Source organism: Protopterus annectens, chromosome 11.part0 (genome assembly GCF_019279795.1).
Source record: "Protopterus annectens isolate FY-2018-M chromosome 11.part0, PAN1.0, whole genome shotgun sequence".
In the NCBI taxonomy this organism is placed as follows: domain Eukaryota; kingdom Metazoa; phylum Chordata; order Ceratodontiformes; family Protopteridae; genus Protopterus; species Protopterus annectens.
Genome location: NC_056745.1, coordinates 663,092,992 through 663,165,080, shown reverse-complemented (window position 1 = coordinate 663,165,080; position 72,089 = coordinate 663,092,992). Strand labels below are relative to the sequence as shown.

Genomic DNA, 72,089 nt, shown 5'->3' with positions numbered 1-72,089 from the left:
AGTGCCTCTGTCTTGAAGTATTTTTTTTTATTAGGACAGCACTTCAATGTTTTCTTTTCATGTCCATTAATTTTACAACATGTATTTTTCTTTGTCATTTTTACTTTATATTCTTTGATAATTTTATTTTGCGCATATTCTTTTTACCAGTTAATTATTTTAACTGTACATTAATACCTTCATTTGCACACAATCTCCGTTTTTAATGAAAAAAGTCTATTAAATGGCAGATTCTTACTGGGCTGTAAATAATTGCTGAAGTTATCACTAGGTGCTGCTGTTTTGTTTTTCCTCTCCATCGCTAAAGTTGTTCTGTCTTTCGGCTTTTCCCAGTTAGGGGTCGCAACAGCGGAACTCTGGTCCACTAATGATTGGCAATCACTAAAGTAAAAGTTAAAAAACTTTATGGCTTCTGTGATGATGTGAGGTAGTGCCAGCTGTACCAAGAGGAGTAGGGCAGTGCATGTGTAACATATGCCAGCATAGCTGGCTGTAGTTTTGTAAAGAATTGTATGTCATTTGAATATTAATCATATTTGTACAGACACTTGTGTTAAAAATGTATTTGTAAAGTGGTTGTGTTTAAAATGTATCAACAGTGGGTCCTGCTATACAGAAAAGAAATATATATATGTCAAGCTGTATTGTTGTAACTGCTGAAATGTATATATTTTAATACAGAATACTGGAAGGGAAAGGGTTAAGCTCAGCCCAGTTAACCTTAAGATAACTTGCCTGAAATTAAATTACTTGGTTTAGGCCATAAAGATTCTTTCTCACAGGTCTGAATGCAGCCAGAGATGCAGTGTCTGTGAAAAGTCTATCTGCAGGAAGGGTAGAAGTGTTGGAATTGTTTTTATAGCTTCTAGATGCTATATTAAGCCTTAGCAAAGTTCTGTGTCTGTATTGTGACACATCTATGCAAAATCCGGGCTCATTATCTAGTGAGGGCAGGGAGTAGTGTGGGAACCATAGAGTCAGGTGACCAGATGTGATGTCATTACGTAGTCAGTACTGAGATTGTGTTTAGATACTAGTAATAGAGACACTCAGCACTCTGTTAGTGGAACTGACACAAGACACTCAATCCACTTCAGCTTGCCTTGCTCTACTAAGTAAGTAGGGAACAACAATTCCGTAGTCAGTTAGGAAAATAGAGTGAGATTAGCTAAATATTATTTTTCTGTATCTGATTCTTTCCAGATGTGTTATTTTTTTATATTTCCTGTGAATTGAAACTCTGGTGTTTATTGTAAATAGATATTCAATATTTTCATGTTTTCTTTTTCATTATTTATTATTAAATATACTAAGAAAAAACAATAACACTGGTTGTAACGAGGCTAAAAACAAAAGCATTTAATGGAGTAAGCGCTTTCATGGATAAACCGCTTCTTCAGACTACAGTCAAACAAACGTCACATTTAAATGCTATAACAATCCAACTAATTATGACATCATACAATTAGAACCTAGCTTACTTAAAGGAACACTGTATAGCAACTCTTAAAAACAATAAAATCAATGCTTCAGTGGCTTTGCCTTGAGAAAGGGTTCAAGTGAAACCATGCTATTCAAGCCTGGAGGCTTGTCAGCATGGAATCGCAAAATCCATTCTTGTTCAACTAGTTCAGTAGCATTTATAAAGTCTCCCCCTCTCTTCTTAGCAACTACAATCTGAAATACTAAAAACTTAAATGTGTGTCCATGCTTTCCTTCATGTTATGCATAGCTAATGCACTGTTTTCTTTCATATTCCTGATGTCTCTAAAATGTTCTCGTATCCTATCATTAAGGCAACTATTCGTTTTACCTACATAGAAAGAAAAACATTTAACACAATAGCTAAAATTAACAACATTACAAGTCCTACAGTCAGCATAGATATTGGGGTCAATCTTAAAACCTAAACTGGGATGTGTAAAAGGTCCTCCAGTGTGTATATGTCTGCATGCCAAACAGTTTCTGCATGCATAAGTACCTATTCTCTCTGACCTAGGAAACTTAATAAAATCAGCAGTTTTATAACACAAATGGCTTTTCAAGGACCTGTTACTGCGAAAGGTAAAATTTGTTTTTTCATCTATCACCCATTTTAAGCCCTTCAACTGTAGACAGACTGTCCCAGTTCTTATTAATAACCTAACATACCACATTAATGTCACTAGCAAAGGTTAAAGGCATCCGTAGAACATTATTGGTGCTGCGTCCAACATAATTCCTACTAACTTCCATCTGTAAGGGAACAATATTCTCATTATAATAAGGTTTACATCTATCATGCCTGGTACTCCAGGCCTCAAGAATACATTTAACAATGTCATACCCTTTATATCCTCTCTCTATTAATTCCGATTTAAGTTGGTCCAAAGCAAGTTGCAGCTGGTTATCATCATTATGTAGACGCATCATCCTAAAAACTTGTCCTTGTATAATCTGCTTAGTGTGTTTTGGATGCATACTACTATTGTGCAACAGGTTGTTCTTCCTCACTGGCTTCCTATACAGACTGGTTCTGATAGAATCTGACCGATGCTTGCTGACTGTAACATCAAGAATTTCATTAGGAGAATATTTATGTGTAAACCTCAGAAAACTTATAGTCCCATTCAGATATGCAATTAAATCAGTAAGAGCTTATTCAGAACCCTGCCACAACAAAAAAAATATTGTCCATAAATCTTGTGTACCAGGCAATGGATCCACTAAACAATTCACTAGAAAGTATGTTTTCATGTTCTCATTTGACCAAATAAAGATTGGCATAGCTACTGGCACAGGCAGTGCCCATAGCCATGCCAACCTTCTGTAAATAGCATGTGTCCCCAAAAACAAAAACATTATTATCCAATACAATGTCAAGCAATGTACAAATCAACCACACTTTGTTATTCTCCATCCCCTTGTCACAAAGCAACTCTCTCACCTTCTCTATACCCTATTCATTGGGAATGACAGTAAACAATGACTCTATCTAGAGTCACAAAATAGCAACCACGCTATATAAGTAAGCTAGGTTCTAATTGTATGATTTCATAATTAGTTTGTTTGTTTTAGCTTTTAAATATGATGTTGTTTGTTTGACTGTAGTCTGAAGAAGCGGTGTATCCATGAAAGCGCTTACTCCATTAAATGCTTTTGTTTTGCCTTGTAAGAACCAGTGTTATTGTTTTTTCTTAGTACATTTTGTTTTTTTCACTGGTTGTTTTATCGGTTTGGGAGTTTTATTTTGTAATATTTATTATTAAATATAGCTCTACCTTTCATTGTGGCTGCTCCTTTAGAAAATGTTTAACCCTTGAGAGCATTTGTATTTACATAGTGGCACTGTGGCTCCAAGTTCTTGAGAGCCTTGCTGTTTGGTCAAGCACTACCATTTGTATAAGTATTAATTTTAATGAGAGTAATTGGGTACCTTGGTAAAAACCTTAAAGTAGCTGGCTGGTGGGAATGATTCTACCTTATAGTGTGGGTGGAGGTGACAAGGCGAGTAAACTGCACCAGCCTTTCCCAGGTGAGTGTGTGTGCGTGTGCGTGCGTGTGTGTGTGTGTGTGCCTGTGTGTGCGTGAAAAATCAAATCTCAAAGAGAGTGTGTATGTCAGCTACTTTGAACAGGGACACTGAGAACACTGATTTCACAGAGAGGGGTGGTGGAAGTCTTAGCCTAGAACACCGCCTAAGGGCTTAACTCTAAAACTGTGTCAGTGGAAAGACTTATTTGGGGCCTGGAAAAGAAGTCTAGCCCTAGGACTGGAGTATGCATTCTTTGGGTTCTCTTAAGGGAAATTGTACTTGGTGCAGAGAGCTGCATCTGAAATACTGTGTGTGTCTACTTTTTTTCTCAGTGAGCATTCCCCACCGGAATATTAGTACAGGAACCAACACAAATAGTGACAACAATAACTTCTCCCACCATCCCTCTAACCCAAACTCCATCACCAATAACTGCACCTCAAATAATACCCCTCCCATTTCTCCTTTTAATATTCAACCAGTTCCCACGTCTCTAGTTCATAAATTGCTTTCTAAACTAAAACCATGCTCTCCTTCCTCAGATGGCCTCCAGCAGAATACCTAAAAACAGCAGCAGACTCTAGCTCTCCCTATAAGCATGGTCATTAATTGATCTATCACTGAGTCATACGTCCCACAACTTTGGAAAAACTCTGTTATTACTCCTCTGCACAAAGGTTGTAACACCAGTGACATGTCTAACTACCGGCCTATCTTGCTACTTTCCACACACTCTCAAATCCTCGAAAAATGTATCCATTCGCAACTATTAAAATTTCTTACAGACTCACCCACCCAACACAGTTCTCGTCCTGCTCACAACGCAAATAGGCTTACTTTAATACACCAACACTGTAATGATAATGGCCTACTTACTTCAGTTATATTTCTCGACCTATCAAAAGCTTTTAGTACAGTGTCCCACTCTAGACTACTTCTACAACTTGAGAACACGAACTGCTCCCCACACATCCTAACCTGGTTCCATAGCTATCTTAATCTCTATAAAGCATCACAGCACAATACAGTTATATGATATACAGATGATTCTACCATAATTCCATCTGCTAATAACCGCTCTGGTCTTCTAAAGTTAACACAAAACTCTTTTTCTGCCATTGAATCTTGGTTCGAAGAGGCCCAATTGTTACTTAACCCCCAAAAAACTAAAACTGTTACTCTTCTCATCCAAACCCCTTCTAGACTTTAAAATTTTCTCACAAAATAATATTGAACTTGAAATTGTAAAGAATGCTAAATTACTTGGCATCACTGTTGATGACAAACGTATGTTTGAAGACTTAGCACTATCAAAAAAAACATTTTAAACTTGGTAAGCTTTATAGGCACAAACTCTATCTGGACAAAGCCACCGGACTAACACTAGCTGATAGTAGTCTGCTTCTCCCTTCTCTACTGTATGGTAGCCCAATCTTTACCAGCCTACACACATCTCTTGCAAACAAACTACAATCATACTACTATAAGATATCTAAGTTTGTCTCTAATATGTCAACTCACACACACCACTGCTAGGCCATTAAATCTATAAACTGGCTTGACTTCCATTACCTACAATTTACCCAACTTACTCTTACCCACAAACTGCTCAACAACCCTAAATACTGTCCGTCCCTTCAAACAATAATACAAACTTATACCCCAAATCGTAACTTTAGGTCTTTGAAAAAACACCTCATGATGGTAACCAAACCTAGAAAAAGAGCCGGACAATTCCTTTATTTTTATTCTGCTGCTAAACTTTATTATTCAACTTAACTCTATACTAACCTTCAAAAAAGCTCTGAAAGAGCTATACCTCAATAACCAAGACTGATCCCGTATTAACATGAGTAAATCTCCTTAATTATTACTTGCTACTTACCCTTACAATGTTCTTGTTCTTACTTCATGATCCTCTGTCCTTTTAACAGTTTTCATTTCCTCTCTACTTACCATTCACTTAATATATCTCTATCTATAAAATATTTTTCCTGTAATGTTTTAGTTCAAAAAATACTGATTATAAAGCTCTGATTTATGACAAACTTATGCTACAATGTTTTCTTCCCTCATCTGTGACACTGTTACAATTTAATAATGTTGGTTTCCAAAATTGTATGAATGTCAATAATTGTTAGTTTATAATACTTTCCAAAATGTAATGCCTTATTCCAAAATTTACAGAATATCAAGCATTGTTTTTGGAGTTTTTACTGGTTAAGCTTTCCTTTTTACTTGTAATACACTTTGTAATGTGAAGGTAATTGATAAAAATGTCTGTAATTTGTGGAGCTTTACTTGCTGGGCTTCCACTGAAAATGGCACTTTCTGGCCCAGTGGACTTTCCCAGTCAACAAATGACAGTAAATAATAAATAAATAAATAATTGATGCCAGAAATATTAGTAGAAAGTTAGTCATTCTATTTTCAAAAGTGCTTTATATTTTTGACTACCTGTATTAGCAAGGAGTTTAAGCTGCAATTTTTAAGACTTTGTCAAATGTAAACAAAGGTATTTTTATGATTGGGCAAAGGAAGAAACTTGAAACTTGCTTATGTTTGTTTTATTTTATTGCATTTGCCGGGTAGTCCCACTAGGGCGTATAGGTTTGTTTTTGTTGGGAGATCCACAAAATAATTTCAGCAACAGTCCATTGGTATGTGCAGTAGAATGTGCTGGTATATTGTGGACCTTGTGTGCAGTAAATCTACTTGAGTTTAATATTTTGTGTAATGTATGTCAGTATTATTAAAGTACAAACACTTGCCATGCAAATAGAAAGTAAAGGTGCATTGTGGTGGTGTGAATTTCAGTAAGTTGCTGCTTGAGCAACTGCCAGTGTGTATCTTGTGAAGTATGGCATGGGAAGCTTTTGCACAGAATTGAGCTTGTGGGAGAGTGTGTGTGTGTGTGTGTGTGTGTGTGTGTGTGGGGTGGGTGGCAGTGAGACCAGGGCTAATTTATATAGGAAAAGATTAGAGTGCAAATAGTAACCAAGATAAGAAATGATCAATGTGGAGAAATGTATTGAGGAAGAGGGAGGATGTTAGTGCCAGGGAAGAGGTTAGGGTTCGTTGGGTCTGCGAAGCAGATACAGGCAGAATCAAAAGTGGGCATATTCCTTAGAATTCTAGTTTTAAAATTAGTACTTCATCTGCCACAACTGGTTGGATCTGTAGTCTTCCCTGTAATATGCTTTGCTCTTTGTGTTTGTTTTTCTGATGGCAGCAAGCAGAAGTGCACATGAGTTAACCTGAATCCTCAGGATAATTTGTATCCCATCTTCCCTAGTCCCTGCTATCTGCCATCTTTGTACTGAAAATCAATCATAAACTTGCAAAGAGGACAGATTTTGCTCAAGGAACAATGGTAGAAACAATGGACGTGGAAGAAAGGGGTTTGAGGATGGCCTCAAGAGATTTTCTACCTATGTGAGGATATTAGTGGTAGAGTCAATGGATTTGTTTCCTTTCATTGTTTAGCCACTTGCCAGTGTGATGACCATTTATGAATTGATTATCCTATAACCGATTCCTCTTCATGATTTCCCTCCAGTTGCCAGCTCATGCCTCTTTTTCCCAGTCAGACCTCTTCCACCCCCGTTACCCAAGTCAGACCTCTTCCACCCCCATTACCCAAGTCAGACCTCTTCCACTCACTTTACCTGTCCAAGTCATTCAGCAAATATAACCTGCTCTTATTGTTTGACCATTTCTTACAGCTGTAACACACTATCTATCCTTGTGTTAGTCTAATTATTCTTTGACATATAGCTTTCACAGCTGTATAGTATTCTGTGTTAGAGCTCACCAAATACCATGTACCAAACCAAAAGTGAAGCACTTAACCATCCACTGTGCTGATTGTACATTTGAGTAAACTCTTTGCTTTGACCACAGCATTTCTATATTGGACTTGAATGTTCCAGTCTTTAAGTGAAGAAGCTCCTTTCTAATCCACCTCAGTTTTGTTATCCACTTACTGTGCATATGTTGTTAAGACTTCCTTAAGCCAAGATAACCCACACTGGCCAGATGCCCCTAAGCTATTTTTTACCCATTCATATTACATGAGCAGGTTAATTTGATAGTACCTGTGCTGTAGAAATCCATGTTGTTTTGTATACATTAGGATGTTAACAAAAAAGCTGGTAATGGGATGCCATTGAGAAGTGTAACAAAAAAAAAATGCCTTAAACATTGTTTATTTAAAAACAAAAGTTAAGTGGTTTTATCTCTACACCATGAACCAAGGCTTTGTCAGAATAAATGCAAGTGCCTCAGTAAGCAAGTTTAATTTAGTTGCCACTGAAAAGTACGTGCAAATGAAAGGTTAGAACCTTTACTAGGTGGAATAATGTCATTTGTTAAAGATTAGTATCATTTATTAAGCTGTTGGGCAATTTTTTGAAAAACAACACATTGAAAGGTTTTTTTGTTTGCTGTAGTTGACATAATTTGTGTGCTTGCATACCTCAGGATAAAGGAACAGAATTTTTAAGAAATGTTCTCTCTAAAAACACTGCTTGCCATACTGGTAATATTGATGTAATTTGAATGTTAACGTAAATAATTTCTTGCAGCATTTTTTTTTCTTTTTTACAAAAAATATTACAAACCTTTGTTTTTGGGCGGCCACAGAGATGATATCCTTTGCCACCACATTTGTATAAATGAGTTTGTTTTCAGTCAGATAAGTTTTGGTGAAATTGCTTTTACTGTAGATATAGTGATTGTCTGTTATTTATATGATGAAGTTGGATTTGAAACTTTTATAAATGATTTGAACAGCTAGTGATTTTTTTTAAGTTTACTTTTGTAATTCAAAAGAATGAGGTAACCGTTTTAGATATCGATACGTTTTTACTACCAAAATGTTTAGAAGTGTTTTTTGGCATCCATTGTGTGAATGTTGTTAATTTTCATCATTCATACATAAAAAAAAAGTTGGTGACAGCTTCACAAGTCACTTTGAAATATGTTAATTTTAATTTTGAAGTAGCTTTGTTAAAATATCTTTTTGACAAGGGGATATAATGTAAATTTTGTTGATTAAATAATTAATGATTTTTCTTTTTAATATAAGAAGCTCCAAATACAAACCTGTGCTAAGTAATGTGACAACTTCTTACCAGTTTCACCTAAGGTTAAACTCTGATTTCAAACTACAGCTGGTGCTGGCTTGAAGTGTTGATGTTCGGTCAAATCATAAGTCTATTAGTCAAAATAGGAGACTTTTAATGGGGGAATGATACTGGTGGATAGGAAACCACTGTTTACTTTTTTTTTTTTTTTTAACCTGTAAACAGTTTTATTGCTTCAATACAGATACAGGGTTGCCAGACGTCCCTATTTGGGCGGGACTGTCCCGAGATCAGCAGCCTGATCCCGAGTCCCGCCCTGCGGTTTAAATCCCGGCCAGCCTCCGCTTTGTTTGTGTTTTTGATTCCAATCAAAACCCATATGCCGTATACGGGCCAATAAAAATCGCTAAGAGAGACCTTCTTCTTTTTTTTTGTCCCTACCTGGGTTGCTGGAAATCTGGTGGCAACCCTGGTCTTGAACCATGGAAATCAGTGTTTAGTTTTTGCAACATTTGAAATTTAACTTTTTCCCCCCAGACAGACCAGTTTTTTTTATACTGCTTTTGCAAACAAGGCAAAATTATTTTTAAATGTAGTCATTTTTCAATTTGCAGGTACATCACTGTGCTGGTTTTAAGGCATTGTAATAAGACTTCCCAGTTTATGGGCATTTTACTTAAAGCTATTCCTTTATAGTTTGTTTAATTATCTGTTTGTCCTGTGAATATTTTTATTTTGGAAAAACACCTAGTATCTTAGTGAGGGCATATAAGAGCCCATTTACATTGTTAAAAACAAGTATGCAAACAATGCCCTATACAAACATATAACCAAATGTAAAAATGAAAATGTGTTTATACTACATAATGTCGATTTGTCTTACAAAGGAATTGATAACATCCCAAGCATGAGGAACGGCGCTGCCATAACTATGGTGACATGAGCTTTCCCACACTTGACTTCCTTTGCTGATGGCAAGATGCAAGTAAGGCAGTCGCCAGCTCTGTAGTTTAAGTATTAAATGTTTTAACTACCTGTCAGCTTTTAATAGTAACAGTAGTAGGCATGATACAATAATATATGTATAATGTTAAGAAAACAGTGTCACCTAGGTCCTTACTGATATAGATCAATGATATTAGTATGAATGTGCAATGACAGAAGTTTCTTCATGACTTCTCCTGTATAGATGGAAAAGTGCATTTTCATGTTAAGAGAGTGTTCTTGCATTGATGAAGATGTCATTGGGTTAAGGTCCCACCTCCCCATACTATTGTATATTTTTTGTCCATAAGTATCACTGCAGCAGTACAGCGTTCGCATATATAAGGTCAGCATCAGTTTGCTGCATGTTCCACAACTTGCAGTTGGATTGGCAGACCTTTGCCTATCACCTGTGATATATGTCTAGGTAGCATGTTTACTTTGTATATGTACAGTATTTTCAGACATCAAAATGCTTCTGTGACCACAAGCACATGTTGGTCTGTCTAAATAACCGCAGCCATTAATCTGTCTGTAACTGCATGTCATCATGTCAGGCTGCATGTTTTAGGTGTTCCCTGCGCGTGTGTGTGTGTATATATATATATATATATATATATATATATATATATATAAATAAGAAAAAGGATTCTGACATCCATGATTATATAATGCTTTACTAAGTGAATTTAACTGCATCATTAAACAACAATGGGTAGGATGCAGAAATCATTTTGCATTTGTATTGCCCCCCCCCCCCCCCGTTTTGTCACTATCCTTTCCTTTCTTTTATTTCTGGTTTTATTTTTTGTTTCTTTGCATTTGTTTTGCCATTGTATTCAGCACAGCAATCTGTAGCCAGCCTGTTGGTGAGGCCTATCAGTCCCCCGCAGGTGGTAACATCAGCACCCTACAACCACCCTGCTCGTGTTGCCATCCCACCTCCTGTTCTTCTTGCATCAGGTAACCTTGCACAAGAGGCTGGTACAGTGGTACCTGCCTGTAGCAGTACAAGTGGAGGTGACACCTTTGTCACCCATTGGCAGCTGGTTGACAGTGTAGGGATATAATTGACATAAGGTTGTATGCCCACATTTAGACCATGGACTGCTGACTTTTAGTCCGATCCCTGTCCAGCACTAGCAACGCTTTTTTTGTTAGGACCTAATGGTGACAGTATCCAGAGTGATAAGGAATCTCCCACTGTGTCTCAGCTGACAGAGACTACAAATGCAAATACCCAATCCTACCCCCAGCAAGCTGTTTCCCTCCCTTTTGTGTCCATGAACACCTCTGTTTAACAATCCTGCCCTCACCATTGTCTCCCTCTTTTTGTCTGCTGTATCTTTGTATATTGTGTTACCCCATACCCTGTCTTTCTTTGTTACCTAACCTGCCTATTTTGCCTTCCATTACTTCTTTCCTTCCCCCACTTTGCCTTCTCTTGTGCCTGGACCACAAACCCTGATTATTCCTCTGGTCATTTCTTATAGACTTACCTTCCTTTCAATCTCCTGCTTGCCCTTCTTTTTTATCTCTGTCCTATACTTCCATTTCAACCTTTAATCTGGTCAGAATAATAGGTAAACATACCAAAGACGTGCCCAGAAGGAGCTTATAAAACAGTCCTCTTTTACTGGTCATATGTTGCATATCAGGTTGTACAGATCCCCCTGGGTGTCCATATCTAACCAATGAGAAATGACACTTGTAAATCAAAACTAAGTGGAGTCTGTGTGATGTACTAGAGATTGTTGCACTGGTTGTGCACATGAGCTGCGTGCTGTTGTGGTGTGGCAGTTGTCAGTTATGAAATGGAATAAAGCTTTTGCCTTTGATGCGACTGCTGCCATGGCTTAGCAGACTGCCAGTACACAGAGTGGGCTGGTCCTCATACTAGTTTTCGTTATTTACTTTTCTGCTTCCATTGTGTTCTGGGGTAACATTTTCCTTCTGTGTGTTTCCCTGATGCCATCAGTATGACTCCTGCAGTAGCTCACATAGCTAATACTGTGTTTTGGAGTCAAAATCAGTGTTAAAGTCATGGTTCAATTCCCTTGAAGCAGGTATTTTGATTACTACTTCCATTGTGTTGTTGGGTGCCATTCCCTTTGTGCGTTTCCCTGACCACTTCAGTAACTCACCCAGTTACTCCTGCATTTACAAGGTTATACTTGTTCTTTTTTTTTTTTTTTTTTACTATTAGATTGTGGGAATCAAACTACAACTTTCTTAAAACATGCAGTTGTATAGACTGTTCTGTTTAAATGCAGTGTCATGCAAAACTGTAATAATTCTGCTCACCGTTGCAAACTAATTTGCAATTTGCATTTTATGAAATGCACATTTTTTTTTTTTTTTTTTTTTTTTAGCTAGTAGGCTGGTACTAGGGTGCTAGCTTATCTTAGCTTCTAGTAACAGCTATGTCACCTCTTATCTTAATTTTCCTTGACATGAAATCCATTGTTGGCTTTAATTTATATGTGCAAAACTTTTTACCAAGTCCGTGCTATCTAGAGACATAAATTGGAACTTTCCCTGCCCTGTGCTGCCATTTTCATTATTCAAGTCCATATGCCAGATTCCTGCATTCTCACCAGGGAACTAAAGTGATAAATTCCTTGTGCACTTTTTACAACATCAGATTAAGGGATGAATGGATGATTCTGAAAACATCTGTAACAGGTCCACAAGCATCTAACTGTGACTCCTTGTCTTGGGAGGTAATATGCATTGCATTTGTTGACGTCTGTTTAGTCATTGCGTCTGGGAGCTCATCAAAGAAAAAGTCTGGAAGCAATCAATGTCTTGGTGCAACTGCATACATGACAAAGTCTTTGACTTTTTCTTACCTCAGCAACTCATCAGTGAAAAACGTTTCCAGAGAAACTGTTTGGTTTGGGCAGAATAGAATATGCTGCATCTGCCATGATGTCAGGCTTCTGGGCCAGTACTGTTTTCTACTCCACCAAACATTTCCATAGCAGGTGTATAAATAGATTTTCTTGGTCACAGTGGATTGACTTTAGTGGTTCCTTTAAACTGTTCTGCCCTCCCAAGATTGCATGCTATTATTTCATATTTTGCCATGTTGTAAGTGCAGTGGGTTTTGAAGCATACTGGTTTCAAGTTAGGGTTGGACTAAGGTTCAGTATGTGAGGACTTTTTAGATAAGTGAGTTATGCACAGCTTTGACATCAGGTGTGTTGTTCTTGAGTTGATGCCCATCATTAGGTGCACTTTCTCATGGGCGTTTCTAAAACGCCTGCACTGTTCACCAAAATATCAGTACTTTCAAACATCTCCACAGTTTTCACTGCTGCACTTACAAGGCAAAGCCTTTCCACAAGATGCTTTAATTGCCTCAGCAGCAGTATAAATTGTTCCAAGTAATGTAGGAACTTCCTGAGCAGTTTTTGCAGCTGTTACAGTGTTTACATCATCTTCTGTGGCTAAGTGTAATCGCTTTTCTAGTGCCACAGCCAGTCAGTCAGTCAGAACTTGTATAGGTAGTTACATATGTTACTTTTACTGTACCCCCCAGTCCTGTTAGTGTAACATTTTGTCTATTTCTATAAATATTTTAATCTGTTACCTCACTAACACCTTGGTAGCGTTGTCGCCTCACAGTAAGACGCTGTCCAGTTCTATTCTCAGCTAGAGCGTCTTCTGCGTGGAGACATGCGTGAATGGGCGTACCTTCATTGAAGGTTGTGTGTCAGGGCTGGTAACTCGGCATGTAAAAATCTACTACCAATCATTAGCGGACTGGAGTTCCGCTGTGGCGACCCCCTAACCGGGAAAAGCCGAAAGACACCACAACAACCTCACTAGCACCCTTATGCTCCTCCTTTAACAAGCACAGCTTTACTTTGGTCCGGGAGACATTTTTCTGCATATTTATTGAGATGAGTCATGGCAGTAATTCAGCACATAACTATTCGTGTGTTTGTGCGGTTGTGTGCTGGCTAGCATAAAGGTTTGTGCATGGTCAGTGTTTACAAAGCTGCCTGTACTTTACTAGGGCTGCAACTTCTTCAGATTTTCATACTGGTCCCTGTTGCAGCCACAACAAGCTGCTGCTTGTCTTATAAACTGGCCTGGACACATGTTGGCTTGGCTGTCGTCACAGATGTGATTTTTCTGAATCTGGGGAGTGTGTTAAAAAATCAGAAGGGTCTGTTGGAACTGAGCTGTAGAATATTTCTGGTTGGAAGGGGTTGGGCCAGCTTAACCCTTTACAATTCCATTCGCTCTTAGAAAATCAATAATTATTTTATAGTGATTGTTAAATATCAATTTCATTCTAAACCTCTGTTTTTTCCGTGATGGAGGGCTATCATAACAAATATATAACAGTTACGACGGTTTAGGATGAAGCCATAATCTATGTGGGCTATTTGCAAACAGTAGAAGCACACTGCTTAAGACTGCAGTGTAGTGCTTGTCACAGTTGCATTTTCAGTATTACCAGTTTTAATCCTTGACATACTGAAAGTTTACAGTTCATCCTTTTGTCATTTTAGCAAGAAGAGTATGTTAATTATCTCATTAAGACTGTTGGTGCCCTTTTTACGCACAGGCAGAGTTGTATTAATTTTAAAAAGTTTTTATTTTGTTATTGACCTGGTGCCACATAATGAGAAAGGAGGGGATGACAAGACTCTTTTGGAAGAAAAAGAATGTCTATGGCAATTGAGACTGGATGCATCCAGGCCACCCGGTATTAACAAACATATTTCAATTTCCAACATTTTGAAATTTAAATCACATTGTATTTGATTTAATTGTAAATAATTTTACAAGTATAAATAGATATGTATTTATAGTATTTTTTGTAACTCATATCTTCAGGGTTTCACAGAATTTTTACAGCATTTTTAATGTTTCTTTATTTGATTCATGAATTTGAATATTTTATCAATTGGCTTTTTTGATTGGTCTATGATGATTGGGGGGGGGCTTAAAATGTGTATATATGAAGTTACTTGACAAGGCACCTACACTCTGATGTTGAGTCTTTCGGCTTTTTCTGGTTAGGGGTCACCACAGTGGAACTCCGGTCCGCTAATGATTGGTAGTTGATTTTTACGTGCCGTGTTACCAGCTGTGACACACAACCTTCAACAAAGGTACGCCCATTCACGCATGTCTGCATGCAGAAGACGCTCTAGCTGAGAATCCAACCGGACAGCGTCTTACTGTGAGGTGACAACGCTACCGCAGCACCACCACCTACACTCTGATGATGCCCAAAATTGTGATTGGGTGAAAGAGCGAAGTGTATTTACTTCATGTGGTTTAAATTTCAAAATGCTGGAAATTGAAATATGTTTGTTAATACCGGGTGGCCTGAATGCATCCATAAGCTTTTCATTTATCTGTATTGGAGCTTATCTCCTCGGGCCTCTACTGAAAATGGACATGTATCCAGTTAGACTAGCCCGGTCAACAAATGTAAAATGTAAAAATGTAAATGTTGTTTGGCTTCAAGTAAACGGTTCAACTTTTGTGGAGCAGGTCGGTTTTGTTTTATTAGAACATTTTTGTGGCCCTCTTCTAAAGGAACCTTGATTGGATGGGAGAAAGGAAATTCACCCCGGGGATCACGTCAGTCGCCCTGCTAGACAGGGGTCCAGGGAAGTAACTAGTGTGGGAAGAAGTAGCCAGGGAATTGTTATGGCTAGGCTTGTATAGACCCTAGGGCCAATAGCCAACCTATGAATTAATACAAGTCTAGTTTTTTACAAACTGATTACAGTGGGTAAAGAAAAAAGCTGCAGTAACTCACAGCAAGCATAGACTCTTCACCAAACAAAAGGCACTTGTAGGCAAACAGCAAACATTGTCGTACTATGTTTAGAGTTTTCATCCTATTATAGTCTGGACGTCATCAGGACAAAAAAGTAACACTACTGATAACATGACATAATCACATGACTAACTTTTATACACCTGAAGTTGCTGCCATGTTGATAAAAAATTTGAACTGACATACTTTAACCAAAACGTAAATAGCTCTGTGCTTTTACATTTAAATATAAAAACAGCCAAAAGTCATGGTTAAAATAACTTTGAACAGACTGAAAAGTGTAACTATAGAGTATAGGGTGGCGCAGTGATGCAGTGGTTAACGTTGTCGCCTCACAGCAAGAGGTTCTCTGGTTCGATTCTCAGCTGGGGTGCCTTCTGTGCGGAGTTTGCATGTTCTCCCTGTGTCCAGGTGGGTTTCTTCCGGGTACTCTGGTTTCCTCCCACATTCCAAAGACATGCATTTTTCCCCAGGCCTCGCTGAAAATAGGCTCTGTGGAACCTAGTCAACAAATGTTAAATAAATAAAATAAATAAATAAAATAAAATGTAAAAAAATCTCATAAAATAATAGTAAATAATAATAAATAATAAAATAGCAGCACCATGCTTAACTGTATTGGAGAATATAATGAGAAGAAAGCCAGATATTTCTTGAAATTTGTATTTAATATGTCTGGTATGTAGACCACATTTTAAATTAGTGTGTTCTTTCAAGCCTGGGGCAAATCCTGTCTGTTAACAGTTGCCATCTCAACTCTTTCATCTTAGATCGGTTATTAAAAACACCTTTTCCTAAGCAGAGGTTGAGATGGTCCACAGTAGAAAAATGCAAACTTGTCAACGCCTTAACATACAGGTAGAATGCTTATATAAGGGCTTAACATCTTTGCTGTAGTAGTATATACTTGCTCATATATTCATTGCAGGAAGGGTACCGGAAGGTAAGAAATCAGTATAAGAGGGTTGTTGACATAGCCAAGGGCACATTTATAATGGTGACCAGAATCAATGCTGCCCAAAACATAAGTAAAGTAGCTGGTTGGGTTAAACACATACAAGCCATTCTTCTGTTGATTAGTTGGAAGCAGATATCTGATCCTAATCCTAAGCACATGGCCAACAGCTTTAGTACTTATTTCGTTACAACCTGTTGGAGATTAAGTATTCCCTTTAGGAGGATACTTGTGTGGAATGAGCACCTTTGGCTTTTTCATTGAATTTCAGTTCAGGTTAATTTCTGCAGTGATGTGAATCAACTTTACGACGGCAGGTTCTAATGGTCTTTACCCAACATTTTTGTGGGCATACACCACATGCACTATGATTTCCTTTTGACACATCATAAATACCTCGCATGTAACTGGACTTTTCTTGAAATAAAAATGGCTGCTGTTTTTCTTTTATTAAACAAGGGCAAGAAATCCACACCTGATTCCTACAGGGAAATCTCTTTACTGTTACCACTTACAAAAACTTTGAAAACTTTGGAAGAACTAACTGCTGTGCAGCCAACAATGCATATTGAATCTTGTAGCTTGCAGTTTAGTGAGAACTGATATGTCTTTAGAAAAGGTCACAGCACCGCAACTGCCTTGCTGTCCTTTACTGACAGGATCTGTAGGTCTGTGAATGAACGTTAAACTCAGTGGTGATGCTGTTGTATTGATCTAGCAAAACTGTTTAATTCTTTGAACCATTGAATGCTTCTAGTAGTTTGACACACTCATTAATCATATATTGTTCACTGTATTTAACAGATTGAGTTAGATATATTAAGCAGATTATCTGTAAGCTTTGTCACATTTTTCTATGTATATAGGTTCATAGGTGTGTACTAGGCTAATGGCCCTGGAGTCTTTGCAAGCCTAGCCCATAGGATTCTCATCGTGCCACCCGACTTTAGTTCCCAGTACCTGTGTTGAGTAGAGCCACTGGAGTGATCACCGGGGTGAATTTTCTATTTCCCATCCACTCGTATAGGTTCATACAACATTAACAGGTAAACATTGCTGAGATAGTGACTCTTGATGTGACACCCCGACCCTATGTTAAAAAAAAAAAAAAAAATGGAAAAAGAGAGTTGTTGATTACAAAACAATATGTATCAAACAACACAATGTGTTATTTGAACTGATTTATTAAATATTGTATCAAGTAAATATCAAAACTAGAGCAGTACAAAACAATGAGGAAGTAAATGACTATTATCAACAGATACATGTTTTGAGAATAAAGCAGTCTGTTTAGAAGCCCATTCCTGAAGAATGCTACTGATGGGTCCAAACGGCTCTTTTGTACTACATTACTGCATGTATAATCTTTAAAGCCATCCATTCTTGCTCATGAGTCTCAACCATCTCCTGCAGCAACCCTGCAAACAGCCATTGGCATCCACAGAGTTTACCGGAAAGTCTTCTTTCAGCTTTTTCCCCGCAGTGAACAGAAATAGATCACCACCCTTTCTTCCACTTCACATGCATGCCACATGCATATCTGGGGAGATTGCAGAGATGATATTCAGCTGAAATACATCTTTGGGAGTTGGGAAGAAACAAGAGTACTTGGAGAAAACCCTTGTAAATTCTGTGCAAAAGGCAGCCCAACTGAGAATCGTACCTAGGACTTCTTGCTGTGAGGTGATAGTGCTGCTCTCACTATGCCAGCCAGTCTGTACATAAGGTACCCATATTAACATTTTTAATTCAAGTATTCATGTTTTATCTGCACAGATTAAAGGGATACAACTTCAGCAAAGCATAAGAGTGCATCTAACTGATGTCACTGATCTGTTCAATCAGGAAAAAGTCAAAATGCAAACATTTGCAGTTACTACATAAAAAATTACTACAAGCTAGAGAAAATATGCACAAAAGCTGTATGTGTTCTAGCTCAAGTTGATACTTTAAATAGCCAACTAAAGGACACTTTGGTTTTCATTGATAAAAATATCATTTCAGAGTTAAGTTTTGTACTCGAGCCCACATTTTAATTGGGCTAAACCCAGCCCTGTTCATCTGTTCAGTTTGCATTAAGTGCTGATTGTTTGATAGGCAGAGGGATGAACGCTGTTAAAAGCAACTGTTAGGTTTATGGTCCCATGACATTTCCTAAGTAAAAAGGAGAAAAAAAAAGTGAAACTGCTGTGAGGACAAAACAGCAGTATAGAAGGTTGCAGTAAAAGCACTTAGGTTTTGAGTCCCTTGACAAATGCTGAACTAAAAGGAAAATACAAATTATGAAAATGCTGAGAACCAAGAGCAGCAATATGCAATTAGGCTTGGTTTTATAGTCTAGCTGCACTGGATGCTAGGAAAACCAAAGGTATGGATTCAGTTAAAGGCCACACTTAGGTGCTAGTTTCTAGATTGAAGATTACTGTTACTGTCATATTAACCACCAAATAAAAAACAAAGGCTAGTAGTGCTACCTGTAGGCATGCTTTTTGAACAGAAATGCACTTGCTCAGCTAATGATGCTGGTATGCTGGCTCACCAAGCAGTCTAATGTTTAGAAAATGAAAACTGTGCCTTGCTCACATATAATACTGTATCCCAAAGTACAGGGAGCCTTCTAGCTTATCAGTGGGAGTGGTAAGCACTTAGTAACCTATCTACCACATAAGGAGTGGTTCTGGCCAGAAATTGTAGTTATTGGCTGTTTGGGCAGTTTTTCCATCTCTCAACTTCCTGATTTAAAAGCCCACATTTGCACTTGTTTCCCCCCTTTCCTGCAACTAGTTTAGTCCAGATACAGATTCTTAGTTTTAGCACTTGAATTTGCTTATCCGTGATCAGCACTTGTTCAGAACTTGTTGTGTAAGCACTAAATAACCTGCTAATTACTACAGCACTCAACCTTCCTCATTACCTAGAGGAAAACAGTTTTGGTACTTACTTTCCTCACTTTCTTAGAGAAAAACAGCTCTTGTACTCACTTTCCTCACTTATCTAGAGGAAAATATTTTTTTGTTCAGGCATGTCCAAGGGTCATCTCCCAGTGTTCTCTGTTGTCTATCTGATGAATCTGGGCATCTTGGGGCAATGTAGAAATAGCCTCATGTACACAGACAACCCTCTCCTCCTACCACCCAACACTACAACCTGTGAGAGATGCACTTATCTAGCCAAACTGGAGGTAAAGCTCTCTCCAACCAAGACTGACCTTGACAGTCAAGAGGGGAAGCTAAACAATTGCACCACACTCAACACATAGCCTCACTAAATGTACATCACCAAAATCCACACATAGAAACACAAAAACATTTGCTGAGGCTCTCAATAATAATCTGCTCAAGCAACAGAGACCTCCAAAGCAGAAATGCAAGCAACCTCCACCCCCCAACACAACCCAAATGACACGTAGCCCACAGACTTAGTGTGCCACTCAACCACAGCCAATAAGGCAAAACAACGTACCCAACACCCTAGTCATAGGTGACTCTATAGTCAGGCACACTGCTGACCCACTCACCAGGCTAAACAAGGAGAAGGTTACTGTCAGCTGCCTGTCGGGTGCCAGGATCCGCCACATAACCCATGCACTCGGGTCACTCCACAACAAGTACAAATATGAGTCTGTCATTGTTCATGTTGGTGTGAACGATCTGAGATGTACCTCCCTAGACTACATGAAAAGAGACATGGAAGAGCTCTCCGATCTTGTAGCCCAGGCAGGTATGACCCTAGCCGTGAGTAGCATTCTGCCATCACCCAGAATGATACCGCAGTACAAGGACAAAATGATTGACTTCAATAATTGGCTAAGCTTCTGGTGTCATTCTAAAGGGATCCAGTATCTGTCTGCCTGGGATGACATGGTTGACAGACCATGATGCTTTGCCAGAGATGGCCTGCACCTGTCACCCCTGGGATTCCGGATACTGGCTAAGATTCTTGCCGCCCCTATAGTGCCTTTTTAGGCAAGGTTCAAATGACAAATTCACCACCATAACAGGAACAGGCAAGCAAAAACTGAGGGTGATGCTACTCAATGCTAGAAGTCCAAATCTCAAAATGCACTCACTCGAGGCAATCCTTAAAGTGGAGAACATAGATATCTGTGCAGTGACTGAGACCTGGTTCAAGGCTCCAGAGAGCACCCCTGCACTACCAGGATATAACTCATACCACACTTTTCGACCATGTAACCTGGACCAGAACGCCAAAGGCGGAGGTGTGTCCAAATTCATTAAGGATATCCACACCTCCAGGCTAGTTGCTCAGCATAATGCAGCTGAGGTTATCCAAGTGCAACTAACGTTCGGCAAAACTGAAATCCAAATTGTAGCTTGCTACAGATCCCCCACCATGCCCCAGGATTCCCACTCCTCTTTTCTTGATGTACTGGAAAATATTAGGGTTCAACCAAACACCCTAATAATGGGCGATTTCAACTGCCGCACCATTAACTGGGAAAACTACTCATGTACCATCTCCTTCGCTCAACGCTTTCTGAAATTCATAAACTCCAATGCCCTGGATCAACTTATCCACACCCTCACCAGGGGCAACGGTATCCTATATCTAGTCATTACCAACATGAGTGACCGGTGTTCCACACCTGACGTCAACGCCTCATGGGTCTGATCTGACCATAAGCTAAATACCCTAGATATCCACATCCTGCCCCCACCCCCCCATTAAGGAAACCATGGTAAAAAAATTCTCCAAAGCCAGCTTCATGCTTCTTAAGACAGAAGTGGTGAACTTCATGACACCCATGCAGATGGACAATACATTTAGGACTACTGAATCCTACACAATTGCACTTTATAAGCACTTACACGAGTGCATGGATCGTGCTATCCCAAACCAAACCAAGATGCTATCCTCCAAAAAGAGGAAGCCAATCTGGTGGTCCCCTGCCATAAACAAACTGTACAACAGAAGAATCTGTTGCAAAAGAGAGTAAAATCCCATGAGTGGAGGAGCTCCCTGGTCAGCCTCAGTAAGTAGCTGCGATCCCTGATAAAATCCTCCAAAGCTAGTTATGAAAACAAAATTGCCAAGGATTCTAAAGACAACCACGAAGCATTCTATAGCTATGTCAAGAATCTCTATGGCAACACTCAGATCTGCTCTGAGTTACAGCACAATGGCACTAAATATAGAGATCCAACTGATATTGCCAACATCCTGGCAGATAGGTTCAGTGCTAACTTTACCCCCCTCTCACCCCCTAAAGAGGCCATCTCTATACCGGAAGAATGCAAAGTTTCTGCAGTCACGGCTGCACAGGTAAAAACCACACTCTCCAAAGCCAAAAACACAGCATCCATGGGGACCAGACAACATCCCAGGCTGCGTTCTACAGAACGAACTGGCACCCCACCTAAGTACCATGTTCAGTCATAGCCTCACCTCAGGCTTTGTGCCCACTGAATGGTGCACAGCGATGGATAACCCAGGGGGGAGCCAACACAGACCCCAGGAACTACCGCCCCATTAGCCTGATGAGTCTGGTCTGCAAGGTCATGGAACGTATCATCATGGAACTTATAAACAAAGACATTGGTAATCTCCAAACTCTGGACCCCACCCAGTTCAAGTTTGTAAAAGGCAGATCATGTCTCCTAAACCTGACAGACTTCTTTGAAGCAGTCACCAAAGCCGTAGACAAGGGAAAGGTAGTTCACACAGCCTGTCTAGATCTTGCCAAGGCTTTCGACACCATCCCCCCACTCTGGAATTATAGATAAACTCTCTAAACTAGGTATAAATCCCTATGTCACAAGATGGGTTGCCAACTGGCTCACTGGCAGAACCCACACTGTGAAAGTAGCAGACTCCAAATCCAACTTCAGACCAGTGACAAGTGGAGTACCACAGGGTTCAGTCCTTGGTCCTCTCCTGTTCGGTATCTACTTCTCTGAAGTACAGGCTAACACAGAAGGTCTTTGGCTAACAAAGTTCGCAGATGACTGCAAACTAGGAGCCATAATCGAAACTCCTAACTATGTGGACATCCTACAAAAGGGCTTCACTGAGACAAAGCCATGGCCTCAAGCTCAATGCCAAAAAGTGCATTGTCATCCCCTTTAGTAAAAACTCTGTACCCATGAACTACAACATAGGTGGTAGTATACTTAACACCGAAAGTGTGATAAGAGACCTTGGGAGGCAGGTGGACAGTAGTCTCTCCTTTGATAACCACATTGCCACAGTAGTCAGGATATCCTTCTACGTAGCACACCTCATCACAAAAGGTTTCTCATCCAAAAAAAAAGAGGTCATTGTTCCACTCTACTCATCACTCATTAGACCCATTATAGAGTACAACCCCCGTCTTGGTATGTACCTCACAAGACATCTGCAAGAACTGGAAAGGCCACAGAAATACCTCACAAAGAGGATTACCGGGCTCAAACAGATGCCCTATGCAGACAGTCTCAAAAAACTCCAGCTTTACTCCGTCGCATATCATCACCTACTCAGAGGTGATCTCTGCCTAACATACAAAGCTATGTCAAACTCAGAGCTTTTGGACATGCTCCACTTAAAGATGTCCCAATCCGTCCGAGCTACATGCTCTAGGGACCTAAACCTTGTCACCACAATAAACAGAACATGCTGGAGGGATAGATTCCTGTCTCAGAGACTTCCCATACTCTGGAACAAACTACCTATCTATATCAAACAAAGCTCCTCATTAGTACTCTTCAAGAAAAATCTTGATGATTGGATGGGAAATAGGAACTTCACCCCAGGGATCACTTCTGTGGCTCTGCTCGACAGTGGCACAGGAAAATAATTTTCTTGGGTGGCAAAAGCCAGGGTACCTTTTTGGCTGGGCTTGTATAGGCCCTAGGGCCAGTAGCTTAGTACCTACCTATGAGAACAGAGCTGTTTACAAATTTTGTGTTTTACTGCTGCTTGACAGTTTGCTAGCTTAACAGTGCTGTACTGCATAGGAAAATCAAAAGGATAACAGCTTGACAAATTGGCAGTGCAGTGCTGTCAGAATCCTTGTATTTGTATCAAGGATAAACTTTAGTATCAATCCTGCATCCATGCATCCACAGCCCCCTTTTCCATTATTGCAGTTGGAGTCAGGGTGTCACATGAACAGCGATGATCATCTGTAGTTGATGCTCACATAACTGAGTGGCTAGTTCTGCAATGCTTGTTCTTCCATACTGTACATGCGCGCACATACTCAGACTTATGGCCAATGTAGTGTATCCAGTCAACCTATTACATTTCTACGGGATGTGAGAGGAAACTGGAGCACCTGGCGAAAACCCAAATGAACCCAGGGAGGACATGAAGACTGCACACAAAAGGCACCCCATCCTAGAGTCAAACCAGAGAACCTCTTGCTGTGGGGTGATAATACTACCTGCTGCACCACTCTCAAAACTAAATGCAAGGTCAGAGGTTGAGAAATGCAGTGCAGCAATAGCTATAAAGTGGGTGAAACAGTGGTACTAAAAGTTTGCACTCAATTTGCACAGCAATTCCATTAAAATAAGTTAATGTTTGCTGTTTGTTACTTTATTTGGTAAAAACCCATTGATCTAAAGATATAGGGTGGTAATTACATTACAGCTAATAACACTTAAAGTCAGTGAAGTATTTGCACCATAATCATATAGAAAAAGGAGACAATGTCACCCTCAAGGGATGGACTGTGCTGTAAACCACCAGCAAATAACCAGTAAAAAAAGGTTTCAGCACAGAAACATGACCGGAATGTTACTATAAACTCACAATTTGTTATTATTTTTGAATAAATTGTATGTTTATAGTAATATTCCAGTCATGTTTCTGTGCTGAAACATATTTTTATTGGTTGAATGCTACCATAATGTTTACACTCTCAGTATAAATGTTCTGTGAAAATAAATCCCTTTTTGCTGTTAATTAGTTTGGTAAAATATCACTGACCTTAGGGTTTGGAGACTAAAACAGTTCTGTAACAACCGTTGTGAAGACTCCTAGAAAGCTATCCTTTTACAGTACTGCGTTTGATTTCTAACTGGTTTTGCTCTCCAAATAAAATTTGCATTGTGTGTACTGTAAAGCGCGTTAATTCTGTATAACTTATTAGCAAAGCATTACTACCCAAAGTTCTCCATGTTAGTTGTTCCTACTAATTTGATAAACTGATTGGTTAGATGCAGTAGCAGAAATAACATTTTACTACATACGTCTTCCCAGGACCCATTTCCTTGCTTTTACAGGTGGAAAGGGAAGTGGGTCTTTCTGAATTTGGTTGAGTTAGTTTGCAATGATGTAACCCTTTTGTTTGAACTTCCAGGATCATGAAATAGTAACTCACTTGGGAAGTTGAACAGTTGTGTCTGAAAGTAGATTGAATCAGTTACTTAGAGGCTATTTTTCCTCAGTGACTAAAAGAAGTGCAATGTGAGATCAGGGTGAGAAGTTCCATCTTTTGTCAACCACTGGGACTGAGGCCAGTAGCATATAGCCCAGCATCTAAAACTTTTCTGGACTTCTGATCCTTCATTACAGTGTGCATCATATCGCCTCTCTAAATTGGTTCCAACCTACTTTGGAGGGGGTTTTTTTCCATGGCTTTGTGTACAAAAATTTTAGTTTCAAGTTCTATTTGCTTTGCCAGTACTTCTCATTTGTCGTATATTTTCTGCAAAGCTCATGTTAGTGTGTTCAGTTTTTCTTTCATTTTTGTGGCATGTTTCTGACTTCTCTTACCTGAAGCAATTTGTCCTCTAACCCTTTCAAGATTCTCAGCCAGCAGCTTTGTTGCTCACAAGTACCAGTTTTCCTTGTGCTCTTTTATTTATCTTTAGAGTATGTGTATATCTGTAACTGTATGTGTATGTATATATCTATGTTTATCTGTTTATATCTATTGATATACTTATACTTGTCTATATGTATATAAAGACACACATTGAATTATTGATCTCCACAGTACATTATATTGCAAATCCTCAAAACTATGTGGTGATCAAGCCACCCATTAAAAAAGAGGAGTAAGACCTTCTGCACCCCCCAGCACCACTGTTGCTTGAAATGTTGCAACCCTGAGATCACACAACAGTGGGGAAAAGACCAATGCCCTTGTGCCAGTGGCTCCCATTTATGACAATAACGGAGCTTGTATTGTTTCTTAACAGTGTAAGTGAACAGAATGTAGCAATTCACTTAAACGTCTACACAGCAACAGTCTGTACTTCATAAATGTAGTTCATTTTTCAATGTAAGTTCACCAAGTGAAATGATCTAAACCTTCCATTTGATGAAGTGCAGATTGACAAAGTTAAGGACTGTGTATATGGCACCATTTTGCCAGGGGCACTTTTACTGTGTTATTATTTACATGTTGAGTTACTGTATTTTCTTTATTTACTTTTGTAAGTGAGAGGGAAGAAGGGTAAAAAAAATCACTAGTGTCTCATCAGGGGTGCCCTGTAAAGGGATAGCCTAACTTCTGCACTTCTGACTCTGTCCCACCCATCAGTTGCACAGTGAGTAAGGATTCATTCTGTAGCTCATGGGTGGGACTGAGCCTTAAGCATAAAAGATTTGAACCATGGATTGAAAGGAATGGCAGTGTAGAAAATTCAGGTAGCTTTAGGATGTAGATTATTCATGACATTCTAGAGAGTAAGCAGATAATTTTTTTTTTCATTATCCTGACAGGCAACCAGATATAATTGTTAGTGCTAGAAATGACGAGTTACATTTGTTTCTTCATTTTGTATGGGTTGAAGCAGTATGCATTGGTCTGTAAGTAAGTTGGAGACTATAGAGTGTTATTGTCACTGCTTTCGCCTCTTATTTTGGTCTGTTCCTCATCACATTTGTGTTTTTGGCAAGTTGTTGAGGATTACAGTCACTAACTGACAGTCATTTGAGTTTCAGACTTCATATCCGTCAGAAAATGCATATTAATGCAGTACTTGTTATTTTAGTAATGATATTACTGCATTATTTAAAAGCTGTCCCTGATTGTGGGCCTTTATCTCCCCAATATATTTGCCTTTGTCCCTGATTCTTGTACTGCGACATTGAAAATCCTTATTCCATGGCTGACTACTGTGTGTTTGTGTACTGTGGCATTATTAGTTTTGTTTATTACAGTCAGGACATGAGGTATGCACAGTTAAAAAGTGGCTATACTTGCTGGGTATGGGAGCATTCTGTGGGTAAATGTCTTACCCTGTCATTGTTTTGTCAGTTAACCAGTCACTGAGTTGGTTTATCAGGGAAAGTGTCACCAGATGTATTGCATTTTGATGAAATGTGTATAAAATGATCTTCACTGTGACTTCTGCTTGTGCATAGGCCCATGTGGAGGGGGTGTTACGGTGTATCTGAAGAGTAACAAATTGACCTTAATTTCTTTAATTTTCCATTCCAGTCAAACTTCAGATATGTACACATCAACTGCTTATCACTGGGGATCTGGGCAGACTGTGAAAACAACTGATCACTAGAACAATGATTAGCATGGCATACAGTGATCGGTTATGTGGTTGATTTCTTGGTCATGGTTCCTTCAGTCTGGAGTCTGAATGTCCTCCCCCTCTTTAAGTTGGTTTCATCCAGCTGCTTTGCCTTCCTCTAACATTCCAAAAGCCTGCTGCAGGTGAATCCATATTCCTCTAGTTTGCCTGTAGGTAACTGTGTAGGCTGGCACATCGATGCAGTGAGATTCTGTAGTTCACTTCTTGGACATCAAGACTACCACATCCTTTGTATCCAGGAGACGAGGTGGAAGGGTAATCAGACATGTAACTTGGCTTTAGATCCAGAGTCTGCTACTTAGGTGGAGGATGGAGTAAAATTGATGTGGGAATTGTGGTGAGAGAGAGTCTTCTGAAGACCGTGAGGAAGGTCATCAAAATTAGTCATGGCAATCAGAATCCAATGTAAAGATAGGGTAGTATTCATAATCTGAGTCTGTGCCTCACAGCCAGGTTGTGATTTTGAGGAAGAGAATGCGGTCAGGCAGCATTTACAAGGACCTGCTAGATAAAGCCGGACAACATGAGTTGGTGTTAATAGGGGGATTTGAATGCTCATATCTGGATAGATGGCACATGATATGAGGATGGCTTTGTCTCACATGGATGGAGCAATAGGAATAAATAAGGAGATGGGGTAGAGTGTAACAGAAGACTGCCAAGAGCACTGAAAAGTAAGGTATAGCAAGAAATAGTGGTGTAACCAGTACTTCTGTATAGTGAAGAAACCTAGGTAGTGAAGGCAGAGCAGTTAGGGAAGCTTGAAGTGATGTGCCTGTGATGGGTGTATGTTGCCACCCATCAGACAGCTGAAGAAATGAGGACATCATAACAAAAGCTAAAGTTCCCCCAGTTGCAGAGAAGGCCAAGGAGAACATATTACAGTGGCAGAAGATGATTTGGTGAAGATTTGGGAGAGACAGGAAGAAGACTAGAGGAAACTAGGGCATCCTGACAAGAGATGGTTGGATTGTGTAAGAAATTACTTGAGACAATCAGATATGATAATCGAAGAAGGCGGGCAAGTGGCACTGAATTGAGAGAAATTGCAACAATTAACATGACACCCTGATCCCCATATAGAAAAATTGGGCCAAAGGGGATTGCTCAGAAATATACAGAAGGTCCTATACATTGTGTGGGAACTATGAATGTTGTGGTCATTGTTTTTTCTATACTCACAACTAAGTCTCAGGTGTCTGTCCGTGTTTTAAGCTCAGGGTAAAACCGGTGTTTCAGTCTCCTATTGTTCGTTGACAGAAAAGTTCTCCCCATAAAGCAAAAGCTCTTTATAAACTTCTGTATGACTGTCTCCTTATGATTCTGATATTCTGCTTCCTCTGAATGAGCTTTCTTCCAAGATGTTAGTGTTTCCCCTCCTTTTAAAATGCTGAAAATAAAACTTTCAGATCTTTATCACTTTCTACCCTCCTAGCTTCCAAACTTCCACAGGAATACCATCTGTTCCTGGAGATGGATTATGCATCACCATTTTTAGCTCATCTCTTTGTCTTAACTGTTGATTGTTGAGCCTTATATAACTCTAACCTTGGCATACCCAAGTCTTCCATAAATGTTTTCAGTTGTGCTTTTTCTTGATTTCCACATTCCTCTAATGTATGCAGATTTTCAAAACATTTTCTGAAATATCTCCAGTACCTCTATAGGATCTCTAGTTATTTTTCTTGTTATAGGCCACCTAAATTTAGCAACAACCCTTTCTACTTTCTGTTGCCGAAGTTTTTATGCATTGAAGTTATTATCAAAAAACACTTTTTAAACTCATGCATATTATCCAGATACTCCCTTATTTATTTTTTATTTTATTTTGACATTTGTTGATCGGGTTAGTCCGATTGGGCACAGGACCTTTTTCAGCAGAGATTTGGGTTGAAAAGCTCCAGTGTATTATATTATGTGTGTGTATATATATATATATGTATGTGTGTGTGTGTGTGTGTGTGTGTATATATATATATATATATATATATATATATATATATATATATATATATATATATATATATAGATATATAGATGTGTGTGTGTATATATATATATATATATATATATATATATATATAGATATATAGATGTGTGTGTGTGTGTATATATATATATATATATATATATATATATATATATATATATGTGTGTGTGTGTATATATATATATATATATATATATATATATATATATATATATATATATATATATATATATATATATATATATATGAATATATATATATATATATATATATATGAATATAAAATATTTTTTTAAATGAATACACCAGCATATAACATACACCATCATAAAATAAATATACCATCACATATAACCTAGACAAATCTTCGATCAGAGATCAGCAGTAGTTAAATACAGTCAGTTGATTACATTTAAAGTTAATACATTTCAATCAGGAATAGAGTTTAAAATGCATTTCAACCAGGAATAGGTGTGACAAAATTTTGAGACCGATTTTAAGTGTTAGTGTACAGTAAGATTTTGAAATGGATTAGATTGTTGCAAGAATAGGGGTGAGTTTGAGCAATGAGAAAGTATAAGTAGAGTAGAAAGTTGTTGTTCAGTAGGAAGAGTTTTAAGGATTTTTGAAACAGTTTGTATCCGGTATATTCTTAAGAACAAAGGCAGTTTGTTCCAGGAATTAGCAACAGAGTGGCTGTAGAGTTGTTTGCCTATGGTCTTATTGGGTTTGTGAATTTTCAAGAGATGTTCTGAGCTTCGAAGAATATGGTTGGGAGTATAAGTGATGAGAAAAGAAAGCACTGGGCAAGAGGTAGGTGTGTGTGAGAATGGAGCAAGCTAGGTGTACTTGGGGGATGAGGACTTATTAAGGGAATTCTAGCCACTGAAGGTTTTTTTTTAAAGATGCACAGTGCAGTTGTGTGAGTGATAGGGTAAGTTTGCTGAAAAACTTGCAATTTTGTTGCGAGTTCAAGCTTGTTCATAAGATTGGTTTGTAGGTTTATTAGGATGGGGGGTGACATATAGTAGGTTAGACAGAAATTAGGCTTGTGCTAGAGTGAGTTTAGATTCATTAGTGAGGCCTTTTTTGTTCTGGTAAAGTAACGCTATTTGGTGTGTTTTTTTGATGGCTTGTTGGATGTGGATGTCAGATTTTAGTTGATCATCAGTTGTTGTTCCAAGTAGTTTCATGTGAGGGTCTACTTTGATGATTGTGTTGTTTAGTGGTGAAGTTAGTTTTAGAATGTGAGAGGGATTTAGGAAGGCGTAAGAGGAGATTGTTTTTTAGGATTCAGAACAAGTTGGTTGCTAGTTAGCCATCTTTCGACAGAGTGGAAAGATTCTTGTGTGAGGGTGTGAAGATGAGATAGATTATCAGAGGAGGAAATGATTGCAGAGTCATCTGCTTATTGTATTAGTGTGGGGTGGAGGACAGATGTGTAGAGGATGTTAGTAAAGATGTTGAAAAGTAAGGGTCCAAGTATGGAGCCTTGTGGGACTCCAGTTTGGACTGGGAAGTAAGGGGAGAGAGCAGTATGCCGTCTGACTGAAGCCAGTTAGAGAGAGAACTGGAGAACCAAGAAATAGTGGAGTTAGGGAGGTTGAAGTCAGTAAGTTTAGCCAAATGTTTGTTATGACATACCATGTAAAACGCCTTAAAGAGATCAAGGAAAAGGCAAGAAGCAAGTCTGCTGTTGTCACAGACTTTGGCGATGGCCTGAGTAAAAATAGAAGAGCAGTAGATATGCTGTGGTTATGGTGAAAGCCGTGTTGGGTGCGTGTCGGTAGAATTTCTTGAAGGGGATAGTGTAGTAGTTGTTTGTGAATGCATTTCTCCAGTATTTTTGATAGTGGAGACAGACTGGCTATAGATCAGAAATTGGAGGGGTCAGTAGAGTGCCTTGCTTTGTGTATGGGTATGGTGTAAATTTTATTTCCATATTTCAGGTACTAGAGATTTTTTTTATTGATCTGTTGACCGGTACAAAGATTGGGTAGGGAATGGAGTTTGCATCTAATTTTAGGAAGATGAGTGGTAGGTTGTTAGTAGATGGGGAGCAGGTTTTGAGTTTGCTGAAGTGATTTTTTTGTAGGCAATGGGGACAGGCTTAAATGAGGAAGAGGATGGGTGAGTAGGTGAAGAGAGAAGGGTTAAGTTAGTGTGTGTTTGGTCAATCTGAGAGGGGTTTTTGATGTTGATTAAGAAGGAGTTGATGAAGGTGGCTGTGTCAGTGTCAGTGCTGTTTGGCCAAGGGTTTGGTGAAGAGGGTTTGCCCAGGTGAAGTAACTTGTTGACAGAGTTCCAGAATTTTTTGAGATTTGAGTGGGAGTTTGTTAGTGGCTTTTGCTAGATGTTTTCTTGTTGTAGTTGACCTGTTTAAGGTTATTGGCGTGCTTTATAACTTTGAAGGTGGGGGGGCTTGCTTTAAAGCCAGTCTTTCCATGCACCATCTCTCTTATATGTAAGAGTGAGTAGATTGTGTGAGCCATGGGGCATAGTTAGATTTGATTCTTATTTTCTTGATGGGCGCCAGGGAGTTTATGGTATCTAGGAAGGTGCTTTTTAATTTTAGGGTAGCTTCTTCCAGGCAGAGGTGATGAAGGAAGAGCCAGTTTATTGTGGAGAGAGTTCAGTCAAAGGAGTCTGAGTTGAACTTAGAGAGCTTGTGGCATTCTAAGAAGTGGTGAGATTTACTGGATTGGAGGGAATGTTGTTGGATACATGTGGGAAGATGATCACTTAAGATGTCAGGTAGTGTACAGGTGTTGTGATATAAATTAGGATTGGATGTAAGTATTCAGCCAAGTTTGGAGCTAGAATTGGTGTGTTTATTCAGATGGTAGGGGTAGTGATAAGTTGTGAGAAGCCATAGAGGTTTATGCTGGAGTAGAGAGGGTTAGAGGATGTTGCATCCCAGTCGATGTTTCATAGGAAATGGCTTGTGAGGTCCAGGTGAGAAATTGTTCTAGGGTGGGGATGTTGTTTCCTGGAGGGATGTAAATGGAAGCTATGGCTATCTTTTTGTAATTATTAATTTTGCAGTTTACCATGAGAATTTCTGCTATAAGGAAGTTGGGAAGTGAAATGGAGACAGGGACAGTTTTTCGGAGTACATTATAGCTACCCCCCCCCCTTTTTAGCGGGTCTAAGTGAAAATGTTATACCCAAGGGGCAGGATTTCTAAGTCAGAGAAGTGAGGTTTAAGTCAGGTTTCTGAGAGCGTAAGAATGTCAGGTGTATGAAGAGAAATCCAGGAGTGAACTTCAGTGACTTTGTAATACTCTGGATGTTTAAGGATAGTATGCCTAGATTTGTGATGTGGGATAGGTAGATTTTTGATGGGGGAATGTGGGATAGGTAGGGTTTAAGGAAGGGGAGTGAGGGGTGAGGGGTAGGGGGTGAGGCAGGAATAGGTCCAAGGTTGGGGTGAATGTTTCCAGAGAATATTGCATTTTGGCTAAGCAGATTGTGGGTAAATGTCATATTTATGTTTTATTTTCTCTTTAGCACTCTATTTGTGCCTCTTCTAGTTCTGAGAGATCCCCCTTATTCTGCAATGCTTTAACTTTGGTCTGTCCTTCTAAATAACTCTTGTTACTTCTTAACTGTATTTCTCTCTCTCTTATTTCTCTGCTATTTTAAACTCCTTTCATTTTATCCCACTCACTAGTTATAACTTATGAAAACGTTTGTGTTCCCTAATAACCATCAAATAATTTTCACTACCCATTCCTTAAATTTCTGTTTTTTAACAACAAGTAGGTGGGGAAGCACCAGTGTCTCATTTGTACTTCACTCCTGTATTTGTATCTTTAATGGCAAATGATCTGAAATAGTTATTGGATATGTGTCGAAGCTTTCAACTAAATGCACATGATGTTCTTCATCTCACATTGCTGCAGTCCTAACACTTGGGTAGTCCGCTGTCCCTCGATCGGCCCGAATATCAGAGTATAAGGCTGCGTGGTCAAGGCGCATTTGACTGACATCAGAGCCGCCAGGGAAAAATGCGCATGACCAACGCCATATCCTCAGTCTTTATGCAGAAGCAGTGTTGCAAGTGCCGTTCTGAAATTTTTCAATTCGAGTTTCAGACCGAAGTCAGAGTTGGTTAAGTACCCGTTGGGAATATTTTGGTTTTTCTTGCCTCAGTGGTTTACGGATGTCAGAAAAAGTGAATAACTGTATTTCTTGTGGGAAACAGATACCGCATAGGGATTACCATAATTTGTGTATACCTTGTTTGGGACCTGAGCGGCGTTGTTGGGGTGTGTCTTTTGTGCTAGGTTCAATAAGCACTATAAAGCGAAGGTTGGATTGTGCCAGGTTGGTCTTTGGGAAGCGGGATGCTCCCGGCTTCCCTCTCAAAGAAGCGTAAGGACAAGGCAGTTAAACCTAGGTTAGAGGAGAGTCGTCTCAACCGACGCCGGGGTTCTTTTAGCGGCCGGTGAACTGTGGGTTCGGCGGGAGGCCTCTCTGGAGTCCCAGGGAGAAACTTTGTTTTACAGGATGTGGCCTCCCAGGAGGCAGGTCAGGCTGTAGGGGCTTCTCAGATAACTGTACTCCTCCCTTCCTAAGGTGTCTAGGCCCTCTCTTTCTGCTTCCAAGGCTTCTCCTAGAGGCAGGTCTAGTTTAGCTTCTGTAGGTGTCACTCCTAGTTCTTCAAGTTCTGTGCCCAAGAAGCACATGCTTAAAATGGCAGAAGATTTAATTTTTAATTAGAGGCTCTATGCCCCTCCTGATAAGAGGCCAAGGATGGAACCAGTGTTGGGGGATTATGAGCAGGCTTCGGATGTGTCTGAGTCTTCGGCTGAAGACTTGCAGGAGTATTCTCATTATTCTGATTCTGATGTGGATGATTCTACTCCTTCTGCTTCTCCTCCTGAGGATTTTTCTTTTTCAGAGACCCTTCACTCCATGAGAGAGCATTTTAAATGGGAAGGTCAGGACTTCTCTGATTCCAGGAAAAGGCTTAGGGAATTTTGTTTTACCCCAGCATAGGCCGTTGGCTATACCTCCTGTTCTGAATGTGGTGGAAGATGTGTTTGCAGAGGCTTCTCTTAATCCTGATTCTTTGCCTCCTGCTCCTGTTAAACCAGATAGGTATTACAGGGTGCCTGAAGCTCATAAGTATCTTTTAATGAGTCCTAGGGCAGACCCAGAATCTGTTAGCCGGGGGCTAAAGGTTGTTAGGGCTTCTGTTTTCAAGAATCGGTTCCTGCAGATAAAGAGGCCAGGGCCTTGGATAGATGGGGAAAGAAAGTTTATACTTCTTCCACTCTAGCCATGAGAGCTTTGAATTGCCAGTTTCACATGTTGAAATATCAAAATTATCTCCTTTCACAGTTGAAATCTAAGGTTGATGCTCTGGCGGAAGGTATTGATTGTAAAGAGTTACAAGATTTAGTGCATGTTTCTGAACAGGTGGGTAAGCATTCTTTGCAATGTGGTTTTGATGCTGTACAGGCCTCGTCTAGGGTGGCTGCCACTGGGTCAGTTCTTCGCAGGCATGCCTGGCTGAGGGATCAAAATTTATCTGACCATGTTAAAACTAGGATTTTGGATGCCCCTTTGCAATCTGATGTTTTGTTTGGTTCTCCTGTTGAGGCAGTTTTAAAGAAAATGGAAGACAAGGCTAAGTCTATGCAGACTGTTAAAGATTTTTTGCAGGTTCAGCCTCCAAAGTTTAGTAGAAATTGGCCTGCTAAGGGGTGGACGTATCCTTCTTATGATTCCCAGTCTAGGGGTAGATCTAAACGTGGCAGGGGCAGAGGTCAGGGCTCTTTCAGGCCTAGAACAGGGAGTTCTCCTGCACAGTCTTCGGGTGAGGGCAGGGGTCAGTCCTTCTGTAAACAGACCCAATGACCTACCTTTTCAGCTGCCAGACCCTTCTCGCCTGGCAGCACCTTTGGGAGGAAGGTTGGCACTTTTCAAAGAAAATTGGAGTTTGATTACCCAAGACAGATGGGTATTGGATATCATACATCACGGTTACAGGTTTTATTTCCATACCTTGCCTCCTTTCAAAGGCATGCCAGACATTCCTCCTCAACAAAGAATAGAGGCTCACAAGCAAATTTCTCTGTTACTCCAAATAGGGGCCATACAGCCGGTTCCTATGCCAGAAAGGGGCCTAGGATTTTATTCGCCTGTTCCTTGTACCAAAAGGGAACACGTGGAGACCAATTTTGGATTTATCTATCCTCAACACTTATCTGGACATTCCCAAGTTCAAAATGTTGACGTTACAACAGCTTTTACCTCTGCTGGGCAGGGATCACTGGATGGTAACTTTGGATCTCAAGGAGGCTTACCTTCATGTTCCTATCAGGCTAAGTTGCAGAAAGTATCTGCGTTTTCGGACTGGGACTTCTCACTATCAGTTCTCTGCATTGCCCTTTGGCTTATCTACTGCCCAGAGTATTTACGTAAGTTCTGACTCCAATGCTATCTTTCTTCGGGCTAATAGTGATACAAATTTATCCTTATTTGACGATTGCCTGATTCTGGCTCAAGGAAGGACGAGCTTCTTCGTCATTTCCAATATGTGATAGCAGTGCTAAGATGCCTGGGGTATTCTGTGAACGAAATAAAGTCCAGTCTAGTACCCTCTCAAGACATGTGCTTTCTGGGTGTAAGACTGAATACAGCATCCCAGATGGCCTTTCTAACCCCGGACAAACAAAAGAATCTTTCCCTTTACTTCCATCATCTATCTCTTCAGTCCGGGCTGACTGCAAGGACAGTCCTTCAAGCCTTAGGGTTCATGGCATCTTGTATTCTGGTGCTTCCCAATGCCAAACTGCATATGAGGAAGTTGCAATGGTATCTCAAAAATGTATGGACACAGCACTGCCAGGATCTGGACACTGTCATTCAAATAATACCTTGCATTCAAAAGGAATTTTTGTGGTGGGCTCAGGAATGTCACCTAAACAAGGGACTCTCTGTGACCCGGCCAGAGGCGAGTCAAATTTTAACGACAGATGCCTCAGACAAAGCTTGGGGAGCTCATCTAAATGGAAAGTGGATACAAGACAAGTGGCCTGTCAGACTACAGCATCTACATATCAACTTGAAGGAGATGTTAGCAGTCCAGTTTGCATTAATAGCTTTCAAGGATTTACTTCTTCCAGGGCAGGTGTTGATTCGAACAGACAACACAACTGTCATGTGGTACATCAACAAGCAAGGGGAACACATTCTTATCCTCTATGCAGGCAAGCAATGATTTTGTGGGAGACTGCTCTCAGTTTACAACTAAGTCTTCAGGCAAGGTTTCTGGCGGGAGCACAGAACTCCTTAGCAGATGTGTTAAGCAGACAAATCATGGATCCCCACGAGTGGAAACTGGATCTTCATGTATTTCAGAAATTGACAGTGTCCTGGGGAACTCCAGACATAGATCTGTTCGCTTCTCCACTAAACCACCAGCTGCCAAAGTTTTGAGAGGTTTCATCCCACAGCTTGGAAAGTGGATGCTCTTTCTTTCAGTTGGAAAAATCTTCATGTGTACGCCTTTCCTCCTCTGCCTCTCCTCCCAAAGGTACTTCTGAAGGTCAGACAGGACAAGCCAAGGATGATTTTGATAGCTCCAGATTGGCCTCGACAGCACTGGTATCCATTACTGAGAAATCTAGTACGGAAGCCTCCATGGCCTTTGCCTTTGATTCCACATCTGTTGTCCCAGGAGGACAGTCATTTGCTCAATGTCAAACTTCACTCTCTTCACCTAACAGCCTGGCATATTCGGTTTTAAACCATAGAGGGTCTCAACTTCCACAACAAGTTTTGAATGTGATTTTGGAAGCTAGGAGGCCTAGTACAAGGAAAGTGTGAGATCAATGGAAGAGATTTTTGTTTTGGAGTGCAGCTAAGGATTTGGATGTTTCTGAGCCTGATTTAAGTGTGGCTCTTCAATATCTTACTGAGTTATTGGACAAAGGTTTGTCCTTCTCTTCTATTAAGATTCATGCTGCAGCAATTTCAGCTCACTACGACTGTGACCCTCCATTGTTTTCTCATCCTTTGTTCAAGCAATTTCTTAGAGGGCAAAGAATATAAGACCCGAAGAGCTCCTACTCCTGCTTGGGATCTCAATTTTGTGTTGGAGAAACTCACTCTACAACCTTTTGAGCCTGCAGCTACTGCTGAGTTGAAATATTTGTCATGGAAGACTGCTTTTTTGTTGGCCATTACCTCTGCAAGAAGGGTTTCTGAATTGCAGGCCCTTATGGCAGTTGAGCCTTTCTTAATTTTCTATAAGGATAGGGTATCTTTACGTACTAATCCTTCCTTTATGCCTAAAGTGGTTTCTAGTGTGGCTTTAAACCAAACTATTCATTTGCCTACTTTTTATGCAAATCCCCAAAATAAAGGGGAAAAGATTTTGCACACTTTAGATGTACACAGGCAGTTGCGATATTATTTGGACAGAACTAAAGGGTTCAGACAATCTCAGCAGTTTAGTTTCTTTTGCTTTGTGCTCTCAGGGCAAGCCCGTGTCAAAACAAACTATTTCTAAGTGGATTGGATTTTGCATTGCTTTCTGTTATTCCCATCATGGCAAAGAGATTCCAGCTGGGATTAGGCCTCATTCCACTAGGGCTACTGCCACTTCCACAGCTTTTTTGAGGGGGGTGGCAACTAAGGATATTTTGGAGGCAGCCACTTGGAGTTCAGTGCATACCTTCTCTAGGCATTACCACCTTCCACTGTATTCTAAATCCAGGGCTGGTTTTGCCACTGCTGTGTTGCAGGGCATTTTGGCAGCTCCTGCTTCATTATAGTTTAGCCATCCTCCCTTACCTCTGCTTTGGGATTCTACCCAAGTGTTAGGACTGCAGCAATGTGAGATGAAGAACATAGTACAGTTTTGTATCTACCATAAATGTAGATGTTCGAAGATCCACATTGCTGCATCCCTCCTTCCCCTCTGTAGTTTGAGGTGGTTGTGTGGGTTGGGTTATCCATCTGAGGTATATTGTGTATATTGTATATATTGTATATATTGTACATATTTTTGGGGTTAGGCTGGTTGGTTGTTTAGTTGTTGTCTATGGCTTTTGACCTTTCTTTTTAGGGTCTTCTGACATCTGGGGCAAGAAAAGACTGAGGATATGACGTTGGTCATGCGCATTTGTACCCTGACGTTCTGATGTCAGTCAAATGCGCCTTGACCGACTATACTCTGATATTCCGATCGAGGGACAGCGGACTACCCAAGTGTTAGGACTGCAGCAATGTGGATCTTCGAACATCTACATTTATGGTAGGTACAAAACTGTACTTTCCATTGAAATATAATTTCTGTCTAGTCAAGTCCAGATGTTAAGTTGTCTATCTCGCCTTCATTCTTGCTGGATGGGTTCCACTCTAAAAGCTCGGGAGTTGGTTCCACCGGCTCGAGGCTCCCCTTATATCCCACAATGCTAGGCGAGAGTTACCTCAGATCTCGTTTGCCGCTACAGCGATCGAGGTGTTGGTTTTTCTACCGGCTTGTTGGTAAGTGTATTTCTGTAAAATTAGAATACTTAAACCCCTATATTTTTAAGTTTAACTACTTTTCCCTTAGTTTAGTGGATTTCTACCCTGAAATCTTTTTTTCTGTTTTGAAAAAAACTTTTTTTTTCCACAAGAACTTTAAAGTTCTCTCGGGCCTTCTGGCCTTTCCCCATTCCTAGTGGTGTGTGTGTGTTGCTCTTAATTAAAACTTTTAGTTAATTGTTTTATTTTTGAGTTTTAAAATAAGATTAGTGTAATCAGTGTGTCTGACTGAGTGTGTGTGGTTACACTTTCTTGTCTAGGATGTCTAAAGACACAAGGTCTCAGGCTTCAAGAAGTGTGATGTGCTGTCAGAAAATGTCTCTGACAAACGGTCACACTTCTTGTGTCTACTGCCTGTTTGCACCTGCAGGACTCCTGTGCTGTATGCGGCTTCAGCCCCAGGGTCCTGCAGGAAAGAAAGAACAAGTTGATCCTAAGGGGTCTACTTAAGCCTGAGGATTCCCTTTCTGTCTCTGGGAAGCCCTCCAAGGCTTCTAGGTCCTCGGCTCCAGCTACTGAGCCGAGACCTAAAGCTACAAAACCTATGTCTGCATCGGCTCGGCTGGAGCCACATCTAGGAAGAGGGTCACCATCCCTTGGCTCCGTTCATTCGGCTCCAGCATCTCCTCTGCTGTCTGAACGGAGCATAATCACTCCTCTAAGTCATCGAGGCTGTCGGATCATGACCTTCAGAGGTTAGTGAGTCGACTTCTTAAGTCCGAGGCACTGGCCCAAATGCTTCAGAGCCCGACTCATCAGTCGATGCCTGCCCCTGTCCATCAATATGTTCCTCCTCCGACTCCGTTGAACCGAGACTGTGGTAGCGGCCGATACAGATGTCTTCGGCGGCTCCGTCGGCTCCGATTTCTTCTTCGAAGAATCTCGGCGCACGAACTCCTCGCCGGCTCGGGGGTGAGTGGCATCGGACCCTTGTCCGACCCCGCTCTTCCTTGGTGAGTTCGGCTCAACATCGGCCTCGGAGCCATCACTGTTGGTGCCGAGGAGGTTCTCGGCGGGGACCTCTGGCTTTGCCTGACAGGGGTGCGTCGAGGTCATGCGGAGTGTGTTAGAGCCTGGCTCTACTCCACAGTCGGCTCCTCCCCACGGTGCCTCAGGTCAAGTCGACTCACTCCCTCATCCCGGACCGCAGAGAGCCAGCTCCTCAGGAACCCCTGTGGGATTTCATCCTCTTCGAGGCCTCTCCTGATTTGGCAGAAGAGCCCCTCGGAAGAGGAAGTGTAAGAGGAAACACATTGACTCACCTGAGTCCATCACATCTGACACAGATTTAGATGATTCGAGGGTTCCCCTTCCCCTTCTGAAGATGTCTCTTTGCAGACATTCTCGAAATCCTCAAACAGAGGGAAATTGGCCAGCCCTCAACCCTTCGGAGGATGAATCTGTGTACCTTGAGGCGTTTGGCTCTCTTCCACCTCCTGGGTGTCTCCCCTTGACCCCCTCATGCAGGTGGTAGCTAAAAGGCATGGGCGGCTCCTGATTCAGTGGACCCCACTCCCAGGAGACCCTCAAAATTCATAACGGCACCAGCAGACAAACAGTTCTTGACAAAAGGAGTCTCTGTGGATGCTATGGTGGTAGCTGCTGCCACTAAGAAGGAACTAGCTGATCCTTCAGTACCTGTCCATCCACCTAACAAGGAATCTAGGTCCATGGACAGGTGCGGAAGCGGATGTTCTCGTCAGCGACATTTGCTAGTGAACTACCTGTGCCATTTTACTCGTCTTCAAAGGGACTTGATTAAAGAAGCGAGTGACATGTTGAAGGACCCTACAGCTGCGGGTTTCAAGATAAGATGAACACTCAGCTGGCTACCCTTAACTCCATAGCCAACTCCTCCATGCGCCTCCTTTCTTATGCGGCTGATGGAGAGAGTAGGGCCGCAGGGGACGGTGTGGCCTTACATAGGCATGCCTGGATGCGGCTATGCAATTTGGGACCCTTATGACCCTTCAAGATTTCTTTCACTAATTCCCGCTTGATGGATCATCTCTTTGGTCCTCAAGTGAAAAAACCTTGACTAGGTGCGAGACTGATGGCAAGACTCTTTCTGCCGCCTGAGTCCGTTTTCTACTCCTTCTAGGCCTTACCCCAAAGGCCAGAAAAGTGGGAAAATGTGGTTCCGTAAACAATCTCAAGGGACTTAGCCTGACGACAAAGTCATTTCCCGCCAGAGGCAGAGGCGGAATAACAATGGTAGGCGCCCGCCGCAGGGGAGCTCCGCAGACCCTCGAGGTGGGGGCTCGCGAGAACCAGGGCAATCGAAGCCTTCTCTGATAAGCCCTTTCAGCATCCCTGATAGGGTTGCCCGACTGCCCACCTTCGGAGGCAGTCGGGGAAGATTGTCACTGTACCCAGAAGCCTGGCTATCCCTGACTCAAGACAAATGGGTACAGTCCGTCATTTCGAAGGCTATTCTATCCCCTTTCTTCATTCCAAACCAATCAAAAATCTCTTCCAGATGTTCCACCCGCTCAAAGGGATCTAGCGGTTTTGGAAATTTCAAAGCTGCTTGCAAAAGAGCAATTCAACCAGTTCCAGCAGACCAGCAAGGATCCGGAATCTACTCAAGGTTCTTTTAGTTCCAAAGAAAACAGGGGACTGGAGACCAATTTTGGATCTCAGTATCTTGAACAGATCAGTCAAGAAAACAAGATTTCGGATGGTCACGCTGCAGTCCATCCTTCCCTATTGGGAAAAGGAAACTGGATGTGCTCTATAGACCTTCAGGATGCGTACTATCACATAAAAATGAACAGGCGCTCCAGAAGATTCCTCCGCTTCAGGCTGGGAACCAGTCATTTTCAGTTCAGGGCCCTGCCCTTTGGTCTCACCACTGCCCCGGTGTTTACCAAATGCATGGCAGTGGTAGCTTCTCACCTGAGACGACAAGGATTCCAGGTGTTTCCATATTTGGACGACTGGCTCCTCACAGCTCCCACCAAGCATCTCCTTCTGATGGCCAGGGATTACACTTTTCGCATTTGTCAAAAGTTAGGCATTTCAATAAATTGCGAAAAGTCTGTTTTGTCGTTACTATTACCTTCATAGGCAAATCTAGACACAGTAGACATGTCTGCGAGGCTAACCGATCAGAGAATAACAGACATACACAGACTGGTCTCACTCCTTTTCAACAACAACAGAATCAAAGCCAGGTTAGTTCTGAAAGTGTTGGGAATTATGGCTGCCATACCTCTGCTTCCATTAGCCAGATTCCACATGCGAATCCTTCAATGGATGCTCTTTACACAATGGTCATACCAGCAACTTCCAATGTCCCACACCATTATGATCACGCAGTGCAGAAATCATCTCATGTGGTGGATGTCTTCCCCTCAGCTCTTGTTGGGAAGACCCTTTGTTCCTCCCCCTCGGTTGCTACTTAACGCCTCCTGATCGGGTGGGGGGCATTATCAGGGCAGGACGGTCCAGGGCACATGGCAACCAGGCGAATGCCACTTGCACATAAATGTTCTGGAGATGAGAGCAGTGCTTTTAGCGTTGCAAGCCCTTCAAGACTCTCTTCCCTTGGGAATCCAGACAGACAATATGTCTGTAGTGTGGTACATCAACAAACAAGGCGGAACCAGGTCCTACCCCTGTGTCGAAGCACTCAGATTGTGGCAATGATTTCTTCTCAGCGGTTTCTGATAGCACATCCCGGAAGTCCAATCAAATCGGACAAATTGAGCAGAGCTATCCTCATGCCTCACGAGTGGTCTCTGAAAGACTCTGTTGTGAGAGAGATTTTTCTCAAGTGGGGTCAGCCTTGCCGCGATCTTTTGCTACTCCCAAAACAGCAAGTGCAGAGATTATTTCACTCTATTCCCTTTACCAGGCCAACCCAGCAGAGACGCCTAGTCCAAGTTTGGCCCGGGACTTCTGTATGCATTTCCTCCCTTCCCACTAATCTCTCAAGTGATACAGAAAGCTATCGCTCAGAAGGCCTCGTTGATCCTCATTGCTCCTTACTGGCCTCGACAGGTGTGGTTCCCCTTTCTACATCAATTTCTATTGGCGACCTTGGCATCTGGACCTAGTTCCAGATCTTTTGATCCATCAGTCGGGTCAGTTTCATCGCTCCTCCCTCCCTGAACCTCACTGCTTGGTTCCTCCAGTTCCAACCTTAGCCAGGCTTCCTCAATTATCTCACTCTGTTCGAGATATTTTGATAGCTTCCCATAAATCTTCCACTCGGAAGATTTATTTGAGTAAGTGGAAACGCTTCACATATTGGGCTCAAGGAAGGGACATAGATCCTTTCACTGCTTCCATCCAAATGGTCCTTGATTTTCTAGCTGAACTCTTCCATGCAGGTTCATCTCCTTCTACTCTTAAAGTTCAATTGGCAGCTATTTCTAACTTTCATGTGGGTATTTCTGAGTCTGCCTTAATGTCCCACAAGCTTTGCAAAGCCTTTTTTAAGGAGGTTTTCTTCTCACACCTCCTATAAGAAATCCTCCTTCTCCTTGGGACCTAAATTTAGTTCTTACTTCTTTGATTCTCCCCTTTCGAACCTGCAGCCTCCTGTTCTTTAAAATTGCTATCATGGAAGACTCTCTTTCTGGTAGCTATTACTTCAGCTAGAAGAGTTTCAGAACTTCATGCACTCAGCTGTCGACCTCCTTATCTATTGTTCCATAAGGACAGGGTATCCTTACGAACCAACCCGTCCTTTTGCCTAAGGTAGTCTCGGCGTCTAACCTAAATCAAAGCATTGACCTCCTGTCTTTTTCCAGAATATTCCAATAGGTCTGAACAAAAATTACACTGGCTAGATGTTCATCGTCAGTTGAGGTACTATTTGGATAGAACAAAACAATTCAGAAAATCTGACCAGCTGTTTGTCTCCTATGCAGAAGGCAGAAAGGGACTTTCAGTTTCAAAGGTATCATTATCTAGATGGCTAACATCTCTGATTTCCCTTGTTTATGAAATTAGACACCAAAAGCTGCCTAATAAACCTAAGGCCCATTCCACCAGAGCTTTGGCTACTTCTTTAGCCTTCCAAGACAGACTGCCTATTGACACCATTTGTGCAGCGGCTACTTGGGCTACTCCTCACACTTTCATTTCTCATTATAAGTTGGATTTAGCTTCTAGGCATAGAGCTAACTTTGGTTCCACTGTTCTCAGGAGTCTGTTCCGTTAGGCCACCCGGGATAAGGTGCTAGGGACGAAGTCCCATCCAGCAAGAATGAAGCGAGATAGACAACTTAACATATAGAAGTTATGTTCTTACCATAACATTCCATGTTAGTTGTCTTCTTCTCGCTTCTCCTTCCCCTGGCCTGGACAGACCTAGAGGAGTTGTGATTGTGACCTCTCTTTCTACCACCTCTTTACTTAGGCATATGCTGCTTTGCATATTTCCTGAATCAGGATGTAGGTCACCCTTCTTCTCCCTGTTGTTAGAGGTGGACTCTGTTTATAGTTATTCTGTTACTATTATAAGCTGGGGTTAGCTTACAAACGAGATCTGAGGTAACTCGCCTAGCATTGTGGGATATAAGGGGAGCCTCGTGGAACCAACTCTCGAGCTTTTAGAGTGGGCGAGGGAGCGAGGTCGCCCGAACCCATCCAGCAAGAAGAGAAGAAGACAACTAACATGGAACGTTATGGTAAGAACATAACTTCTATTTATTGTACCTTGAGGAATACTATGTACATTTTCTGAGTTCCTAATACTGAATTCACTTCTTCCATATCAAATATTTTCATAATATTTTTCAGAAATGTATCCTCTTTTGTTATATTTTCTCTTCTAGGTCCATCAGATACAAACTGACCGCTGCAAATGAAGATCTAGTCTGCACCTATAAGTAATATTCCTTGCTGAAAGCTGATTATTTCTCCCAAAAATTTCTTAAGCTCCATGATAGCAGTTTTAGATGGAATATAAATATATGCCAACATAATCCTCCTCACTTGCCAGTAGCCTCTTATTACCACAGCTCTACCATTAAACTCTTTTTTTCTCTCTCTATCATTATTTGAATTCCTATAGCAATTAGTGTAAGTACTTCCCTTTTCCTTTGTCCCTAAAGCACTACTGGTATCACCCCTGAAATCCTTTCTTTATCAAATTCACACTCCTTTCTTTCCACTTCCCCTGTGGCATTGTTATTTGCACTCTCCATTTCTTATTCCTGTGAGGCCATTCATGTTATTTACCTATTTATATATGACGACTTTGAGTTATTTTATTTATTTATTCATTCATCTGTTTATAAGCAAGCGTGCTGTGGCAGTAACCAGCATTTTTATTTATATTCTAACGATGTTCCAAAATATGTTTAGTGTAGCCACTATGATAAGACATTATTATACCCACCTGTTATATATGATAGCTTTTTTTAATTGTCTTTTCCTGCTTTTGTTACATGCACTGACTAATATTTGCCAGGTTGATCTTTTATACAGTAGTTTTTTGTCATCTCCATTTGAGCCTATGGGACATTTTGCAAGACTTTTTGTTTTAATGAAAACCCTGAAAAAACTGCACCCCCCGAATACCCACCATAACCTAGTAACTAAAAACAAACAAACTCACAAATCTATGTACATCCTCAAATAATGAAGTTTAATCCTCGTAATAGGAACAATTGGCCAGATCAGCAGTAGCACACACAGGCAAAACCTAACTTTTAAATGAAGGTTATCCATACTAAGATGCATGTTAGAGCCTGTGCTCTTACTTACACTAATTTCTGCCTGCTCATGTGATCTTTATTCCCCTCTCAGAAGTGAAAAACAACCTGTTTGTTTTCAGAAAAGATTAACTTTTAGCCTTAAGAAAAAGTGCAGAGAATAAAATTTTGTGGCCAACAAGTTGAGGACCAATGCAGACTCTCATGAATAGAAACTGAATCAAGGGGTCTTCCAAGATTTAGTCTGTTTATGGGAATTCCAGAAGTAAACCGTTTTGCCTCCTAGACAGTCAATTGGCAAATTCTGTTTCAGGACTCTAAGCAAGAAGTCCTGGAATACAGGTGCCCTCTCTTCCTTAAATAAGAATGTTACTGTATGCTTTTCCACCCTTTCCACTGATATTCAGGGTACTTGTGAAGATTCAGAAGGAATCCCCAAGATCATTATAGTGACTTCCTTCTGGCCCAGGCAATAGGGTTTCTCCTTTCTTTTGTAATTGGCAGAGGCAGTTACTGCAAACTTCCACACAGAGTAGATTTACTATCAGACTATCAGGGGTGTATGATGCATCCCAACTCCAAACAATTACAACTCGATGCCTGCATGATGGGGTATTAATAACTTTTAGGTACCTGTTTTCTGAGGACATGCAACAGGTGTTAATAGAGGCAACAAAGCCTTATACTAGCAAATCATATATTAGCAAATGGAAACTTTTTCTGATGGGTGTAAAAAAAGAACCACCATCTATTCAGAGCTAGTATTTCTCTGGTTGCTAGTATTTCACTGGTTGTTCAGTATTTGTGTGAGTTGCTATTCTGCGGCTTGCCTTACTGCTTTATTAATGGTTAATTTGTCACCAATTTCAGCATGTCTGCCCAGATATTCCCTCTTTCAATTCAGTCTCGTGAAAGTTTTTTTAAAGGTGTGTTACAGAACAAGCATCCAAGAAAACCAGTGTCTTCTCCTTGGGGGTCTTAATTTTGGGTTAGAGAAGGAAACACTTGCTCCGTTTGTACCAGCTCTTCTGGTTGATTCTGAGGTTTGTGACATGGAATTTTTTTTTTGCTGATTGATCCTGTTACAAGAAGAATATCTGAGATGCGAGCTTTTGTGGTAGGTAAAATTTATCTCATCTTTCACACAGACAGGATTTCTTTGAGAATGAATCCTTCTTGTGTGCCTAAAGCAGTATCCAAATTTACTTTAAGCCATTCTGTCCATCTCCCTGTTTTCTTTCTAGAACCCTTAAAATGAGGGAGAAAGGATACTTCATACATTTGATGTTCTGTGACAACTTGGTACTATCTTCACAGAACTAAATCTTTCTCATCTTTGTATCAATTATTCATTTCTTGTGAACGTAAGAAGAGGGAACAGTCTTTGTCAAAGCAAAGTGTTTCCATATGGTTGTTCTGGGCTTTTACAGTTTACTGCTACACAACAAAACTATTCCAGGCAAGGTCAAGGCTCACTTTATCAGGGCCTTTGCATCATCTGTGGCTTTTAGGAAGGGTTGGACTCTCTAAGTATTCTAGAACAGCAACTTGGTCTTCTGTGCACAGTTTTACAAACTAGATTCCTTCTCCAGGTCTAAGACAGGCTTTGCTAAGACCATTCTGCAATGGCTTCTGGACCCTTCTCCTTCCTCCCAGTTGTTCTAAGCTATGGTAATCTAACAGTATAGCTAAGGCTACTGTAGCAGTGCTCACCATAAAGAACACAGTACAGTTGTATAAGGAAACCTACCATAACAGTAGATATTTGAATTATTACTGCTGCAGTCAGTAGCTGCTTCTTTCCTCACCCCCCCCCTTGTTTTTTGTATGTTTTTATGCCAGGATGGGGGCATGTATGTTTTTCTTTTACTAGCAATGTCCACTCAGGGCTTAGCCTCCTATTCTCAGTTGAAATGAAGGTCTTGGCGGTCAAATCTGTGTTTTAGTAAATTCATCTAGAGCTGACTAAAGGTTTGGGTGTGTGGTAGGTGGCCTTGAAATTTTGGAAGCAGGCCAGCTGGTATATCCTATGCAGTGTATAATCCATTAAGCATAGACTAATGCAGTAATGATCATTTGGGCATCACCTTGTATAGTAAGTTTACTTATACAACTACACTTTCTCTTTTGGGAGTAGCAAAGTAATCCTTAAGCTCATGCTCACTCTGGAACCTGTCAGGAGTCATTTGTCCCTTCAGTTGTTTGCATTGGTAGTCATCATATGGGACAAGTGATTTGCAACGATAATGTCCAGAGACTGTACGATTCCCATCTACACTCATTGTGACGATAGGGGAAGGCTAGTGGAGATAGGTGATGGTTGCCAGATTAGCCAGATAGAATTTTGTAGATAATTCTGTCATTTGTAAATATTAATGTAAGCCACAGACTTGTTGCCTTAAATGGAAAAAAAATGCTGTTACAAAAATGTAAAACAGTGCACTCTGCTGACCAAGTAAAGCATGTTGTGACCCTTTGATCTAAAGTCAGCTCCAGCCTGTCTAGGTGAAGGAATTCTTGCTGTTGTTTTAAGGCCAGAGTTGATGGCCAGAATTTGCATGAATAAATGTCCTTTATTGCTCTGATTTCTGCCCAGAGGTGTTAGCCTGGGTACCCGGGGAAGTGTGAAGAATGATGTAATGTGAACCAGAAATGTGATTTTAAAAACCTAGAGAATCGGAGAGCATTAAGCATTTTTGTCATGACCATCCATCAGCACACTGTCGTGCTCTATATGTAAGTTTATCTTAGACTTGTGTTTTCTTAGAAATAGCTAGAAACTAGAAAGATTATACTTTTTTCTGTGATGTCAGAACTGTACTACTGAATTATTTTAAGTATTTATCTGTGATCTCTGAACTCTTTGACTAGCACTGTGTAGTAAGAAGTATTCTCTTGTGTTTTTATTATTTATTATTAAATATTTTTAAACCTTTCAACTGTGGCTGTTTTGTGTAGAGATAAGTTAAGCTCTAGAGTACATTGCATATATATAGTGATCCTGTACTAAGTCACTCTAATAAGCCTTGACTGTTTAGTCACACTTACCAGTTGGATAATAATATTGCACAGTAATAATTGGACACTTTTTTAAGGGCCTTTGTGTAGCTGATAAATATTAGTGAGTGGTGGCATCTGATACAACCGTATAGTCTGGGAGAAAGGGGCACAGCTGGAGAACCTGTGCCAGCCTTCCCCAGGGGTGTCTGTGTGGTTACATAAGCTCTTCTCAAAGTGTGTGTGTGTGTGTCAGCTACTTGGGCAGGGACACGCTCAGCTCTCAGACCCTACATTGCAAGGCCTGAGGCACGTAGCTGGGAGGAGGCACTCAGGGAAAGGGGAAAGGGGAAAGGGGAATATGTATAAAAAAGTACTATACAGAGAGTAGACCCTGAGGGGGGAGAGAGGTGAGCAGTAGGTAGTAGTTGTGGTTATCCTAGACCCTGCCATCTCTCTCTAGCTTCCAGCCATATATTCCCTTTGCAGTCATATAATGCATAAAAAAGTAGCATTATTTTTGCAGAACGTCTATTGTCCTGGAATTTCCAGAGATGTAACAGGGTACTGCAGGACCTGTGAGCAGTGCCAAAAGGTAGGCAAGGTGAGAGCTCCTTTGATGCCTTTGCCTGTGATTGAGGAGCCATTTCAGAGGATAGCTATGGATATTGTGGGTCCTCTGAATACCCCAAGTTCCACAGGGAAAAAGTGTATCCTAGTGGTAGTGTGGATTATGCTACACAATACCCTGAGGCAGTGGCTTTGTCCTCTATTGAGGTAGAGAAGGTGGCAAATGCTTTGTTAGAGATTTTCAGCAGGGTAGGTTTCCCAAACGAAATACTGACTGGCAGAGGTGCCAATTTCATGTCAGACCTGCTGGCTTGTCTGTGGAAGTCCTGTGGGGTGAAGCACATGAAGACCACCCCCTACCATCCCAAGACTAATGGTCTTGTTGAGAGGTTAAACTCTACAATCAAGTCCATGCTGTGGGAATTTGCAGATCAGTTTAAGAGGGAGTGGGACAAATATTTGCCCCATCTGTTTGCTTACAGAGAGTTTCCCCAGGAATCCACAGGTTTTTCACCCTTTGAGTTGCTGTACGAGCATAGGGTGAGGGGACCTCTAGATTTAATTCGAGATGAGTGGGAAGGTGAGTGCAAGTCACAAGAAGTCTGTTGTGGCATATGTCCTAAACCTCAGGATAAGACCAGGGAACTCATGGGCTTGGCCCAGGAGAACCTGGCAGAAGCCCAACAGCAGAAAAAAGTGTGGTATGACAGGAATGCTCGAGCTAGAGAGTATGATGTGGGGCAGCAGGTAATAATTCTCATTCCTGTCAGACACAACAAGCTGCAAGCAGCTTGGGAGGGGCCCTACAAGGTGGTAAGAAAGGTAAGTGATGTTAACTACATGGTGGAACTGATAGGCAGAAGGCAGGGGCACAAATTTTACCATGTTAACATGAGGAAACCTTACCATGATAGGGAGGCCCTTGTGCTGAGCATTTGCAGTGGATTGCAGGAGGAGTCTGTGGGAGATCTGGGGATTGATCTCCTCAGTGAGGCTCAGGCTGACACCTCAGTGGAAGGTGTAGCAATCTTCCAGCAGCTATCTCCTACCTAGGTTTGAGAAATCCAAGCAGTGTTGCAGGAATTTCGGGACATGTTCACTGGCAAACCAGGGTGCACCCACCTGGGGCAACATCAGGTGGATACAGGACCCCAAAGGCCTATTAGGCAGACCCCTTATAGAGTGCCTGAGAGAGTCAAACCAACTCTGAGGGAGGAGGTACAGGAGATGTTGGAACTAGGGGTGATTCAAGATTCCAGCAGTCCATGGGCCTCCCCAGTGGTACTGGTGCCAAAGAAGGATGGCAAGTCACTCTAATAAGCCTTGACTGTTTAGTCACACTTACCAGTTGGATAGTAATATTGTGCAGTAATAATTGGACACCCTTTTAAGGGCCTTTGAGTAGCTGATAAATATTAGTGGGTGGCGGCAGCTGATACTACTGTGTAGTCTGGGAGAAAGGGGCACAGCTGGAGAACCTGTGCCAGCCTTCCTCAGGAGTGTCTGTGTGGTTGTATAAACTCCTCTCAAAGTGTATGTGTGTGTGTGTGTGTGTGTGTGTGTGTGTGTGTGTGTGTGTGTGTGTGTGTGTGTGTGTGTGTGTGTGTGTCAGCTACTTGGGCAGGGACACAAAGCACTGGTTGGACAGAGAGGGTGCTGAAGGTTTTAGCTTGCCCACTAGGCTGAGACCTGGACCATTTAGCTGTGCCAGTGGGGAGTCTTATTGGGGACCTGGAGAGCAAGGGAGCGACCAGCCCTGGACTGACTGTGATCTCTGTGTGCTCTTAAGGGAAATTGCACTTTTCTGTGTGTATTTGTTATCCTTTCCTTCTATATGAGACACCCCTCACTGGTGTTAGTGGTGAGGATTGAGGCTCCTTGATTGCTGGGCCAGGGCACAGGCATCACACTCCTCACCAGTCATGCACTCTTCTCATGACAAACATTCAGCCTTATCAAAGGGATGCAGCAGGAAAAGATGTGTCAAACCTTCTTAAGAAAAGAACCATCCAGTAGACTAGAAATGGCTGGGTTACTATTCAGAATACTTTTTAGTTACAAAGCACCTTAGGCAAGCACTCATTTTGTGGCCTAAACCAGTTCATCGCAAGGGAGTCCTTTTGTATGGTCAAAGTGCAGTGCATCCATTCTAGTTTATCCAAAAAAGACTGGATGTGCTCTTTGGATTTCCAGGATGCCTGCCTACACATCAGAATAATTCAGGATTCCAGGAGGCTTGTATATTTCTGGGTAGTATATAGTCAACATCTTTCCAGATGCTTCTATTTGAACCCACCCCTGCTACTGGGTGTCTTGTTATAGTCAGCAAGAGGTTGCAAGTTGACAAGGTGTTTCTTAATATAGATGACTGGCTGTTGGTTGGCTGACTAGCAACAGTCTAGTTTCAACCAAGAAGTCTCACCTTTATCTGTTTTATTTATTGGGAATGCCAGTGAATAATGCTAAGACACAGGTGAGGCCCACCAAGGTATTCACCTTCACTGAATGCAATCTGGGTGGTCTTCATAAATGTTTGCTCAATAGCTAAGGCTTGATACAGAAACTAAAAGTGTAAATTAGGCCCTTGTACATTAAGGATGAAGTTGCAGTCTTAGAAGTTGCATTGTTTGGCGATTTTATCGAAGGCTGCACAATGCAACTTTTGAGTAGAGCAACAGTAGTACAGGTGGCTTTAGCCACATTGCACACATGGAGTTCTGTAGGATATTCTACTGAGCAGAGCAGAGACTGTACCTTCTCAGCTGAGCTCCAAACAGTTTGATTGTTGTAAGAGGTGTTGTTTGCCATTTTTTCAACTGCTTGGATACACAATTCAAAGAAATTCACCAGAACGTATAATGAGATGCAGTACCATACAGATTATGAATAAATCTGAAGCCCATATTTTGGCATTCAGTGCAAGTTTCCTATAGTAAGCATAGAGCTTTGCACTGGTAAACTTTTATGAATACTGCCCTCTGTCTTGCAGGCATTCCTGCCTTTTGACAGGATCCTGACCATAAAAGAATACTGTAACTTAGCTTCTCCAAGTTCTTCTTCTTTTTAACTCAAGGTCTTGGGCCTTCAGTCAGCCAAAATTTACATGGTTTCCTTTGCTAGAGTGTTTGAGAGTACTGCATGGACTTTGAATGTGCAATGAAATCAACACTCAAAGTCCATGTGCTTTCCGGTCAGGCTTTCAAAAACCACAAGACCTATTTGAATTTGTTGTCTCATGAAACAAGTTGTACTTCATGCAGACAGATGCCTATGTACTAGAATGGGGAAGGGGCACTTTCAAGGGCAGCTGTATAGTCAAAGGCTAGTCTGCTGATGTGTATTCTGTAAATGTGGTCTGCCCTCTACATATTTCAGGCATTCCAGGACCTCAGGTGCTTTTGCCCTCCACAGCAACAACATGGCTGTGGTTTGGTATGTAAACAGCAATGGAGGACATGATCCCCTGTCCTTGGCTAGGAAGACCTGCAAGTGTGGGAATGGAGTTATGTCTAGGACATGCCTTTTGAGTCCCCATCATATCCTCAGAGAAACCAGTTTATTAACGACTCAAGTAATTTCCTGCCTACCGATGTTTAGTCACTTGGGAAGCCTTGCTTCAATTCCCTCACCAGCACTAAATATAGCACTTCTACTACCTAATCTGCCTTCTGGACAAAAGTATCCCTGGGCTGCTGTTCTGGAAGTCTGTTCCCCAGGATTCATTTTTGCTTTCCTCTAATTTAGGTTTGTGTTCCTGACCAGCATTAAATGCAGCAGCTCATTTTCATTTATTCCCATCGTGAGTAGGCATCCATGAGATGCACTTATAGATTAAGGCCAAAGGGACTCCTCTGTGCTTTCTCTCCACTTCCACTGATTCCCAAGAAGGCCAAACTGATCAAGTCCAGGATCATTGTCCTACCTCAGTATTCACTCATACAGGTTTGGCTTTGCCCTCATAGTCTGGAGAAACCACTGTTTCTGAGGTCCTTCGGAACCCTTTTGACTCACCTGTCCAACAAGTTTTGTTCTAATTTTCACTCCCTGTAGTTAACTGCTTGATTATTCCATTTTACATTGATGGGTAGTGACCCAACATACACATACTGCATGGTCCAAATCCTGAGAGCTGCCCAGAGGCCACATGGAAAACTTATAAAAGTGACTGGACAGTGAATTTCTGTATGGGCTACAGCCAGAAGGTTAAATCCTTTGACTGTTTCTCTTATACCCATATATATTTGAACAAACCAAGACGAGCCAAGTCAACTGTAGAACACTGGTTTAATATGCTAGTGAATTAGTAACGCATCAAAAAGTAGTAACACATCAAAACGTACTTTAAAAATAATTATAATAATTAAAAATGTTAGCACTTTATTAAAATATTAATATATTAATATATTAGTTTATAATGTTTAAAAAAAAACACAGGCAATTTCATTGTTACAAAGGGCCATTGAATACATGTAATAATAAATAAAATGTAGTTATATAAATTGTGATTTGTATTTGAGTATACTAGGTATGGAAATATAATCGTTGATACCTGGGTGAATACTTGTGTTGAATCTTAAATTGCCATAGACATTCTTTAACTTCTAATAATGTCTTTTCATCCCCTCCTTTATTATTGTTGTAGGGTATTCTATCTATCACAAAAAATAGGAATCTTTTAAAATTGTCACATCTTGTACTGTGCATATAAAGTGCACTAGTGTATTTATTCTTTTTAATATCCCTAACATGTTCTCCTATTCGATCTTCAAGTTTTCTAATAGTTTTCCCTACATAATATGCTGGGCATGTAGAACACGTGGCAAGGTATACTACCATTTTAGTATTGCAATTGCAGTTTCCCGGGCATCTGATGGTTTTTCCAAAATTTGGAACTACCACGTATGGACCGTCATTAATGTATTTACATATATGGCATGTACCACATTTGCCCATCTTAGACTTGAGATGTATACTCTTATCATGTGTTGCTTCAAAATACTCCTTTAAATTCATGCCTCGACTGTAGGTGATTTTGGGCCATGAACCCAAAATATCAATACATTCATCATTATTCATAAATACACAAGCCCAACTTTCTCTTACTGCATTGACTATTTTCATTGATATATCATTATAGGGAATGACTAGAGCATCATTTCCTATTGTTGATCTATTTTCCCTAATAACATTTGTAATACCGAACTTAATAATCGGTTGATACATGTGCTGTCTTTTGATCCATATCTCAGTACTTATTTTATCAATCAATTCCTTTGGGTATCCCCTATCTAAAAACATACAAGACAATGTTTTTATTTTGTCACTAAAAACCTTGTCACTAATAATTCTTGAAAGCCTAACCATCTGTCCTTTGATTAAATTCTTCTTTTGATGGTAAGGGTGACAACTATCGAAGTGTAAAAAAGAATTAGAGTGTGTTTTTTTCCGAAAAATGTTGGTTTCTAACCTGTCATTATTTTTATACAATAGTATGTCCAGGTATTCACAATGATTCTCAACTATCTTACTGGTAAAACTCAAAAAACTAGATGTAGTATTAAGAAATAATTCAAATTCATTAAATCTTTCTCTGGTTCCTTTCCAAAAAATCAAAATATCATCCAGGAACCTCAGATAGAGAACAACGTCATCCCAAAAGCAAGAGGAGAACAACATGTGTGTCTCCCACAAAGCTAGCACAAGACTGGCATAAATAGGGGCACACCTTGCCCCCATCGCTACCCCTGTTTTTTGTCTAAAGTATTCACCATTTAAAAACATATAATTGTTTTCAAGTACTAATTCCATCAGTCCCCTTAAAAATTTACTTTTGTCATTACTAAATGTACCAAATTTAAGTAGGCTTGCCTCAAACATTTCTAGACCCTGCTTGTGGGGTATTACAGTAAAAAGACTTACAATATCAATAGTTATCATGAAGAACTCAGGATTTGTTCCAGCAAGATTAATTCGTATTTTATCCAAACAATGCCAGGAATCTTTTATAATATGGTCCAAGTTAGTTAATACTTCTTTACATTGATAATCAATAAAGGAAGCCATAGCCTCCGTTTTGGACCCTCTGGCAGAGACTATTGGTCTAAAGGGTGGATCATGAACATTTTTATGAATTTTCGGGATACCAAAGATTGATGGAGTCATAGGATGTTCCACATTTAGAAAATTGTATTCATCCTTGGTAATGACTCCGTCCATCAGGTATTCATACAAGATCCAATCCAATTTAGTGTATGCTCTATGGATTTCATATTTTGACACCTTTTCGTAGGTGGTGTTGTCACTTAACATTATCGTCATTTTGTTGAAATAATCATCTTTGTTCATAACAACCATGCCACCACCCTTGTCGGGCTTCATAACCCTATATTTGTCTGTTGTAGTAAATTCTTTCAAACAAAATTTTTCAACTGTGTTTAAATTATAAGATGTAGTTCTTTCATTTTTCAGAATTCTACGTATCTGAGTATCAAATAACCTCTCGAAGACTTGAATAATGGGGTTCTGGGGGGGTATAAATGTGGTTCTGGGGGGGTATAAATGTACTTTGTCTTTTTAAAGTAAAGTAATAGTTGTCATTCTGCATACTTTTGTTCTTAAACATCCTTAAGTTGAGTTTCCTAGTAAAAAGTTTTAAGTTGATCAACATCTTACCAATATCTAGTCTAAATTTAGGAACAAATTTAAAACCCTTCTTGAAAAAGGTTTAAATAACTTACATCAAACTTAAAATCAGTAAAATTATACACACTGAAACTTCCATTGTCCAAAATAGAACATATACATTCATTTACATTGTTACATATCTCATTTGTGTCATCGTCAAAAAAGAAAATTCATCAATACTTGGTACACAATAATTATTCCGAATGTCAAAGTTTGAATTAGAACCATTAATAACCACTGTTGGACATCCTAATGTAACATTGATATCAGCCTGTATACCTCTAATATCATCCTCAACTACCGATACCATGAATTGGTCCTGTAATTTCTGTTCGGGTATAGGTGATTCAGCTGTTGACCCCCATAATGGTCCCTTAACCGCTCTGATCTCCTCAGTCGGTTCTTCTAAAAAAAAACCCCTCCCCATTTTCATACCCAGCCTCATTGGGTTCACCTATGTGTGGTACATTAGAATTAGTGTCTTGTGTGTTCCAGGTGTCATTAACCACCCTACCCACCCCTTCAGGTTTGGGTGTGCGTTTCATATTTTTAAATTCCTTAAAATGTGAATATGCTCTTTTATACCTGTAGTCATTAGTGTCCCTGGTAAGCTTGTGGTTTTTAGCTTCCAACCCTTTTAAAATAAACTTATCATTATCTTTTAAAATCTTGTCAAAACTATTTCTGTTGAAATCAAATAAAAGATAATGTTGAATACTTTTGTCAAGTTTAGTTAAGTGCTCATTCAAAACAGACAATTTGTTATTGTTATTACGTATAATGTTTCATAAGTTCAATACCTGTTCTGTCGAACAGTTGTGTAAGTTTGTTAAATAATTCAGTCCCTTCGTTAAAACCAAAAGGTAGTTTGAACAGCCGAAGACCTTTTGGAACCTGTCCCAGTTCCATCGACCTTTCCAAAAATGCGTTATCCATTTGTAATGATTTGAATGTTTTAAGTGTTCTCTCAAACTGCGTAAACTGTACATGTAAACTACCAAATTCAGAAGTAACATTAGGTAATGCAGTGCTCAGTTTAGGTGCTACCAAAATGTCTTTGAGTTCCTTCACCATACCATTTCCTTGAAAAACTCCTCTGCTGGTCCCGTCCCTAGTGTTTGGCACTGCATTAGATGTAAATGCTCCTCGCTGAACCGCTCCTATAATCCCTCCTCCTGTAGCCTTGACCGAACCATTGCTAGTTGACGGACGTATCGGACTACTTCCTGGTGTAGAGTGTAAACAGTTGTTCCTGGGATTCGGTAACTGTAGCGTAAGTAGCAGCTGGGCTAGTGATACCTTTATCACTTAAGGCTCGTAATAATCTTTGCGAAATCTCCAAATGCTGCTTCATTAATTCCTCCATAGTAGCACAAGACACGAAAGGCACAATAATTTTAAAACTGAAACGATATCAATACTGTGAACGTAGTGATACGTTCAAACACTAGCAAAACAGCCAGGTAGTCCGACAGTGAAATGGAATGCCTCACATCCACGTGTAAAATTCCAAAGGAGAACAAAACCAGTAAAACAAACCAAGACGAGCCAAGTCAACTGTAGAACACTGGTTTAATATGCTAGTGAATTAGTAACACATCAAAAAGTAGTAACACATCAAAAAGTACTTTAAAAATAATAATAATAATAATTAAAAACTTTAGCACTTTATTAAAATATATATTTGACACTAGTTAGGCTTCCCTCATTTAAGATGCATTTGGTAGCCATTTACAGTCTTCATGAACGTGCTGATGCTTTATCTCTAGCTTACTTAACGGTTTGTAAGGCCTTCTTAAGAGGCAATTTCATCCATCTCCCTTTAAATATCGAGTTCCCCTTTGAGCACTGTACTTTGTCTTTAAGACATTTCTTCCATTCACACCAGCATCTAAAGGTAATCAGAAGTTTGCCTTAGGTGACGTCTGTTTTTTTCTTTGGTAACCACTACTTTTGCTAGAAGGATGTTTGAGTTGCATCAGTCTTCCATAACTTCATTTTTCACAAGAATAGTGTTCCATTGAGATCAAATCTTTCACATCCAAGGTAGCAACCAAGACTAATTTTTAACTAGTATGTCAATCTGTTTTTTTTTTTTTTTTTGCCAAAGTATTCCAAGAAAGGAGCATGTTTGTAACACTGTATTGAGATACATAGGCAGCTCACATTTTACTTGGACAGAATTTGAACCCCACTGCAAAACTATTGAAAAAGATAACTGGCTAACTATGCAACAACATGCTGACTTGCTCATCTCTCAACTATTTAAGCTTGTAAAGAATAATACCCCCCATACTTACCTCCAAATTATTCAGAGATGCGCAAGCATGCAACCTTGGAAATCTTATTTGAGTCCTCTCCTCCCAAATATTTGTCTTTCCCTATATTTCAATCAGAAATGAAAGCACATTCAAGACTCCAGAAAATTGCAACAGCTGTCTCTCTTGTATAACACAACCATTTTCTATCCTTCTTCCCTCTATATACCATTCTCTAACTCTGCTTTTCACTGTGATTCGTTCAGTCTGCCAATTCTGATTTCCTGTGTGTGTGTGTGTGTGTGTGTGTGTGTGTGTGTGTGTGTGTGTGTGTGTGTGTGTGTGTGTGTGTGTGTGTGTGTGTGTATGTATGTATGTATGTATGTATACATTTATTTATTTATTTATTGCAGTTGGTTTACCAGGATAGTCCATTGGGCCATAAAGAACCCGTTTTCAATGGAGTCCTGGGGAGAAAAGCTCCACAAAGAAAATGTGCATTCAACATTTGACAGAGAAAATGTAGGTACAGAGAGTTAATACAATGTAGACAGGATACAAGTGAAAACTTATCAAATATACAGTAGCAGTCATAACAGTTAATACATTGAGAAGAAAAATACTAGTAATCGAACAAATGTTAAACATTATACAGATTAGAGAACAAACATAGTAGCTATATAAAGTAGGATGAGATATTGGAGGACTATGAGTAGAGTTAGTTATGTAGGGTGGGAGCATGAGCATTCCCAGTGTGATGCTAGATGTAAAAAGAGACTTTTGAAGGTAGAGTGGTTGGAGGTGGGATGAGGCTGAAGGACAGAAGGCTTATACATACATACATATATGTATACATATACACTATACATATATATATATATATATATATATATATATATATATATATATATATATATATATATATATATATATTTTTTTTTTCTGTTTTGTCAGTCACAGTATATTTAATGCCATTTATCTACATCCCGAGATTCAACAATGCCAACACTAATTGTTCTCTGTTCTGAGTGAACAGATAACACAGATGTAACTCACATCTTCTTTCTCCTAATTTTAGTTTTCCTACTGATATTCTTGCAGTTTTAAATATTGACAGGGATTTGTAAAAGTTAACACAAAGTGTAGACATGTACACTTTGTGCAATCTTTCTGAGTGACTAGAAAAAAATGTGATAACAATTTTCTTGAATACATATTGTGTGCACTTAGTGTAGGCTTTACTGAATTTGGCCCACTGTCTTTATACCCTTAAACCAAAGCTGATAATTAGTTTGCATATAATAATTTTTTTCACTCACTCACTGTATACTGCCATGTATCTATTGTGTCTACCCTGGCATGGGACTGGAATAGATCCAGTAGAATCAGTGCTTTACCCAGGTTAGCAAATTCAAAATAAATACATAAACAAACTTTATTTATTTATTTGACATTTGTTAACTGGGTTGGTCCACCCGAGCCATATGGCCCTTTTTCAGTGGAGACCCGAGGAGAAAAGCCCCAGTTGACAGAAATAATTACATTTTATACAGAAATGATCAAAATTTTATACGTGAGCAAAAAAAGAAAAGCTTAAACAATAATGTACAAGATTATGTACATGAACAAATAGACTTTAAAACAACAATACACAAAAGTTATGTATAAGAACAAAAAAAACGAAGAAATACAGGTGTTGATCAGTGGTGAGATAAATTGCAGAATGAGAGAGAGCAGATTCATTAAAGGATATAATTTAAAAGGTAGCGTAAGTAAGAATAAGAGACTTGCATACAAGCAGTGAGAGTGGAGATGGAAGGTATGGGGGAGTAATGCAAAGGCAGGAGTTTGAGTTCAGGAAGTAGTTTTTGACTTTGGTTTTGAAGAGGCTGGTACTTTAAATACTGCAGATGTCAGGAGGACATTATCTGTCAGAAAATATTATCAGTTGTTTGCTTCATATTCTAAAATGGGTTTGGAAGTTTCTAAAGTGAATTTGTCAAAGTGGCTGCCTGATTTCATTAAATTAGACTTGAAAACTTAACAAACTTTTTCTGTCCAAGCCTAGAGCCTACTCAGTTAGATTAGTAGGGTACCTCTTAAACTTTTTGAAAAAAAAAAAGCATCTTTGGATGTTATCTGTGCAGTAGCTAAATGGCATCTCTAAAGAAATTTGCAAGACACTGCAGGTTGGGTGTGATCCCTATGGGTAGGTGATTCTTTAGTGTTATACTCATTACGGCAGTGTTCCCATGAAGATGGTAATTTGTGTAGATGGAACCCCCCCATCTCGGATACAGAAATTACATACTGTATTGCTTGACTTGGATGGTAGATACATCTTTGTTAAAATGCCCACCTACCTTCCCCTTCTTAGTCCAGACATGTTCTGGCAGGCTATCTTTTATTGTTCTGGTTATTGATTGCTGTTGCCTTAATTTTGTGTTTAGTTTTAACTGTCCCCTTCCCCCTTATGATTTGGAGTGGGTCTTTCTTTGTAAAGAATTATGAGTAAGGGGAGGAGTCAGAAGGCTGAGATGATTTTAGATGCTGGGCTGTCTAAATCCTTATTCTTATTGGTTGATGAAGGTGGGACTACTTGTCCAGTGTCCAGATCTGGCATTATGATAAGTAATTAACTTTTGTTTATAAGTGATTGAACTTTAGTGTGACAAGCAGCAGAAGCTTTCTGAAACTTACTGAGAAGTAAGTGAGAAATATGCAGTGGTAAATGGTTCCATTTGACACTATAGTTGAGAAGCATTTAAACAGAATAAATAATTTTGTAGGTAATTCAGTGTATATATGCAACTGCTTTATAGAAGATCAGTAACATATTAAATCTGTGAGACAAATATGGTGGGTGAAGACCCTCAGTGCAGGGGTGATTTCAGCACAGGCAGGCACTGTGTGGGTTATTAGCTAAAGATGGATCCAGCTGCTTCTGCTACAGGCAATGAAGACTAACACTGTGGCTTTAAAGTAGTTGCACAGACTTTGTTTGAGGAATGTGATACTATGTGGTTCTCAGAGAAAGCTGTATCATTCTAGTAGTGATAATTCTATAATCTAGAGATAAAACGCATTATTTGCTCCTGTGGTGGTAGGTGATGGGCTGGAGTGGAAGAAACAGAATTATGCTTTACCTTTTTATTTCCAGAATGTGATGTGTAATTCTGTTGTAAGAAAATGTCTGCTAAATAGCATGTATTTCTGAATTGTCTAGTTAGCCAGTACGAGTCACTTTTCTGTTGTACAGAAACTTCCAGTTTCCATCTGTTAACATAGGTACTATAGAAACCCGAATAAGCTAATGTGCATTTCATTATTACCTGATGAGAGAGAGACCTACCTGTTACCATATAACAGTATTTTAGTAATGAAGAGTTGGCTGTGGATATGGGAGTATCCGTGATGAAAAACTGTGTATTACTGACAGTGCAATAAAGCAAAACTCAGCAAGGAAGTATTTGGGGCGGAGATATCTGAAGGGGTAGAGAGCTGCAGAAGTGAAGTTGGGTTAACTGAAACTGAGGGAACAGTGTGTAGGTTGCCATCTGTAAATGTTTACTCAAACCATACGTATTGTAGGCTTCTGTCTGTATTATGTAAGTATTTACACTGACACAAGAACTGGATGTTTATAAGTAATAACTGATTTTTTGCGTTCTCAGGGAGCCCGAGATGCTCTGATGGTACCAGTGATGTGCAGTAATTATTGACACACTCTTTATTCTCTAACTTAGTTATAGGTTGGTGTGGCGCATCAAACAATAACTCCCAAATATGGGTGGTCTTCAGGGACTGTAATAAAGAAAATGCACCCTCTTAAATTTAACTATTAATTTACATTTAATTGTATTTAAATATGTTGATGCTAGCAGGAAATGTTAAGAAACATTAAGATGAAATGTTTACCTCAGTGAAGTTTAACATGCTTGTTAATTAGAAGTTAAATGGAGGGTTTCATTGCCATAAATATATATTTTCAGATACTGGATAATGGCTTTGTGACTCCTGGAGTAACACTATTTTGCTACTGTATTTCCTTTCTCTAGAGTAGTGGAAAGAGTTCAGTACTGGAGAGCTTGGTTGGAAGGGACTTGCTTCCTCGAGGAACAGGAATTGTAACACGGAGACCTCTTATCTTGCAACTTGTACATGTTTCAGCTGAAGATCGGCAGACCATGGGGGATGAAAATGGTAAAATCTCCAACTTGAACCAAGTGCAGCTTGAATGTTACTTAAATGACATGCAAAGCCACATATCTGATTTATTCTGTATATAATAATTGCTTAAAAGCTGAGCTGCATCGCTGCCAAGGATGTTCAAGGATTCCTTGATCTTTAATTAATAACATGGATAATTGTGTATCACTGGAGCAGTCATAACCATAAGGATCTCTGCCACTGACCTTACATTTAGTGCTGGGAGCTCTTCCCCTGTGGCTGACCTAAAGCCACTTTACCTCAGATGCCTTTATTACTTGTTGTACAGATGGCATGTGCCCACACCATGTTTAGTGCTTTCTTGCCATGTTTGCATTAAGAAAGTGTTTTGCATTTCAGCTTCTGTCCAGGCCTACAACTGGAGTGCATTCACTGGAGACCCCTTTATTCCCTTTGATTCTTAAAAGTAGATGTCTGGAAAGCATACCAGCATACTTGGAAGTGTAGGGTATGGCCTTCACGGTAAAGGCAAACAAATATTCTGCAGGCATCAGGCACCCTGTTAAGAATACTATGATCAGTGCCTCCATGTTTTTAGAGCCAGTATGGAAAATAAGAATGTCATAGGTTCATAAGTGCTTACTAGGCTATTGATCTAGGAGGATCTTAAGAAGGCTAGTCTTGTATAATTTTTTTTTAGTTCTTATATTTTGTATATGAATGAATGGATTCACTTCTAAATCCTGAAACCCAAAATTCTGAGACCAAAATCTTGAAAGTTCAAAATACTGAAAACTCAAACTACTGAATCTCATAATACTGAAAGCACACAGGATACCAACACTTATTCTAATTCAGCACAAGTACGTACAGAAACAAAAGACAAACCACATATTACTCTTCTTCAAGTATAAGCACTCAGTGTGGTGAAGTGCAATCTCGGAGTTGATATATTTAAGTAGCAGGGGGTGTGGGGGCACAGCCGGGGGGCTTGCTCCCATGCTTATAGTTGAAGGGTAATATGTTTCTGTATGTACTTGTGCTGGAATATAGTATGTGTTGGTATCCTGTGTATTTTCAGTATTTTGCGTTTCAGGAATTTGGGCTTTCAGCATTTAGAAGTGAACCCGGATAAACACAGAGGCAGCAGAAGAGATGAAACTTCAAAAAAGGACAAGGCTGAGTAAATGAGATCAAACAGCAAAAAGCTGGATCTCAAATGACAAGACATTTTTTTTTTAATTAATGAACAAAGCTTTCGGAAAAAAATCCCTTCCTCTGTGTTTAAATACATCTAATGTAGCCCTCTACATTGTAATCATCACATGATCCAACAGACCAAACAATTCAAGCATTCATTAATTGTCATTAATAAACTGATCGCAGAAACTGCTTCTTACAGGTTTAAATATGCTATTAAAGCATCATGGAATACCTTTAAATACAATATAAAACATTCTAAAATAACAAGTATATTTAAATCTGTGCATTTAGACTTAAAGCCTTCAAATATTTCACAGTATACATATTTCATTTAAATTTACAGCTTCATTTGTCTTAATTTCAACATAGGTTTAATGCTTACTGAATGATTCAGACCTGGCTCTTTATTAGCTTATAACCTTAATATCTATCTATATTCAGCAACTTCTCTCATTTATCATATCTCCCCCTTTAATCTTAGCCACTGTCTTCTGTATAACTCTAAATTTAAATGTATGGTGCACTCCCCTTATTTCAACATGCTTTGCTAATGGGTTTATGATTATAGCTAGTTTTATATCAGATAAATGCTCTGAAATTCTCTCCTTGAACTTTCTATTGCATTTACCTGTATAAAAATTTTGACATAGAGTGCAAATAGATTGCAGCATGTAATACTGAAAATATAGTGTTATCAAAGCAGTTTTAAACTCGTATTTTTTCTTTTTAATAGGATGTAGAAATTCAGTATTTAATCAATGTTTACAAAAGGAGCAATTTTAACATGGAAATGTTCTCTACTAAAAATTCTAGATTCCTTAGCATTCATCTCAATCTCTAACATAACGTCTGCTTAAGATTCTGTCTTTGAGGATGGAACCTTTCTCTTTTGAAGATTCAGACTCTAAAGAGAATCTGGCTTAAGCTTCTCCTCCTGAGGACATTACTTTTGGGGAAACTCTCCCTGTCATAGAACATTTCCAGTGGGAGGCCCAGAAATACCCACAATATAAAAAGAAGATTAGGGAGTTTCTTGATCTGCCAGAACACAAACCTTTGTCTATTCCTCCTATGTTGGAGGTTGTAGAGGATGTTTTTATGAATTCTTCTTTATATCCAGATTCTGTTTCTCCAGCTCCTCGAAATACAGACAGGTTTAACAGGGTGCCAGACTCCCATAAGTACCTCTTCAAGAATCCTTCTGCTTATCCAGAGGTTGTCACTGTAGGACCCAAAGGAGCTAGGGCCAGCTCTTAAAAAAATAAATAAATAAATAATTTAAAGAAAGCTGGGCCCTTGATGATTTTGGTAAAAAATTTTACATTTCTGCTACCCTAGCCATGAGGGCCCTTAACTGCCAGTTTCATTTGATCAAATACTAGCAAACTATTTTTGGTCAGATGAAGCAAAAGATATCTTCCCTGGTGGACAAGAACGTTTCCAAGGAATACACCCAAAGTAAAAATGAGAACAACGATGCAAACTAAATAACTACGAACACCTCCATAACTCACAAGAGCCAGGGTAACTTTAAACTAAATATTATTAAATTAAATTGAGCATTAAGCACTTTTATTCCAACAATTTCTGTAGTGGAACTTCATCAGAACAATTCAAATAACACTTCAAAACCTCTACCCTTTCCACTATCGTGTGACAATAATTAATCAATCAAAGAATTAACTCACACAGTGATAACTAAAACTTAAGTTGTAAAACATTCTATAAAATTGGTAGTTTCATTAACTTAACCTTAATACACCATGACCCCCCCTTAACCATAATAATGCTTAATTTTCAAAATAAATGTTATGAATCATTGAGCCCAGGATAAACTCAAGGCATTCATTTGTAATTGACATGCCAACTCTGTTTTGTCCAACAGAATTTATTCTCTTTTGTTATTTTGTGTGTGCTTACTTAAGGCATTGGTGGGTTTCTTCTTCTTTTATGTCCTGCACGTTCATAAATTCTCTCCTTTAACTTACGCAGAGTTTTCCATACAGAAAAGGCAGGACAAACCTCACAATTAGCTACATATACCATCTGTTTAGAATCACAGGAAAAACATCCTTTTACAGGGTATGCATTCCCGTTAATACTAAAATGTTCCTGCTTATTGATATATGGGCATTTATTGCATTTCCCACATCTAAACATACATAACTTTCTAAGTCCTGTAATACAGTTATAATACTTGTTGCATTTATTTTCCTTTTTCGATAATTCTGATAACTGTTTTTTACTTATCCTTTTTAAACACAATTTGGGGCTAATTCCCACCTGTTCTACTGTTCCACTGTCAAGTTTAAAAATATCCCAATTTTCTGAATACTTTTTGTCAAGGCCTTAATATCTAAATTACTAGTGATAATACATAATCTGTTATTATTCCCATATTCATCCTTACCATTCAAAGCAACCCCAATTTCTACATTATTATTATTATTACTACTACTCAACAGAAGTAAATATTCCACCAATTCTCTTATTACACACCTCATCCCTAATTTTTAGTATAAACTTTTCCAGATATCCCCTTTGTTTAAACGTTTCCATTAAAATATCACATTCGTGAAAGAATGTGGCTATTTCTGAAATCATCCTGGCCAGCCTGACCAACTGGCCTTTTACTACTGCCTTCCTTTGATGGATGGGGTGCCAGCTGGAAAAGTGTAAATAAATATTAGCAAATGTTGGCTTTTCTATGAATGTTTGATACATATCTTCCATTGTTATAATTCTTACTTAATTCTGCATCCAAATATACTATTTTATTGGACGAAAAGGTGTGAGTAAACTTAAGAAATGGTACAGTATGATTAATGTACTCAAATTCCATTAATTTATTCGCTATCTCTTTCCAAATCTAAATATATTGTCTAAAATGATTATAAAACACCCAGTATTCTTTGTAGATAATATTAAATACATACTTATTCTCCCAACCTGTCATAAATAAACATTGTGTGAGTTAATTTGTTGATTAATTATTGTCGCATGGTAGTGGAAAGTGTATTTAAAGGTTTTGAAGTTTTGTTTGATTTATTCTGAAGTTCCACTATAGAAATTTTTGGAACGAAAGTGCTTAATGTTTAATTTAATTAAATAAAATTTATTTCAAAGTTACTCTGGTCCTTGTGAGTTACTGAGGTGTTCTGGTTATTTAATTCCCATGGAATTGTTGGACCTTTGCCATTCTTACAAGTGGCTAGACATTCTTTACACTGTGGCAATGTTGCTATGGCGGCCTGCTTGGCTTAGGGAGCAGACCCTCCCAGACCATGTCAACTCCAATCTTCTGGATGCACCCCTCGACAAGGACTTCCAAGAGCTGTAGCTGTGCTCAAAAAGATAGAAGGTAAAGCAAAATCTATGCAGACTGTAAAAGATTTCCTGCAAGTTCAGTCTTCTAGATTTAGTAGGAATTTTCCAACTAAACACCAGTACTTTTTCTCTCTGTCAAAAAGCAGGCAGTGGAAACCCCTGAGGGAAAGCTCTCAAAGGCATCACCAATCACAAATACCCAGGCGGTGGTTTTCAGAAACTCCCATGCAAGGGAGTTCTAGGCCACAGGGTCCTGGCAGAGATCAGCAATGACTCTTCCCTTCCCCTTCCCTTGTCCCCACCCTCTCCACAAAGATAGGAGGAAGGCTATCAGTGTTCAAAGAAAACTGGTCCCTCACCACTTAAGACCAGTGAGTTCTGAATATTATTTCAAATTTTTACAGGCTCATTTTCAAAGAGCCATTAAGATACTCCACAAAATCAAAGAGCAGAAGCCCTTTCTCAAATTCTCAATCTGTGCTTACAGGGCACAGTGGAACCAGTCCCAGAACACCAAAAAGGAAAGTGGTTCTACTCCAGACTACATCTCATTCCCAGAAATGAAGGCTCTTAGTACCCTATTGTAGACCTGTCCACCTCTCTGCCTTGCATACAAGGCAATCTCTAACCCTGCTTTATTGGTAATGCTGCATCTCTGTAAGTAAACAGTACTCTGGTTACTAGCTCTAAAGACCTTAACCTGATATGTGACATTAATAGAACCTGCTGTAGGGACAGATTTGTTTCCCAGAGGTTACCACATCTTTGCAACAGACCCCCACTTCATGTCAAACAGAACACTTCATTGGCCCTCTTCAGACTCACTCTGGATGATTGGATGTGAAGCCATAAATTCACCCTGGGGGGAGCACCCAGCTCTGAGCCTGCACTAAGCAGACAAGTTCAAGACATTCCCAAAGAGACCAGAAGGCCTAGTACTAGGAAATCATACTCAGCCAAGTGGAAAAGATTCTCCATCTGGTGCCAGTAGCAAGGCCTCAGTCCTAATTCAGCCAATATGTCTGCTATTTTAGATTGTCTGCTACCCTGGTCTTCCATCAACATTCATGCCACTGCCATTTCTGCTCACATCCCTACTCTTCTTCCTGTCTTTTTACACCCCCTGCTGAACCACTTCCTTAGGGGAATAGTTCACATCAGTCCTCCCAGGAGGCAAGTTACACCTGCTTGGGACCTCAGTTTTGTTCTGGAAAAAATGACACCCTCACCCCCCCCTTTGAACCGGCAGCTTCTGCTGACCTAAAATGCTTGACTTGGAAGACTGCCCTTTTACTGACTATAACCTCAACCAGATCTGTGAGCTGCAGGCTGTCATGGCAGTGGAACCATTTCTCATGTTCCACCCAGACAGAGTATCCCTGAGGACTAACCCATCATTTATGCTCAAGGTGGTCACTGACACATCCTGGAATCAAGCCATACACCTGCCCACCTTCTTCCCCAATCCTCAGAACCAGGGAGGGAGCATCCTTCATTCCTTGAACGTGCACAAGACGGCTCCTTTACTACCTTTACAGAAAAAAAATCTTTCAGAAAATCCAACTCCTTCTGTCCTTTACCACTGGCTCTGAAGGTAAGCCAGATTCCAAACAGACTGTTTCCAGGTGGATCTCTTACTACATTTCCTTTTGTTACAGTCATCATATAAAAAGCCACCTGACGCTATCAGGACTCACTCTACTAGGGTGACTGCTACCTCTGCTTCTTTTCTACGAAAGAAATTTTGGAAGCTGCTACCTGGTCATCTGTGCGTACCTTTACCATACATTACCACTTATCAGCCTTTTCCAGGTGTAGAGCAGGCTTCACCACTGCCATCCTACAGGGCATCCTCTTCTCTCCTCTCCATAATCTTTCTTCCACCCTCTCCTCAGCTTTAGAAATCATCCCACAAGTTAGGATTGCAACACTGAAGGATGAAGAACGTAGTACAGTTGTGTGCATTTACTATAAATGTAGATGTTCGAGTGTGTTCTCTGTTGCAGTCTTCTTTCCCTTTGCTTACAATAGTAGTCTGCTTCTATCCCTAGCCTGTGGACTGTTCTTCCTACCTGGCCTTTCTGTCTTAGACCATTATTTTTATTGTTCATCCTGGGGGCTCCTACCTTCTAGGAGGCAAGAAAAAACTACTATCATGGTTTTGGCTGCCTTCCTACATACCCAAGCGTACTGATGTTGGATAGGATGTCTGCCATCCTAAGGTAGAGGGAGATTTTTTTACCATGGTAGTCAGGCCAGCCAAGGGCTTACACGGCAGGAAATCTCACAAGTTAGGACTGCAAAAGTGAGTACACTTGAACATTTACATTTATGGTAAGTGTACACAACTGTATTTTCTGTACAGTGCTGGACATTGTTTCTGAGGTTTCTAACATAAAGAACGCTTTGTAGTCTGCCAGGGTTTTCATCTGAAAACGTGGAAGAGGAGCCAGGAAGACTTCCAGTTATACCAGACCAAAAAGAGACTCCTTGTTTTGTTAGCCCAGTATGCCACATCGGCATATCTGTAGCAGCAAGGCAGCATGGCTGTCCTAGAGGGTGGAAGGGAATGGGCAGGGTAAGGAGAAGCACATAAAAAGAGGAGAGGATATCCCCTCAACAGTCTAGTTTCTGAGAAATCCATAGTTCGAGTGTAATCTGCATGGAGACACTTGAGCAGCTTCCTACCCTGACACCATACCATTTCTAAGGCCTCTAACACTGCCCTTTTGGAAGCTGTCATGCCCTCAGCCCTAACACATCCTGCCAGACTCAGAAGTCTGCAGTGATGGTAGCCTCTGGACTTGCAATTCAGAACATTATTACGTTAGTGGAGGAAGGAATCAAAACAATTATACTGAAGGTGAGTATCCACACTGACAAGTTGGAACTGAGCAATATTCTCTCTTGAGTTCTCAGTTCCCTGGTACCTACCTGTTTGCACAACACCACAGCATCTGAGCCCAAGGCACCTACCTGCAGGTGGGGCTTTGACCTATCCTTTGCCAGCCTTCCTTTCAGGATTAGGCTAAATTTGGCTAAGGGTTTCTTTCACTTCTTGTCTGTCCTGCATGCAGATTCAGAAAACAAATCCCTATCCGTCTGTATTTCCCCATCTACAAGGAAGTTATATGTCTGCAGTAAGAGATTTGGACTCCTCTCATTCTACGGAGAAGGAAGAACTGGGTTACAGGTCACATGTTTTTTTCATCTTTAGTACATAAAGCAGATAGTGAGCACAATTTGGTCTCTTACTCATCAGAAAAGGACATGTCATTTGGGGATCTACTTTAAGCCTTGAGGGATCACTTCAAGTGCCTGTGTCAAGAGGCATCAGATTCCCAGAAGACTTATGGGGATCTTCTGGAACTTGGGCCTCCAATTGTCTGTTCATCCAGTCCAAGAAGCCTTTTTAGATGCCTATGATTCAACATCCTTGAAAACAGATTCTCAACCCCCCCCCCCCCCCCTGCAGCTAAGAGGCTTGATTGTGTTTACAGGGTGCAGGATTCTTGTGGCTCCAGACATTGTTTTTGGAAACTGCTAAATGAGCTAGGATGGTTTCAGATGACAGTACTCTTCCAAATGAAATAAAAAAGCAGAAAACAAGTACAAATTCATTATCCTTTGCCTTCAGGGCCCTGAATTATAACACCTATATCCTAAACATATTAGTAGTAGATCCTTAAACTGTAGAATGATTGTGGGGTGTAGGATGAAACCTTGAAGACAGCTTTGAACAAATAATCCCAAGCTTGCTTACAACTGAGAATGCTTACTGCAAAATGTAGCTATGATGCTGTAGATACAGAATCCAGGGCTGCTGCTACAGGTTCAGTCTTAGAGGCATTTTTGCCTCTGAGGATTCATTCCCTTTCTGAGGATGTTAAGTACAATTCCTCAGTTCCCCTTTGGGCAAGTAAATTGTTCTTCAAACCTCTGTTTTATAATGTGTTCAGCATGCTTGGGGACAAACTACGGAGTCAGTCGAACTCAAGTAGAACAGAAATTACCCCTCTAAGCAAGGACCTTACTACCAGAAGTATGGTAAAAGTAAGCTGCCAAAAGGTAAGGAAGTCGTACAGAAGAGAGAAGGAATGGCCCTTCATAGGCTGTCAGGCATTTCTGGTGACATTAGATTCCAAGATTGCTTTCTGCCACTTTCTGATTTTCAAAGCACCCTGGCAGTACCTGAGGTTTGCAGCAGGGGGTTACTGCTGGACTTTACCTCCTTGCCATTTGGCTTGGCTGCTACACCCAGTGTTTTTACAAAGTGTCTGACATCAGTAATAGAATATTGCAGGATTAAGGGGTGACAACATGTGTCCTTACTGCCCACTTCAGGCATAAACTCAAGAGCACATGAAGAGGAGGAACTGCAGAGAGCAGTAGAGCATACCTTAGGGTGTCTGGATATACTATTTTTTCCTGAATGATCAGAAGTCCAAGTTATGCCTGGCCAGAACACTGATCTTCATGGGAGCTCTTCTGGACTCTCAACTCAGCCAAAGTCTGCTATGAAACCAATGCCTTACTCCCTTGTTTTAGGCATGGTAGGGAGATCAGTAATAATGGCTGGGGGATTTCTGAGCATTCTGGGGCATCCAGCATCCACCATACTGATGGTGCACCTAGCCACACTGCACATGAGGAAATGTTAGTGGCTGCTAAGGAATACCAGGGACTACCAGTCTCACTCCCTGGAGTTTGCCATCCAATTATTACCTTGTGTAAAGAAGGAGATGTGAATGGTGGAATATAATAAGTACAAAAGTATGAAGGCTTGTCCTTCAGGTAAACTTTCCCAAACTAGGCCTTAATCACAAACACCTGTGATTTGGCAAGTGGTGTACACACACACACACACACACACACACACACACACACACACACAGACACACACACACACACACACACACACACACACACACACACACACACACACACACACACACACACACACACACACACACACACACACACACACACACACACACACACAGGTTCTTGAATTGCAAAGTACCTGGCGTCCTAGGAAAAAAAATATCTTAAACATAGAAGAGATGATTGTTGTTATTCAGGCTATCAAGGCTTTATGTGGAAATTACTGACCCTGAATTTTCTTACAGAGTACACAGTTATGTTGTACATAAACAAGGGAAAGCAGAATCTTATCACTGCAGATGAGCCACGTAGACTTGGGCATTGGCCCTGGAATGCAATTTGCTCCTGAAGGCAATTTATACAGCAATACTGGAAAATTCCATGGCTGGACCAGCTAAGCAGTACCTCATCAGATCTCCACGAGTGGATGTTATCCAAACCAAAGAGTAAAAAGGTCACACAGACAAACCATTTAGTAAAAACTGCAAGAAAAGACCCATCCAAGCTAGAGTTTTCACTATATAATACCTTAAACCTCCTGTAGTGGAGCCCCATGGGATGCATGCAAATGATCCCTTAAGGACATAGCAGTGCTTCAGCTACATGGCTTCTGGAATGCCCCTGACTTTTTACAGATTATTTTAAACCTCCGAATAGGTGGGCTGTACCACAACCAGACCCATTTGTTTCTCCAAATATCAGATAACCGAGGAAATTCTTCTCCAGAGCTCTAATCAAACATGCTTAAACAGTAGATACATTTTCTCAAGATCAGATGGGTCAGTTTCTTTGTTTTCCCCTCCAACCCCCTTGCTCTTAAAGGGTAATTCTGAGGTTAAAGGAGGAGAAGGCAGAAATTGTTCTATCTGCCCCAGTCTGGCACAGGCAGTACTGGTTCTCCCATGTGGATCAGGTGGCATGGGACAAAACTC

At 40.2% G+C, this 72,089-nt stretch overlaps 1 pseudogene; it reads right to left on the bottom strand.

The window, feature by feature from the left end:
- Positions 1 to 11,989: 11,989 nt before the first annotated feature.
- On the bottom strand, positions 11,990 to 56,389 carry LOC122814981 (annotated as a pseudogene).
- Between the last annotated feature and the right edge of the window lie 15,700 nt (positions 56,390 to 72,089).